Source organism: Onychomys torridus, chromosome 6, assembly GCF_903995425.1.
Source record: "Onychomys torridus chromosome 6, mOncTor1.1, whole genome shotgun sequence".
Lineage (NCBI taxonomy): Eukaryota > Metazoa > Chordata > Mammalia > Rodentia > Cricetidae > Onychomys > Onychomys torridus.
Genome location: NC_050448.1, coordinates 100,348,751 through 100,420,839, shown reverse-complemented (window position 1 = coordinate 100,420,839; position 72,089 = coordinate 100,348,751).

Here is a 72,089-nt window from a genome sequence, read left to right as displayed (position 1 = left end):
AAAAACAAAGGGCAAGGTAACAAAGGTCAAGGGATCAATGGATAACAAGTGCTAGGTTGTGGGGAAAATGGAATCCTTGCTCACTATTAATGGGATTACACAGTGGTGTAGACACTCTGGATATAAGTGTGGGAAACTCTCAAGAAGCTAAATGTAAATCTACCACATGATCCAGCTCTACCATTCTTTGGTAAATGTCTAAGACACTCAGTATTAAACTCCACAGATATTTGCTTGGTAATGCTCGTTGTTGCTTTATTCACAAAAGCTAGGAAATAGAAAACTCCCAATGTCCCTTAGCCAATGAATGGATAATAAAAACATGGCACATATATACAATAGAATAATGTTCAGTCTAAAGACAAATGAAACAAGGAAATTTATACAGTAATGGATGAAATTAGAAAAGAATGTTAAGTGAAATCTTCTTTGTTTCATGGCTCCAAATCTTTAGATGTGAGTACATAACCTGGAGTAACTGTAAAAACAGAAATGTAGAAAGGGACCATGATGTTAGGAGATAGCACGATGCAATAGAGTGGGAAAATGAAAGGATACATCTGAATCAAAGGAATAAGTGAGGAATTGGAAGATGGGAAAGAGGTCAGTACAAAAGGAGAGGGAAAGGAAGGATAAAAATATTAAGGATGTCTGAAAATGCTGTAATTAGTAATATTATTATCTAAAAGTACTTATGGCACATATGTCTATGCATAAACATACATACTAAGTTCAAATTAAGTTATCTTACTTGGTCTTCCAATGCTCTTTAAAGAGCCATAGATTATCAAACAAGATATAATACCAGGCATGAGAACCCTCTTTCTCCTCATGAGTTGTTGGTCAGGGGAGTCCAAGAGACTCCCAAATCATTCTGTCCTTAGTTGCTAAATGTTGAAGGTAAACACCTTTGGTGAAAATTCCACACACTTCAGACAAAAGACCAAAGAGCCTGAGCCTCCTTCTAAGGTTTCATTTTTATAGTAGCAGAAGATGCTTCCAAGAGACATAACAATCTAAAATCCTACCAGGTTGGAAAGCCTGTGAACCACGATGATGAACAGCAATGCAAGATGATTGTAGAGGATATGATAGGCCAATATAATTGGTGGTAAACAATAGCTCTTCAGTTGGAATTAGGGTATATTCCATAGGAGGTAAATCCCACCTGACAGGAGAAAAGCTCCCCAGGTTCCCAGCACTAGTGAGGCAAGGCTCTTTTAAGGGTATCTACTACTGCCATGTGACTAAGCCAGTGTAAGTCCTAATTACAATCTAAGTATTTATCCTTATATCGGCAGGTAAATGCTGCTCTCACCACTTATCATAGACATGTCTCCTTGCAACAGTTGGGGACAATTACAGAAAACCACAATCAGTTCAAAATGAGGAGAAAAATTGACGATGATATCCATACTCCCAGTTGATACAATTACAACACAGCTTTAGCACATAAGGCTCAGTGATCACAATGATGGGACAGAAAGATTGGAAAAAACACAGTACCAGAAAAATCTGCTGTACAGTTGTGTCTCACGGAAGTGACAGCTTCACCCTTCATACTTCAACAAGGGGCTTATCAAAACAAAAACTGAAGATGTACAACAACAATGTGATGCCAATGTGGAAGGGGAAGGTAAATGGGCTCCTACCCAGAGACAAAGACCTCAGGCTCCTAAGAAGTGCTGAGAGGGAGAAGTAGACAACTGTAGTACAGGCACTGTGACTATTTAGAAAGACAAGAGCCAAGCTTCAAGGGAAAAATTGATATAATTAGTACACTCTGAAAATAAAAATTAATCTGTATTTAGAAGATATTTTTAGTTTTTATTACTGATATCAATCTACACTATTAATGACACTGATATTTGAATTGGAAATAGCCTTTTCTGGTTGATCACACATTTCCTTTACTGAGAAGAAAACTCTTCTTTAGGTGAATAAGACGAAAGTACAATGTGTTCATGCGTGTGACATTATTTTGATGTTTATATGAAATTTGCTTCCCATTGTAGCTGGAATCCTATGACAGATGACACCTTCTCCTCTTCTGTCAGCATTTATTTTTGCAATTTTCATTAGTTAAATTCGTCCTTTGACGAGTTTCTAACTGTGCATCATGAACTCCAATTTTTCTTCTCCCTTCTCTTTCCTTCCTTCCTTCCCATCTTGGCAACTGCCCCCTTCTCTCTTCCTCACAACCACGTCTTTGTGTCAGCAGTTTTATAACCTTGCCTTATTACTTCTTTGAGAGAAGAACTGTTTCCTTTAATAATCTTACTATCAGCACTTAAAAATTTTTTTTCCAGTGTTATTGACAAAATGGGTAGAAATCTGGAGTTCTTGGTGTGTAATAAATTTTACAATCTAATAATTTTATAGACACTTGTGATATGCATTAAAATTTGAAATGCTAAAACAATTAATATGATTTTACTAAATTAGAAATAAATGAGACTTTGTTTTGTAAAAACTATGTTTGTTTAAAATAAATACTGGTTAAAGATTTTATTAACTTACTATAAAAATCAACTTAAATGAATATATTTCTGTGCTGAAATATTGCTTTTATTTTCCTAGCATTCATAAATTTAACAAATTCTAAAAATAAGAAAGTCACAAAACAAATTTAAAATTTTCATTTAAAACCTCTACAACTTTTAATAAGAATGTTGTAATTCATAGCAAATTTATAGACAGGAACAAATCAGTGGAGACTCATACATTTGAATTTTTGTCACTTTTTTGCATTTCATAAATTATTCAGCATGGAGAATTTACTTTTTGAAAGTAGCAATAATTTTACATATAAAATACAGTTGTACATGAATATAAAGCATAACACTTTAAAGACTTAATGAATTAAAAGCACTTTAAGTATAAAATCAGATTACATGGTAAATTGATTAATTTTGTAAAACAAGCACTCTGAAAATGTGTTACATTGTAAAATGTCACCACAATCCATTAGGAAAGTTTGTGAAGCATTATTTATGTGCTACTGTAAATACAGAATAACTAAGGTGCTATAATGCTGTAAGTAGAGAGAAACAATAGTTACCAGCTCTATTTTGCACAAGTGCCTCTGACTCCTCATTGACATACAATACTTTAACCGTGCATGTATTCACTGAGGAAAGATTTGGTCTAATACCCACAGATCACACTACATCTGTGCTTGAACAAGCAGCTAATGCATCTGTTGTTTACAGGAAAATAACCTCTTTTCCTGGATGCTGACCAAAACATATAGAGACCATAATTTACAAAAAGTAATAAAGGTTATTGTTCACTAATAAGCTAGAAAGATAAGCATTTTCAGTGGCTCCCAAATATGGTATTATTTGCTTTACATGACATCAATGAGAACACTATAAGAATTTTATACCAGCAATGTTAATTATAATTATGAATTCTACACTGAGTTTATAGTGTTGAAGGCCATGTAAGATTACAGTAATTAATCAGGAGGCTAAGGTGCTCATTGGTCAGTTTCACTGTGAAGAAGTCATATAACAAAGAACACTCAGAACATTATCCAAAAGAAATTGAAATTATTTTAATTAGAGAAACTATATTTACTTCTTTGTAATATTTATTTTTTTCATAAAACAACAAAAAATTAAGAATACTGTAAAGTTTGCTTCTTCAAACAAAGTATCCTTTGGATTCCTCTGAACTCACTCCCCTCACAGAAGAATTTGTCTGGAGAAATCAAAGAATATTTCAACTACTATCGCGACCCCCTCAATCAGCAAGGAAGACACAACACCAAGGTCTTCTTTCTGCAGTTTATTCTGGAACCTTGAACAATCTTCTGACCCAGGGGGAGCCCTCCCTCAGCCCTAATAGCCTCTGGGTAGCCAACCCTAAACCGCCATGAGGGCATTGCAGACAGGTCCAGGTATACAGAAGCAAGCCAGATCCTAAAGCCAAGCCTAATATCGAATTGTTTACCACCAAGAGCACTCACCATCGGGAAGGTGGAAGGCGGAAGCCAGGGCCATCTCTAGGGTGTGACACGCAGCTCTCTACAGTTCCCCCTTTCTTATTAAAAACAAGCAGGCAAGAGTAGAAGTCAGATCTCTGCGCGGGAAAAAATTTAGGACAATGTACTGGTGTTTGTCCAGGTGTCATCCACCCAGAGAACACTTGACCTTTCCAATACCCTTTTTTGCAGAGGTGGGAACTGGGGTATCAACCCACATGCAATCAGACATGCTCTTCTCAGGACTTCATCACGGCATGTGCCCCGAGTGCAGTGCACCAGCCTCGCATCCTGCACATCAATAATCTTTAAGGGTGGCCAGCCTGGCCTGAGGGGACTGTCCTGCCTCTATGGCAGTAAAGGCTTGTATGATCATGGCTGTATTACGCTGTTGAGAGGCCCTGACTCTGCAGATGCACCACAGGCAAGCCAGGGAGACCAGCACCAAAAGGCCTGCTAAGGCTCCCAAGCCTTCCCACTCCTTGAGATGATTCATGGCATTAGAGATCCATGTAGATAATCCTTCTGCCAGTCCAGCATCCACCCGGGTTGAATTCACTGTAACGACAGCCACTCTTAGCTGGTCCATCAGGTTGTCGAATTCTCCCATCCAATTGCCTAAAAGATAACTGGACAGCTGTTTAGACAGATTTGCAGCATGGGTAAAGAATACTAGTCACACACAACCCAGCATATTTCCATTGACAGTCGAGCTGGGCAATCTGCCAAAGGGTTTCAATTTGTTCTTGCACCAAATCAATCCTTTGATTGACTACCATGAGTCCTCTTCTTAATTGTGCATTAACGCCCTTTTGCACATCCAGGGCTTGGGCCACATTAGCGGAAAGGCTATTAAGGGTTTGGGCTGTCTGCACAGTATGACTCATGGCAATAGCGCAGTGGTAGCCCCAACTGCTGCCAATGAAATAGCTGTAATGATGGCAGCTGTGATTCCAAAATCTCCCTTTTGCCTAAACAAGGTCATAGCATGAGGCACATCAACAGGTAAGGGTATCCAGCGGGGCATCCGAGTAATAATAGCGTAGTTAAATTGTGTAACATTCCAGCACTGGATATAAAAGCATGTATCATTCCTGCAATGGCTGGGGTCCTCTTGGCTTAAGACAAACAAAAAAAGGGGGCCCATTTTGGCTAACGGGGAGGTTCCCCTACTTTTTTTATTTTTTTTCCTTTTTTTTTTATTAATTGTTGTCTTATCTATCTGTTTAATGATGGATTCTAAATCCTCTGATTCAGAACCTTCTGAGTTCTCCAAATCTGGCAAAGCAGGATACAGCCTTTTTATCTTTTCCTCTCCCCCTTTCTTAGACCCCTTTTTACTATTAGCCTTTTCAGATCTCTCCTCCTGAAGCATCTCTAAGGCTGCTTGACCATTCTCCACTGCTTCAGAACACCTCTGGTCCTCAAGGCAGCTTCTCACTAGCTTCCATACTGGTCTGACTCCACCTTTTAATGTCCCTTGCTCAGCGGCAAAGTTTAAATTCCTGTCCAACTTCTCCCAAGAGGACACCAAGAGACTCCCAGAGACTGTGAACCAGGGTGCAATGGTATCACATTCCTGCAAAAATCTCTCTAGGGTACTTTTCTTTATCTTTAATTTTTTTGAGTGCAGTAGCTCATTAAGAGCCAGAAAAATTGGGTGCGAAGAAGAAGCGCCCATGTTTGATTTATGTCAGCTTCAAAGGAAAACTAATCTTACTTTCGTTTTAGTCCGCCCGTCGACGTGCTCTTGTCCTCTCCCTTTATCTACAGAGAAGAGTAAAAACCTCCCCGCTTTTGTCAAGGGTCCCCAATTCACCCGGGAATTCCTTTAACCCCACTTTTGTCACGGGTTCCCAATTTACCTGGGATTTACCGGTGCACCACCCTGACTGCAGAAAGTTCTGAACCCTCGTTGAAAGTAGTGAAGTTCCCTGTATGGGCCACCACTTGTCGCGACCCCCTCGATCAGCAAGGAAGACACAACACCAAGCTCTTCTTTCTGCAGTTTATTCTGGAACCTTGAACAATCTTCTGACCCCGGGGGGAGTCCTCCCTCAGCCCTAATAGCCTCTGGGTAGCCAACCCTAAACTGCCACGTGGGCATCGCAGACAGGTCCAGGTATACGGGAGCAAGCCAGATCCTAAAGCCAAGCCTAATATGGAATTGTTTACCACCGAGAACATTCACCATTGGGAAGGTGGAAGGCTGAAGCCAGCGCCATCTCTAGGGTGTGGCACGCAGCTCTCTACAAACTACAACTTCACATTTATGTTTTCTGTCTGTGAGGTTTACCTTAAAAATCTAACTCTGCATTGTCACCTCTGTACAAAAGCTGAAAAATACACTCATGATTAAAATATGCACAATTAAGCCCAATAAATTTTTTTCTTGAACATTCTCTAAAGTCTCTAGTCTCACAGAATTTTCATTCTCTCAGTTACTTGCTCCACACAACTACCCTGGATATTTATCTTTCTCTTCAGCATCCAATGCCTCATTTAATGTGACTTTGTCCTGGAAACCTGACTAGAGCCAATGAGAGAATGAAGAAAAGACAGACACTAGAGATGACAGGCCCAGAGACACATAATAGTTCAAGTCACCAGGGCTGTGCACACACTGATGGAGTGGTAGCAGCTACTGCAACAACCAGAAACTTTAGCAGACACACACATACACACACACATACACAGAGAGAGAGAGGGAGGGGGAGAGAGAAAGAGAAAGAGAGAGAGAGAGAGAGAGACAGAGAGAGAGACAGAGAGAGAGAGACAGAGAGAGAGAAAGGGTATTGTGTTCCCCAAAATATTGTGCACCCTAATAAATTTATCTGGGGTCAGAGAACTATATACAGAGCCAAAAATGTTGGCTAGAAAATGGGTCAGATGAAGCCATAGCAGAAGCTGGGTGGTGGTGGTGCATGTCTTTAATCCCAGCACTTGGGAAGCAGAGCTAGGCGGATGTCTGTGTGTTCAATGATAGAGTCAGTATGGAGACACGTCTTTAATCTCAGAAAGCAAGCCTTTAACCCAGGGAGTGACAGCCGAAAGAGAAAGATATATTAGGTGTGAAGACCAGAAACTAGAAGTATTTGGCTGGTTAAGCATTTGGTGGTTAAGCTTTTAGGCTTATGAGAAGCAGTTCAGCTGAGAGTCATTGGATGAGGATCCAGAAGCTTCCAGTCTGAGGAAACAGGATCAGCTGAGGAACTGGCAAGGTGAAGAAACTGTGGCTTGTTCTGCTTCTCTGATCTTTCAGCATTCACCCCAATAACTGGCCTCGGGTTTGATTTTATTAATAAGACATTTTAAGATTCATGCTACACGAGAGAGAGAGAGAGAGAGAGAGAGAGAGAGAGAGAGAGAGAGAGAGAGTCTCTGAGAGACTGAAAGACAGAGACAGAGAGCACAGCATGAGCATAGTCTTAGTAGGAGATCTCTGTAGGCCATCAGTCTCAGGCTGTAATCACCAGAAGGAGGCAGTTGCAGCTGCCAACACTCCCTCACACTGACCTATCATTTATAAACATAACCGCTTGGACCAAATTTAGGCTTTGACAGAGATTTTGCTATTTTTTCATGGTTCTGAGGCACTGGTCTTTGACATGACCATGCGCATGCCAACAGTGCACATTCACGTAGGACTTATCTATTCTTTACACGTTCGTGCAGGGCTTCCTTTGCTCCCATTATCCGGTCCTTAGAGTAACTCTGATTTCTTTCACTTTCCACTCCATCCATGTGTTACTCACTCTGATCCAAATTAATATCATCTCTAGGCAGTATTCAGTGTCTCCCTTTTTCCAGCCACCTGCAGTTTAGTCAATACGGCTAGAGATCTACTATGATGTTGAGATTGCACATGCCAATTTGTGCTTAGAATCCATCCAAAGTATAATTTGCATCCAATTAGAAGTCTACTGTATAAAATACCTGACATATTTTACTTCACTTCTATCCACTTCTCCCAGGCTTAGACAGAAAGCTCTAGTCTCTTTATCCATTTACAACACAGTCATCTATCGCGGCAATTGGATTCTCATCTTCATACTCTGTTTAACTCAAATAATCAAGAAAATCTTCTACATGCTAATGTCATCCCAGGGGATTCAACCAACATCTGGCTCTTTATAGATGACTTTCTTGAAGCCCCAAACCATTAACTCATTCAAGCATCAGCCACAAGGAAAGAAACAAATAATTTTCATTATAAATCTGTCCAGTTGTGAAGCCCTTTAAACTCTCAACTGTCCCTTTCTAATTGTTTAAGAACTACATAATGCCTGGAATGTGTTTTGACCAAACCCACCCCATTTTCCTTCCCCTGTCTTTCCTCTCCTAGTCTATTTTCCTTCTAAATTTCATGTGCTTAAACAAACAAACAAAAAACCTCATAGTCTACTTTATGAGACATGAGTGAGCACAAGTATAGAAGTATCTACTGGAGCATACACGCAAACACAGGCACAATTGCATACACAAATTCATAAGTAAAAATTAAATACAATCTTTAATCCCTCCAAAATAAAATTAATGCTAAGCCTAAATTACTTTGAATCAAATTCACACTTAGCAGGCATCCTTGACTTGCTTTCAACCCTCCATTATATATTTCTGAGATCTACTTGGTGATAAGAGTGTAAAATTCTTCTGTGAGAATCAAGAGATCTATTTTTCTTGGCTGAGATTTGAAAGATTTAATTAATAAAGTGAATTGAGTAGAGAACTATTCTGCCCAAATCTTGTACTTAAGAATAATCTTAGATCCACTATAAATAAATGGCTTTTACCACCTTATCAAAGTTCATCACCTCTGTGTTCCAAGGGAAAATCCGTAAATACTAAATGTGAGTATAATATTATTCCAAAAGAAGTAAAGATAAGCTATCTGTTAAATGTAACCTAAAACATCTGTTGTAAACACAAATGTTTTAAAAAGTCTATCAAATTATTGAATTTTTTTAATCAGAATTTAAAACATTCCATTACTGTGGCTTAAATTTTATCTTTTGCTAACAAGCATTTGAAATACCACAAGAAATCTAATCAATAATAAATGTGTTTGAACCTTTATGTTGTTGACTATTCTTTCTGAAGATGCTATTTACTGGTAGCCTTACTGTGTTCATAAAATCTCTCTCTCTCTCTCTCTCTCTCTCTCTCTCTCTCTCTCTCTCACACACACACACACACACACACACACACACACACACATATACACACACACACACACACACACACTATATATATATATATATATATATATATATATATATATATATATGGATTATTTTGAATTATATAGACTAGGCTACTTTAATCACACATATCCTTAAAAACAGTATTTTTCCAGGCAGGAAGACAAATGTGTGACAAGCTGAATTAAAGATGCTAAGGGCAAAGGAGATTCTTTGTGTGCAGGTGCTGATGTGAAGCAGGACTTGGCAAGAAGGGCAACAAGTTACACAGGCCATCCAAAGACCCTGAGAGAAACTGCCTAACACTGCCATGTATGGAAATTATGCCAGAAATCTGAAGAAGAATATCCCTGAAGAAAAATCCAGGATCATAGAAATCCTAAATTTAGATTTCAGACAAACTCATCAGTGCATCCACAGAACACCGGATATGTATTACTGTAAAACAAATTCACGTGCTTTGATTAACTCTGTGTTAATTTGTTAGGAACCCAACAAAAACAATCCATACTCAGTGAAATACTGCATGAAGATCAATTCCTGTCTTTAAACTACAATCAGTAGAAACATTGCATCATGAGCATACACTGCAACAAAGTACAGCAGTAAATGGACTTTTTCAAAAAACAGAATCCAACTACCTAAATATTCCATAATAAAGTATTGGAGCTGGAGAAATGGCTGTTTTTAAGAGTTATTTCCTTCATACAAGACCCTGGGTTGGTTTCCAAAACCCTTTTGGGGAAGCTCACAACCACCTGAAACTCTAGTTTAGGACAAATGATGCCCTCTTCTGGCATTTGCCAATACTGATGCATATGTGCACATGCATATACACAAGACACTTGTTCATTCATATAAATTTTAAAAAAAACTAAACTAAAATCTTAAAGCATAAAGAATATAGTTGTGTATGTAAATAACTAGTTTTTGTTGTGGATACACAGATACCAATTTCCAGAAGGAAACACAAAACAGAAAGCCTTTGACTTTTGAGTAGATTTTTAATCATTAGCATATGTGTGTATGTGCACATGTGTGCCAATGTCTGTGGGAATGTGTATGGTAGTGCAGGCTTCCACAGAGGTCAGAAAAGGGCATATATGTCCTGAAGCTGAGGTTTCAGGTGGTTGTCAGCTGCCAGACAAGGGTCCTGGGAAGAAAAGTCAGGTCCTCTACAAGAACAGTAGGGACTCTTAACAACAGAGTCATCTCTCTAGTCCTAGGGTAGATTTATTTTTTAATTTAATGTGTTGCTGGTTGAAAGCAAAATATAGTTTCATTTTAGTAATTGTTCTCATGAAGCATATGTTTTGTATACGCTACCAAATATGAAGACTTCTTACAAAGCAAAACCAAGAATCACTTTAACATGGATAGAATAATAAAACCAGTGTAACAAACTTAAGACAAATAGCAGAAAATTCATAGTTATGATGGTATTATTATGTCAAAGGGACATGTTTCAGCAGTGAAAGTATATTTTACATAAATGTAGAACATTAAATTACATATCCATGTTAAAATGAATCTTGAGTGCCACCTCACATTAATTGAAATAATTAATTTCAGATGTAGAATAAATATAGAAATACTGAATCCTTTCATGTATGTTGTAGGCAGAGATTTATTTAATAGTACACACACACACACACACACTCACAAGATAAAAAAAAAATAAAATAGAAAGCATAATAAAATGAAAAATTTCTGGCAATTGTAAAACTAAATATTAAAGGAGTGAAAATATAGCTGGGCAGTGGTGGCACATGCCTTTAATCTCAGCAATCAGGAGTCAGAGGCAGGAGGATTTCTGTGAGTTCAAGGCCAGCCTGGGCTACAGAGTGAGTTCTAGGAAAGGCACAAAGCTACACAGAGAAACCCTGTCTCAAAACAACAACAACAAAAGGAGTGAAAATATAATCTATCATATAAAAATTTACATGGATGCACATATTAGAGCAAAAATCTGTCATTTTGATCATATACACATCTCATATTTATCCTGATGAGAAGGGGGAAAGTCAGAGACTAATTCTGATAGGACAACAGAAAAATGTGCAAAATATTTATTTGATATGCAAAGAGTAGAATGGATAGAAAATTCCCTTATTTCATTAGCTTTTGGGAGATGTAATTAATGACACAGCAGCAGACACAGTACCACATGTGGACTAAATGGCTAAACTTCAAAGAAAGTAGCAAAATCCAGAGCCATTGAGGTTTGGCTGATGCTGTGAAGAAATTTGCATTAAAGCGGATGCTTTACAGGACTGAGAAGAGCAACCTACATTAGAAACCAGTGCCAGTGATATGCCTATTCCTATTCTAGAGATTTTACCTGCTTTTAAAATTCATGCTCTTTGATTTTGACAGTCTTTTAATGTTGAATCTATAATCACCTGCATATTTTTTCTTTTTTAATAATTAATATACATGAGTATTAGGTTTTTAGGGAGGCACATCAATTATAAACAGTGCATCACTATAGGGGCAGGTTTATAATATGGGAGGTTGTACATGTATTGGGGCAAGAAAATCTCTGGATCTTACATTTAGTTTTGCTATGAACATAGAAGTCCTGTTTAATTATAGTCTATATTAGATGCACACATATGCATACACACACACACACATACACACACACCCACACACACACACACACACACACACACACACACGTGGGCACACGTGTTTGCAAGACACAAACAATACCAAGACTGTATTGAGATGCCTTTAAGATTAACTTTTCCTTATTTTGCATTTATTTTAGTCATTTCTTTTGGTGTATATTTTTACTTCTAAAATTATTATTTTATATTTTAATACAGATTTACAGGAAAATATAACCATATCTGTCCTCATTTATTTTTCTAACTCTCTCAGCAACTTCCTTAACACGGGCTCCATACAACTTTGTATATATATATATATGTGTGTGTGTGTGTGTGTGTGTGTGTGTGTGTGTGTATTTATGTATCTACCTGTGTATACATACACATGCATTTACATATAATATAAATAAATATATTTGTAATCCTCTCCACCCAATTGTTGCTGTCCATAGATACTCAGGGTGGTGCCATGCACTGCAGTGTGGAAATCTTAGTGATGGCAACAACTATAAAGAATAGAGATTTGTCTTCTGCAAGAAACTATCGACATAACTAACTCCTCATCATGGACAGGGCCTCATATTTTCCTTTTCCACCCATGTCTGAATTTTGGCTGGCTTGGTCATGTGCAGGTAACCAGCGGTATTCTGAGTACATGATTGAAAAAGACATGTTATGTCTAGAAGATAATGGTCTTGCTTTCCTATTGCTGTGATAAAACCCCATGTCCAAGGCAACTTATAAAAGGTAGTATTTCATGAGGGAATCGCTGTCCCAGAGAGTTAGAATTCACGAACATGATGTCAAGATGCATGGTAGCAGGTAGACACAAAAGTTGCTGGAGCAGTATCTGAGAACTTGCGTTTTGATTGACAGTACCAGGCAGAGTACTAAGTGGGAATAGTGTGGAATTTCTGAAACGTAAATACTACCCAGTGACATCCTCTAACAGTTCCACCAACTGGGGACCAAATATTTAAATGTATGAGCCTGTGGAAGTCATTTGCATTCAATCTCAACAGCATTTCCAAGCACTCTTCCCTGGCTTTCGCATTCTTTAAGTCTCCCCTTCTGCAATGTTTTCTCAACCTTGCAGAGACATGAACAGTTGACAAAGATGACATGTCCCTGTTTTACTGGTGGAAATAGCTTAATTTGGCAGGTTGATACTCTAGCATGAAGTGTCCGTCCCCCTTCTGGGTCAGACCAGTGATTTCTTTTCTCTCCTAACACCCTGTATGACTTCTTGCAGCATTAGGAAATTTAACCAGCAGGAGGGTAGTATCTTGAGATTGATTCTCTGTCCTTCAGCACAATTGTGTGATGTTTTTAACAACAGAGACTTACCACCTGTTTATGGTGGGTAACTGAGATCAGTAGCAATTGCCTCCGCTGTTTGGAGACCAGTGGTACTACGTGATCAGTGACTCACAGGGTGGTGTCACACACCCGACACTGCAGTTTTCACAAAATCACCGCTGACTTTCTGGAGCAGAATTATTCCTGCATGCAGAGCACCTCCATTCAGATTATATATTTTATGAATTTTATTTTGAAAATAACTTACTAATTATTGAGTTTCCATAAATCTTTTTCATAATTGTAGTTTTGGTTAACCCACCGATGCCACCCCAACTCTACCCCTAGCTAAACTTTTAACTACCACTAGCTGCCTCTCTATCATATCTCATGTGTTTTAATTTCTCTTCCAACGATTTTATTGTCATTCCTTAAAGAACTCTTCAGTCATATTTTGTTGAAACAGTGCAGAATAAAAAATCAAGCTGCTTTCAATGTTTATGTGACAGACAGCATAATATTTCATTTTGTCTGTTATAGATATGTTTGCCCTGCATGACAAAGGACTATGGGTTAGAGGGGTTGAATGTTAGCATACATAACTAAGGTCCATGAGAAACTATGCAGGAGCAGAAGGATTGAAGCATGAATCTTAAAAGGTCTTATTGATGAAAACAAACCCCGGTCCATGTATGGGGGTGAATGCTGGAAGATCAGAGAAACAGAACACAAGCCACAGTTAACCTCCCCTCCCCTACTTACTTCTGGGCCGATCCTGTTTCGTCAAACTGGAAGCCTCTGTGTCCTCATCTGAATGGATCTCAGCTGAACTGCTGCTCAAAAGCCTAAAAGCTAAACAGACTCTAGTTCCTTGTTTTCATGTCTTATATACCTTTTTGCTTCCTGCCACCACTTCCTGGGATTAAAAGCATGTGTCACCATGCTTGGCTGTTTCCAGTGTGGCTTTGAACTCCCAGAGATCTGGATGGATCTCTGTCTCTAGAATGCTAGGATAAAAGGTGTGTGTGCCACCATTTTCTGGCCTCTATGTCTACCTAGCAGCTGTTCTGTTCTCTGGCCCCAGATAATTTTATTAAGGTGTACAATATATTGGTGGACATAATATCACCACAAAGGATAAAGACAGTTATTTTGTAACTATCTGTTTCTAACCAGAAAAGAGGTTTTCCAAAAGGAAAGCGAGATAACATAAGTATGTCCTAGCACATTATCGATAGCTTCAAGTTCAGAAATAAAATTAACTCATTCTAATCATCCTTATAATTTATTAATTTGGTTGTTAATCTTCTCCTACTCAATAGGACAATACTTTCATTTCAACACTTTCCTCACATTATTTTTCTTCTAAAAGACATATTTTATCATTTTATTACTCTGTGATTTGAATATCTTATAATACCATGAAGAAGAAATAGTCAACATTAACAAAGGTGTTATCTTCACAATATTAACAATAGAAATTTAAAAAAATCCACTCTGATTTTTGTGTTCGTTAGTAGAAATTTATTAGATTTTTCTCTTAAAATACTTAAGGAAAAGGATAACAAAAGTTCTTTTCAGTTTAAATATAATCGTTTGGTCATAGACTTTCCAGTACATATAATTATAGAGGAAACAACGTTGAAATATTAGAACACTTAATTCTGAATTTTACTGAATATTTAAATATTGTTCCCCATCCACTTCTTCCTGAACACCTGAGCTGACCTGGAATAAGTAGTGAAGCATTGTGTACTTAGTTTATATGTGATACCTATATTAATATTTTCTAAAGAACTTCAAGAGTAAAAGACCACAAACAAATCACTTTTCCTTTGATGGGCAGCTGTCCACTTGACAGTAATGTCAAGTCACTGTAGATGGTCTGTCAACATTGTGGGTTTTGTTTAGTTCTTCCTTGTGTGCCAGGGGACAGAAAAAGTAGATAATTCTCTATTTGTTGATGAAAATAATTTATAATGTTGTTGTTGTTTGCTTTTGTTTATTTCCTGTTGTTTTTGAGACAGGATCTCACTATGTGTTTATCAGCTGTCCTGAAATTTGCTTAGTAGATATGGATGCTTGAACTCTGTCTCTCAAGAAATGATATTTTAAAAAGTATATCACCAATTCCAGTACATATTCATGTTTAATAAGGTAGATGCAATTCTCAGAAATCAACCCAATGATCTTCTATAATATTTTTATAACTGTGAAAAATAGGCAGTCAAAGAGTTATAATAATTTCATGAATTCACATACTTTTAACATGTATATGTTTTGAAGCAACACAATTAGTTGTTACTGTATAGCTTGATATATTGTACAAAGGCTCAGGTGTTTCTGGCTTAGCTGTTAGTTATGGGACCTTGGGGAAATAGTGAGGGGACACGGGTTTCATATGGATTAAAATGGTAATCCATGAATGAATTAATGATTACAAAGCACTACTGCAGTGGATGGAGACCAGCAGTGCTTAGTTGTAGGAAGTGTATCATTGACTGTGGCCAAGAAAGGTATGCATTCTCTCATTCTTGACTATTTCGATTCTAATCATTTCTTCTACTTCATGCTGCTTTTTCCATGCTCCACCCTGGTCCATGGCAAAGGAGCTGGTGAACTGTGTCCTAGTGGCTTTATTCACATATAGTCATTATTTTCTCATTTACAGGATGCTCTTTTTAAAAAATGTCCTTTTTATACATATTTGTATGTGTAAAATTCTTAATGCTATTTATGCTTTGTGATATAACATGGAAAAGGATCTCTTCAAACCTAGCAAGCACATTCCCTGGGCATGATGTATAGAGAGTGGCCATCAAATATAATACTGGCCACTTGCTCACAAAACAATATTTCATTTAACACTAATACTATTAAGAGAAGAAATTATTACCATGAGAGATATAATTGAAGTTCCCAGCATATTATTTTGTATGCTTTCATTTTTTTTTAGACAATGGTAGTTCACAATCTAGTAATCACAAAAGTGAGACCCATTGGTGTAGTAACAAGGAGATTTTAAACGTGACTAAATAGTTTAGCTATAATGACAGTGACACAGTAATGCTTCAGTGTCTCAATGTCTCATCTTCTATGGCTTGATCTCCAGGATGGATTCATTGGAGGTGATGGAGCTCTCATTAATAATGTCTGTAGAAGATCACTGGGGACTATAAAGATATTTTTTGACCAGGAATTATTCTTATTTTCTCTTTTTTATTACCTCTTGACCATGAGATGATCAGCATACTTCACCACAAAATCTATGCCACAGTACAAAGCACTGGTCTGCCAAATATTTTTATCAGATTATAGAAAACTAAGAGATACAGTAACATTTTTATTGTAAACTGATTACGTTTTTCACTGAGTTACTCAAAGCACACTAATAGAGTTCACATTTTATAAGATTCTGATAAAATAAATTAAAAATTGGAAATTAACCAAACAAGTTAATAATTTGAAAGCAGATCTGAGAGATGTGTACAGTGACACATGAGTTTATTCCCGGAGTGTGGGAGATGGAAGGTGGAGTTAGTGACAAGATGGCCTGGGATGCATACCAACACTCTCTTTAAAAGAAACAGCAACGTGAGGATGAAAATGATCAAAACACATTTCACATAGGTACGAATAAATCAGAATAAAAACCAATGATTTGTATAACTAATATATGCTTATAAAATAAATAATGAAGTCATGTATTAGTTACTGTGCATTTATGTATACTTAATATATTTGCACCAATGTACACACACACACATTTTAACTGTAGCAAAATCATTATATATACATATTATTTATAGAATATATAAAATATGATATATATCTTCTTGTTAATAATATATATCTTTATCAACACATGCATGCATGTGTCTTCTTAATGCCACTTCAATGATTATACATGGTTTAATTACACAATATCAGCACAATTGAGAAATGAATTACTACTAATCAGTTTTACATTTATTCTTTTGAGAATTTTATATGAAAAAAAATCTATTTATGACATGTCTATCCCATTTCTCCCCAATCCAATTCCTTCCATGTCTACCATTCCATTTCAAATTCATGATCCCTTATTTAATTATTATTTACACACACAGACACACACACATTGGGATTGGCTAATATATCAGGGGGTCCATGCCTGTTGAAAACTGACTTTCTTTCTCTTAGTAGCCATTGGTTGTTTGTAGCTTTTCATGTAGGAAGAAAGTCTTATGAAATTTCTACCTTCCATTTTGGAGTGTTAGCTGGTGTTGTCATCTGCTGTTATTTATGAAATCATATTGATAACATTTCATGGGTTTATCTACCTGTTAAATATAGTAGAAACTATATTCCCATGAATATTTTGGTCCTCTTCCTTTTACTATATCCTCTTTGAGATGCTCTCTGAGACTTAAGTATAAGGCTTGTATTGTAGATATTTCCATTGTGTCTGGGAACACCACAGCCTGAGAACACCACAGCCTGTTCTCTGCATTTTGCCCAGTTTGGGCTTCTGTGATGGTTTCCATTTGTTACTAAGTGAAACTTCTTTGATGATAGAAGAGAGTATAGTTTTTGTAATTATAAAAATAAGCATTTAGAATACTGCTGAGAATTATACTAGTTTAAAGAAGCGACCTTATTAGGTCCTCACTAGGATAAGCCTTACCAGCCACAGATAGTTGGCTAGGTTTACAACTCAAGAAATTAGATCATGGCTTTGGTAACTATTAGGCATTTGAAAAATAACCATACAATAATTTTTTCTTTTATTTACTTATTAGGAAGAATATGAATTTATTCACATTTCCCATGTCACATTAAATTAAAATTATTTTACCACATCTTGATACAACCAATAAATTTTGTTAAAGCAAGTAAAAATATAAAGAATAACACATGGTTAGTATTTTACAGGTAGCTTAACTTAGATTAATGCCCATGTAATGTTGAAATCATACTAATAACTGACAAGCAAAAAAATGACTCATGTGGCGAACACCCACATACATATAGTGAACCTTGTGAATAATCACACATTCAACACCCCCATGGAAGAAAGAGAAAAACAGCATTTGTCAATGGAACCATCGACAGATGAAACACAGTAATTATCATATTCAAAAAAATGGATCCTCAGAAAACACTAATAACCATAAGAATATTATTTATAACAAAATTTAGTTCACACTAACAAGTGATAAATATAAACATCACTCAACTAAAGTAAATCATCATCTGACCCTGTAAATAAAAAGAGTGATTTTGTGCATAGAAAATGCCAGAAAAGAAGCATTTTTTTTAAAGTATGAGAAAACAGAAATATCTTCTGGATAGAAGAATATGGGCACCAAAAAATAAAACCAAGAATGCATTTATTTCATTATAGTCCCGGATTACTGTACATAAGATAACCAAGAAAGGAAATAAAGATGTCTCAGGCTCTAAAGTTTTCAGGCAACTTCTGCTTTTCCTTATGAGGCAACATATCAAGTACATAGCAGCATTGTAAACACATGACTTGTCTTTTTTCATTTTAAACTTATTTAAAAATGCCAAAAGGCCAGCTGATGAATGAATCTGGCTAAAACCTGAAAAATGGAAGTAGGATAATTAGATGCAATCAATCTTCTTTACTCCATATAAAATTGCAGTCCTGCAGGTTTTTAAACCAAACTGTGGTTTCAAGAAAGGATGTGGCATGTTCACTGAGGAATCTCAGTTCCTAGATGGTATGGCCCTCCTAGCTGAGCTCCCTCCTTAGTAAATTCCATCAGGAAGTTCTGGTGCGCTCTCTTTACTATGTCTTATGTAACCAGAATAAGAAGTTTTTCCATTCTTTGTACTGAAAGGAAAACATGTGCCCTTAAATAGTAGGCCTTCGTGGTCCTGGCATCCAGGAGCACAAACTCTGTATTTGCACACTATGTTTATGGAAAATCCACTATGGAGCAGGAAGTGGGTACACCTGTGTTTATACACAAAGTGTGTCCTTTATGTATTAGATGTAAATAAAAGAGATGCTTTCCCACTGATATTAACAATAATAATAGAAATAGCTATTTCCAAAATAACATACAATAAAAGGGAGAAAGTTAATCATGGGAATAGATAATGAAGCAAAATAACTCCGATTTATTATGTGGAGAGTAATGAATACCTTGCACTTGTCCTAAGGAGATAAGTGGCTCTTCTGTGAGACAGAGGGAGAACCGTAATAGCAGAAACTGTATCCATCTTGTGCACAGGGTGACATGAATTTCCAATTCCCTATAGACATTAAAACAGAGAAAATTTGGCCAAAGCTCCCTTTCAACTGCAAGGTTTTTGTTACTTTATTCCCAGAATTTACTAGTCAGGGATGAGGTGGCTGTTCTCATGAGAAAACAACAAGGAAACATAAAGTCAGTATCGTTTTTCATTTTGTTAGGCCAGGGAACAGTCATTACCACTGTCCCTATGTTTCTGATGGCCTTGATATTTAGGGTGTTCTGAGGAACCTTCCTATTGGTTTCACTGTAGAGCTTGTTTAAATGTACAATTGCAGACATCTCCAAAACTAATGGAATCTGAATCAGCACTTGAAATGAAAACAAATCCATAGGTAATTAGACCATGGGAAAGTTTAAGGGATATTGTCCTTTGTGACCTAAAGAACAGTTTAAGAAGTCAATACCAAAACCATTAAAATGCATGAAATCAAGATATATTAATTGCACAGCTATAGTGTGCTCTTTAGGGATAAATTTACTCTGTGCTCTACTATCCATCTTACATTGTGTTTAAGTATTCTGTAAAGAACTCTCCCAAGAATGTTACATAATAATCCTACTGAATTCAATAACAACAACAACAACAACAACAAAAAAACAAAACAAAACAAAACAAAACACTTAAACTTCATTTGGTTATTAACTTTAAGGGGGAGAATTAAAGGGAAAAATGAAAAATTAGATTATCTGCAACATTTGAAAGCAAACATATTCTCTTCAAGTTTCTAACTAGAAGAATTTCAAGTTAGTGCTTGGGAGGTTCCTGTAAATATTATCTGAAGTGCACAATGAGTATAAATTGGAATATATCTTCCATTTCCTTCATTGAAATTATGATTTCTTATGATTCTTTGCAATAATCAAAAAATGCATTCATGTACAGCAAAATTTTAGAGGAAAATAAAACACACCCTCAAAATATATTTCACAATGATTTTGATTACTGTGAATATTAGTAAAGTTTATTATTTAAAAGAAGAATGGTACAGAGACTAAGCATGGGAAAATTAGAAAATCTTACTTCCTTTTTGAAATAATCCTTTTGGGTCAGGCACAAAGATATCCAGTCATTATTTTAGTAGATTTTTGATATTGGTTTAATTCAAACACTGGTGTTATTGTCCCCAGCATTACATTATTGAACATTAGTTATAGAAATTGGCTAAGCTATGAATAAAATATACCCAAAAAGATGTACACATACATGTGTTTGTTGGGTTATGATATATGTGTATATATGTGTGAATATTTCACATAGATATGAGGATGCTTTTCATGACTTAAAATCAATAGTAAGTTTTGGGAAACAGCATAGTCTCTATAGTGATTGCAGAATGAGAGGGTGAAGGAGTCAATGAACTCTGTTTTGTGAGAGATCCTGCCTCAAAGGTTAAGGCCAAGAGGGATTAAAAAATACACTTATGTTAACTTCTGCCTTCATCCTCCTAATTCATAACATCTTTATATAGGTTTGGAAATTGGTTTGCTATTTTCCCAATAGAGAAGACCAAATGGTCTTTCTGCCTTTGAGTGATATTATTTCTGGATGCTTCTCATTGTCTGCAGCCAGATCTTCCTTTAGTTAGTCCTCATGGGACTCTTCACATTTTTTCTTTTAAAATTTCGTCCTTAAAATATCAGCAAACGAAAAGATGAGTAAATATGGGCACATTTGCATGGAGTAAATATGTCTTGTGACATCATTAATTTTAAGGAAGAGTAAAAAGAGAATATGGTCTTACAAGAAATTCAAACCTTTAAAAGATAATTACAAAGACTAATCCTGAAAAATGTCTTTTGAAGGATCAAGGATGAAGGAAATTCACAGTAAATTCTCTAAAAATCAAGAAAGACATAAGTGGATGTAATTTAAAAGAACAAACAACAGAAAGAATACAGAATAGGTGAATGTACACATTAAGAAAGCATGTGCTTCAATGTGGTGAAATGCACAAGAAGGGAATAAATGTGTCATTTTAGGGGAAAAGTAGAACTTAATGGCTACAGATATATAAAAGTTAAAGATAATATAAAGCCATTTTTAATTCTTTATGAAGAAAATTATGTAAAATATGGATCTTTGCAGATATTATGTGAAAGAAGCTACTGAGAGTTGCTACATTTAACAATTTAAAAGCCTCTTCCACTGCATCTATTAGGCAAGGAAAGGTAATTAGATAGCATCTGAAGCCATTTGATGAGAAAGCCTCGAAGTTCATAAACAGAGACAGTTTATCTATGTAGAGAAGTATGTATGGTCAGCATTGTTCAGAAATTCAAATTTGGAATCTGTGAGTACATTTGTAGAGAGGACAATTTTTTTGACAGATACATTTCATTTTTTAAGAATTTTTTTAATTCATTTTACATTCCAATCACAGATCCCTCCTCTCTTCTTTCTTCCTGCCCCCCAATCTTTCCCCCAACCCACCCCCACATTCCCTCCTCCAAAAATGTAAGGCCTCCCATGTGGAGTCAGCAGAGCCTGGAACATTCAGTTGAGGCAGGTCCAAGTCCCTCCTCCTGCATCAACGCTGTGCAACGTGTCCCACCATAGGTAATGGGCTCCAAAAAGCCACCTTATGCACCAGGGATGGATCCTGATACTATTGTCAGGGAACCCCTTAAGCAGATCAAATTATACAACTGTCCCAATTATGCAGTGGGCCTAGCCCAGTCCTGTGGAAGCTCCACAGATATTGGTCTAAAGTTCATGAGTTCCCACTAGCTTGGTTTGGTTGTCTCTCCAGGTTTCCCCATCATAATCTTGCTGTTCCTTGCTCATAGAATCCCTCTTCCCTCTCTTTGACTGGACTCCTGGAACTCAGCCTGGTGCTCGGCCCTAGATCTTTGATTCTGTTTCTATCAGTTACTGGATGAAAGCTCTATGATGACAGTTAGGGCATTCACCGATTTGATTACAGGGAAATTGAAGAAGATAGCAAAAAATGGAAAGATCTCACATGCTCATGGAGAGAAAGGATTAACATAGTAAAAATGGCAATTTTAACAAAAGCAATCTATAGGTGCAATGCAGTCTCCATCAAAACCCCAACAATATTCTTAATAGACCTCAAAAGAACAATACTAATTAATCAAAACAGCTTGATATTGGCATAAAAACCAACATATGGACTAATAGAATTGAACTGAAGCCCTGATATTAATACACACACCTACAAACTCCCGATTTTTGACAAACAATCAATGGAAAAAAAGAAAGGATCTTCAACAAATGGAGCTGGCATTACTGGATGTCAACATGTAGAAGATTTCAAATAGATTCATATCTATCTACTTGCACAAAACTTAAATCGAAGTGGATCAAAGACCTCAACATAAATCCAGTTACTCTCTACCTGATAGAAGAGAATGTAGGAAGTAGCCTTGAACACATTGGCACAGGAGACCAATTCCTAAATATAACACCAGTAGCACAGACACTGAGAACAACAATTAATAAATGGGACTTCCTGAAACTTAGAAGCTTCTGTAAGGCAAATGACATAGTAAATAAGACAAAACAACCTCCTACAGAATGGGAAAAGATATTCACCAACCCTACATCTGACAAAGAGCTGATCTCAACAATATATTAAGAACTCAAGAAACTAGACAGCAAAATACCAAACAATCCAATTAAAAAATGAGCTACAGATCTAAACAGAGAATTCTCAACGGAAGAATCTCAAATGGTTGAAAGACATTTAAAGAATCACTCAACATTTTTAGTTAACAGGGAAATACAAATCAAAATGATTTACTTTACACCTGTCAGAATGGCTAAGATCAAAATCACTGATGACAGCTTATGTTGGAGAGGATTTGGAGAAAAGGGAACACTCCTCCACTGTTGGTGGGTGTGCAAACTTGTACAGCCACTTTGGAAATCAGTATGGCATTTTCTCAGAAAAGTGGGAATCAATGTACTTCAAGACCCAATGATACCACTCTTGGGCATATAACCAAGGAATGCTCATCCATACCACAAGGACACTTGCTCAACTATGTTCATAGTAGCATTATTCAAAATAGCCAGAACCTGGAAACAACCTAGATGCCCCTCAACTGAAGAATGGATCAAGAAAATATGGTACATTTGCATAATGGAGTATTGTTCAGCAGTAAAACAATGACATCATGATATTTGCAGGCAAATGGATGGAAGTAGAAAATATCATCCTGAGTGAGATAATCCAGTCTATAATCCTATAAAATCCTGTGAAGTTAATTCCTCAATTTCTTTATTTTTTTAAACTTTTATTCTTTTACATTACATACCAATCACAGTTTCTTCCCTCCATTCCTCTCTAAACCCACCTCTCCCCCAAATAATTTCCTCCTCTGTTTCACTTAAAAACAAAACAAAACAAACAAACAAACAAACAAACAAAAACAGGCCTCCCGGGGATATCCAGCGAACATGACGTAACAATAAGACTGGACACAAAACCTCATATCACAGCTAGACATGGCAATCCAGCAGGAGAAAAAGTGTCCTGGGCACAGGTAAAAGTGTCACAGATACTGCCTTCTCCCATTGCTGCGAGTCCCACAAGAACATCAAGCTATACAACTGTAAGGCTTATGCTGAGGAGCTAGCTCAGACACATAGACAGTCAGTGTTTGCCACTTGTTTCTGTGAGCACCTATGAGCTCTGCTTAGTTGATTCTGTGGGCCTATACTCTTGATGTCCTCCATCCCTGTGGATCCTCCAGTCCTTCCCTGCTCTTCTCAGTGGGGTTGTCTGAGATCTGCTTAATGTTTGGCTGTGAGTCTTTGCATCTGTTTTCATCAGTTGCTAGATGAAGCCTCTCTGAGGCCTCGGCTCTGAAGTACAATTGTAGCACAATATCATTAGGAATTATTTAATAGACTTTATATATAATATATATATATATATTATAATTAATGTAATTTTACATATCAGCTACAGATTCCCTTGTCCTCCATCCCCCTCCCAGTCTTCCCCACCATCCACCCCCCATTCCCACATCCTCCAAGGCAAGGTCTCCCCTGGGGAGTCAGCCCAGCCTGGTAGATTCAGTTGAGGCAGGTCCAGTCCCCCTCCTCCTTACACCAAGGCTGAGCAAATTATCTCAGCATAGGCCCTAGGCTCCAAAAACCCAGCTCATGCACCAAGAACAGGTCCTGGTCCCACCACCTAGGGGCCTCCTAAACAGTTCAAGCTCATCAACTGTCTCACTTATCCAGAGGGCCTGATCCAGTTCCATGGGGACTCCTCAGCCATTGGTTCACAGTTCATGTGTTTCTACTAGTTTGGCTAGTTGTCCCTTTGCTTTATCCAATCATGGTCTCAATATCTCTTGCTTATATAATCCCTCCTCTCTCTCGCCAACTGGACTCCAGCTTTCTTAAAAATAAATGGCAATTAATCTCCCTCAAGACCCAGCTATACCACTCTTGAGCATATACCCAAGGAATGCTCAATCATACCACAAGGACCCATGCTCAACTATGTTCATAGCAGCATTATTTTTAATAGCCAGAACCTGGAAACAACCTAGATGCCCTTCAACTGAAGAATGGATAAGGAAAATGTGGTACATATGCACAATGGAGTACTACTCAGCAGAGAAAAACAATGACATCATGAAGTTTACAGGCAAATGGATGGAACTAGAGAAAATGTCATCCTAAGTGAGGTAACCCAGGGTCAGAAGACAAACATGGTATGTACTCACTCATAAGTGGATACTGGATGTAAAGCAAAGGATAACCAGATTGCAACCCGCAGCTCCAGAAAAGCTAGCTAACAAGGATCTAAGAGTAACACATGAATTGACCTGGGAAAGGGAAATAAATGAGATCTCCATGAGTAAACTGAGGGTGAGGGGGGCAATAGAGGGTAGGGAATGGGGGATGAGAACATAAGGGAAAGGGATGATCAAGCAGGAACATGGACTAATTGTTATACAAAGAAAATCCAAATATAGAGACATAATACGTGTCTGCCCTGATTTGATATTAGGATACTGCCACTGGGATAGATAAGCCTATAATAAAATGACTGTCAGCAGAATCTGTTCATCAATGAAGGGATTGACACATTAAGAATCACTACACCATCATCTTATGGAGTGGAAATTTAAAGAAAATAATGTATTGGTCACATGAAGATAATACTTGAACTAAATGATGTCATACCAACACTTCCACAATCTTAAGAGCTCAGCTATGTTTTCCTACACATTTTAGGTTTTCAAATGATGAATCTTGGCCAAGTGAGTTGCTCAGCATGTAATGACTCTTGTCAACAAGCCTGATATTTTGATTTCAATCACAGAGAATCCCATGGAATAGGGAAAGAAGCAATTACCTCAAATTGTCCTTTGACCTTTGTGTACATTTATTTCAAATAATGCATCAGGGGCTGGAGAGATGGCTCAGAGGTGAAGAGCACCAGCTGCTCTTCTAGAGGTCCTGAGTTCAAATCCCAGCAACCACATGGTGGCTCACAACCATTTGTAATGAGATCTGATGCCCTCTTCTGTATACATAATAAATACATTTAAAAAAAAAACCCAAATAATGCATCAGAAATATTTTCATACTAATCTGCCAAGATAATAATCAAATGTGATATGTAGCCAAAATGAATATTATAATAATAGATCCTTCACAAATATAATTACTAATGTTTTCCAATGCATAAGAATACTCATAGTAAAGCTTTTTAATCTTAAACATCATAATAGTTAACTTTTGCATAAGCTTCACACATTTCTGGAACATGTTTTCACAGGATGAGTCTTCATTAGATCTTTTTAGTGGACTTGTAAAGGTTAAATTGAACAAATAGTACAATAAAGCAATGGCCCTGTTTCGGTGCTAACATCAACACGTGCTACCCATGTCCATGATCCCTCACAAAGATATGAAGCTCACATTCTCAGAGCCTTCATCTTTTGGGCATCTGGTTACACAGTTAAGTGAGTAAGCTACTCTTATTTCTTAAGGAAGAGAACGGTTTTATTATTGTTGATAAATGAAAGAACACTCTCAATAAAACAGACCAATTGTGCAACATATCTTGTCCTTGTCCTAATTTATAGTTTCAACTATTTAAAACACATAGTCGTAATTTAAAGTGTGAGGACAGCTACACAGACACACATACAGACACAGACACAGACACAGACACAGACACACACACACACACACACACACACACACACACACACACAGATGGGGGGGACAGACAGATGGACAAATGGACAGATAGTGACACACACTCAAAGAGACAGAGACAGAGACAGACACACAGAGAGGCAGTAAAATCATGCCCACACTTGAAGTAAAATCAAAGAAGTTGATTTGGCTTGGTCATATTTGTTTAGACATCTGTTTGGCAGTATAATTGTCTCAACAGCACAGAAAGTTTTATTTGTTTCTCTCTCTCTCTCTCTCTCTCTCTCTCTCTCTCTCTCTCTCTCTCTTAAACTAAAAGCATGGTAGTAAAAGCACTTTGTTATAGCCTTAAGGGTCAAATTAAATATTTAAAACTTACAAAATGTTTTCTGCAGTATAAAGGGTGATAATATTTAATAACATCTTTGAGGGCTAACTGAGTGAATAGGCTGCAGCAGCACAGGCACTAGGAAAGATGAAAGATAAGTGTACTTTGCCAGCGAATATCTAAAACACAAAAAAGACCTAGTAAAGGTTCAGTCCCAGATGGAAATGAAATGAAAGGCAAAACGGACAGCTCCACTTTTTCTCTCCTAAAGGTTCTTTTCATTTAGACGAGTATCTACTTTCATATTACACTCTTTCAAATGATTTTATGCAATACAAATATCATTTGAAAGTCTCTTCTTTCATCTATGCATGAAAATAGTTTGTTGAATGAATTTTTTATCTGAAGGTTGAGTATATTTTCAGCTGTTTGTCAATATCTGCCTTATTTTTATATGTGTGTATGATACATTGGGTCTGAAGTTATTGACAGTTGTGGCTTATCAGACCTGGGAGCTGAGAAGCAAACTCACATCCTCAGGAAGCATGATGCATAATCCTGACTGCTTTGAATGTCTAGACACATTTCACTATTTTTAGTAAAATTATTTCTCTTTTAATAATTTAGAATTTCAAGTTGATGATTGGAAAACATATAGTTAGTACAAATATGTTATGATCTGTCTACATTAAGTAGTTCTTATAATTCTTCCTAGATAAATACTTGACTTCTTATAAGTCCAATGAGCAACATGGTAGGCACATCATCTATTTAAGACATAATTGTAACAAAAATATTTAAGAGCCCCAGTGGCTACTAAGGAAATGATAATTATATTTTATTGTAGGGTTTTTATTATTTGTAGAGTAATTATATCTAAAAAGAAATGTAGTTCACTCTCATGAATATAAGATGCATCATTATTACTGCATTCATTAAGCATTTGTTATTATGGAGGCTGGAGATATAGCACTATTGGGGGAGTGCTTTCCTAACATACATCAGCCCTGGGTTCAATATCCAAAACCACATAGACCTGGTACTATTTTTTTTTTCACATATTCTGGGAATTGGAAGCAAGATGATTTGAAGTTCAAAGTTACTCTCAGTGTAGTAAGTTTGATGCCAATTTGGCCATATGAAACCTGGTTGGGGGAGGTGGCTTTTCAAATAAGATTTGATTTCAGAATTTAGTACTAATCTGTCCCTGAAACTTATTCTGTCTTTATATGAATAACACTTGCAAATTCCTAGGTTCTCAAAGCCAATTTTTGTTTTGAGAGAGAGAGAGAGAGAGAGAGAGAGAGAGAGAGAGAGAGAGAGAGTTTAAGTGATCTCTAAGATCTTATTTTATGTCTATGGGGGACTCAAATACACATACATACATATAATTAAAGACAAGACTTTTAAAAACTGAGTTCATCAAAGCATCATTGAACTATTTTTGTATTATGGTCTTCATTTGTTATAAAGTGAGGCATCTCTGATGAGAGATGGTTGCTATAGTTACTGTGGATATATGGATACAAATTACAAGGAGGTAAAGAATTATGCTGATGGAGGAAAGTGGCAGTAGTATGTTCTGATGTGAGACCTCATCAGACACAGAAATAGGTTTTGTACCAGGGGGCATGGCTATTCTTGACTAATGTAAGACCTCATCAGATCAGACCCAGAAATATCTCAGTACCAGAGGGCATGGTTATTCTTGACTAAACTGACTAAATTTGTAATTAACTAAAAGCCAAGTGTCTGGGTACACCTGTGAAGGATTTTTTTCTGAACAAATCATTTGAAGTGGGAAGACTAACTTAATACAGATCTTTTGAGGTGGAAAGTATCTTCCTTCAATTTGGGCCATGCCTTCTGGTGTCAGCCTGTATAAAGGACATTGCAGAAAGGATACTTTTGTTCTTTGGCTGCTTGTTCTTACACTGGCAAGTTGATTTCTTCCCTGACCTCAGAGCATACTTATTCAGGATTCTTGCATATACTGAAGACTGGCTGAGACATCCAGCCTCATGGATGAACACTCAGTGAATTCTTGGACCTTTTGTTGGTAGAAAGACATTTTTGAACTAGCCAGGACATAATCTAAAATTTATTCTAATAAACCCCCTTTATATATTAGTTCCATTTTATAAATGCCTTTCCTCTAGAGAACTGTTAATAATAATAGGTCACACATGATTTCTTTCAGTTGAGTGGGACCTTAAGGCTAATAAGACAGCTGTTGGTTAACAATGACAGGTAAGTGCTAATTCTTGTACCTTCATGGATATCTTGCTATATTGGTCATTGTCTTGTTTCATAGATGTTGAAACTTGATTGGACTGTTTAATTGTTTCTCTCCCATGGCTAATTGTGTACTATTTTTCAGTACTATGGAGGCTAGACTTCATATAAGAGGCTATCATGGCAGATCCAGCTCCAATCATCCAAGACATGACCTAAGTGTGTCATGTTCTCAAAAAATATGGATTACCCTCAATTCCTGAGAGGCAACCAGAGATTACATCTATAGTCTAGAATGATTCCAGAGAAAGTCAGAATACCACAACCAATCGTTTAAAAGGAGGTTTCTCATGCCTGGTACTGAATTTTGGTTAGTCTGTGTTTCTTGTGGGGAGTAGTATCAACCCACATGACTTAACTTTTATGTGTGTGTATGTGTCTATTATATAATGTTATGTATTCTTGAGGTGTTATCAATCTTAATGTTGTTTGTCCCTTGACCCACCTCCTTCATCTATTATGAATACCATCTGTCCTCTGCAGTTGGAGATGCCTTCCCATTTTTCTGTTTTCCACTTCATTTTACTTGTATTCAGCTAGTTTCTTCTCAAGGCCCTTATCCAATATATTCTCTGCTTTTTTTTTTTTTTTTTTTACTTTCCTGGTTTCTGGGGTAATTCCACATCATAAACTCATATCTGAGGATTTGGACCTAAAAACTACAGATGAGCGGCAGCTGTGGCTTTTTTCTTTTGGGGTTTGGGTACTTTACTCAATGTAATCTCTCCTAGTTCCATTCATTTACCTGCACAATTCATTACATTTCACTCATCGTCAAAGAAACCTTGCTTTACATCAAATGGAGACCATCATAGAAAACTACAACTGGACACAAAGCAGAGATCAATGGATCATGGGGAGCCAAGTCCCCAAAATGTATCCACATTACAGCTACTGCATCTGTGGCTCAGGGAACATTTCATAAGAACAACAACAACAACAACAAAAGATTGTAAGAACCAAGATACCTGGGAGCAGATGTGATTAATAACCTGGTGATTTCTTGTACTATCTGTGTGGACAAGACCACGCTGGATTCTCCCCAGATGCTTATCACAAGCTTGTCAATCTATGGAACTTATCTATATGGGAGGTGTCACATGTAATCGATCTATAGAACACATCTTTATGGAAGATGTCACATGTACTTTTCAATGTAGTCATATCTTAAGTTTTATTGTGCATACAGAGTTGGCTTAGTTAGTTATCACCAGGAAATTTTTCACCAAATTATGCTGTGCTTAAATATGCCTAAAATAATAAATTACTCAGGGTCAAACTTTGAATGAAAAACAAAACAAAACAAAACAAAAAAACAAGATACCTGGAAGCATGCTATGAAATAGTCTCCTCTAGAAATGGCTGTATAAACAAGACTGAAACAATGTAAATATCAATGAACATAGTAATGTGGAGGGAAGAAAAATCATGAGGTCATGCTTGTAGAAAAAAAAAAAACTATAGACAGCTAATGGCTGCACATAGAAGGAGAAATAGTTTCTCCAGGGCATGAGCCTTTGTTGGTTATCCAATGAAGAGTGGTCAGTATACACACATGTACACACAGAATCACATACACATATGTGCAACAATAATAATCAAAGAAAAGGTGCTATGAACTTGAGAATGTGAAATCTTGGGAAGTGGGTAAAGGGGATTTCCTATAGGGGCTGGAGGGAATAAAGAGTGAAATGAGCCGGGCGGTGGTGGCGCACGCCTTTAATCCCAGCCCTTGGAAGGCAGAGGCAGGCAGATATCTGTGAGTTCGAGGACAGCCCGGGCTACTAAATGAGTTCCAGGAAAGGCACAAAGCTACACAGGGAAACCCTGTCTCGAAAAACCCAAAAAAAAAAAAAAAAAGTGAAATGAAACTGATTTAATTAAAAATATTTTTAAATATTTCATAATTTTCTTATTTAATATATTTAGTTAAATTGTGAGTTGACTAATACAAGAATAATTTTGCCTAACATAATCATTTGTTTAAAACTTAAGAGTCATACAAAAATGTAGCTTTTAACTTCTTACATCTTTTTTTAACTCCTTTAAACAAACCAGTGTGGAAAGACATTTATGTCTTTTCAATGTGCATACATTTTTAATTTTCACATGTTTATTCAGTCCTTGTTTTGGTTCTCATTGCCATTTGAAGACATTGTTTGCAATATTTTTCTTGCCCCTAGCATTCAAGACATCATTTTTCTGTCTTTTACATGATATAGATAAATAGCCAATTCAAAAATAACATGAAAAATGTATTTTTATTTCTGTGAACCAAGGCTATTTACAGGGATTCAGATCACAAAGAGTTAATATATACTTAAGTATCTGTTAAATATTCAGACCTATTAAAAAAGCTATTAAAATTATATTTAAATAGACAAAAGATAACACCCATCACAGGACAGCCTGTATGCAGTGGTATATGTCTTCCTTGTGTGTTCTCATGTGAAACATGGAATTTTGCATCCACCTTTCCATGAATATCAAGTGATAACTTTCTAAGTGTAAGTTACAAACCCAGTCACTTAGCAATAAAGACATTTTAGACTTTTTAAAAAAATTCTAGCACAATAGAATATCATGTGAGTTTACCCAAAAGAACTGTTGGACCTAAGAGACTTTAAAGAGAGTTAGAAAGAGTATGCTTATTCTTACAAACTGAAAGCAAGTACAGAGACATTGATGACCCATCTCAATGTGGAGTGAAGAATCTCAGTGTGTGGAGATAAATACACACATGGAAGGATGCTTCTTAGTGGGTGGAGCAAGTACACAGATGGAAGGATGCCTCTCAGTGGACAGGGGCAAATACACAGATGAAAGGATGCGGCAAGTACACTTAGGGGAGAATGCATGTGAGTGGAACAAAGTACACACATGGAATGATGAGTCTCAGTGTGTGGAGTCAATGCACCTCAGTGGGTGAATGTAGATGTGGAGAGGGAAGGATGCATCTGACTGAGTGGAGGCAAGTACACAAAGGAAAGGGGGAATCTCATGGGTAGAAGCATGTACATGGACCACTACTCCTGAATCCAACATGCTTCTTCCTGCTTGCAAATTTCCTCTTGTAACTTCCCTTCAGCACTCATAAAAATAGATAAATAGCAAATTTACTAGGATTTAATTTTTTTGGTCTAGATAAAAATATACACAAACATATTACAGGAAAAATAAGGATAGCCAACAATGATTATCAGAGTTAAGACTAAAACTTGGAATGATGTTTATGGTATATAAGACAACACATATTTAACAAAAACAACAACTATTGGTAAAATAATATTTGATATGTATTTCACATTGTCCTTGGCTTTTATGATTAATAGTCGTGGTAAAAAATGAAAGTTTATCTGGAATAATGAGATAGTAAAATTAACATTGCATAAGTATTTCAAAACTGATTTATAATATACACAAAATATGTCTCTGATCCCCACAGCACAGTGTAATTTTCAAAACTTGCAGAGGGCAAGGTGATGTTTGCTATGACCACATTCAGCTAAAGTTCACCACATGCAGTGCCTTGGGTGCTATAAATTACTCAATTTTGCAAACATTATTTATGTCACCAGATGCCTTATTTTCATAGAAATCAATTTTCCATAATCTCTGGAATGATTAAATTACAAGTAAGATTTTGTGAAACGCATATAAAAATCACTAAGTTGTGAAATACTTAAGTCTAATTATTTTCAAGTGTGTCCCTTCTGGGAGAGAAATATGAGTGACAGTAATGTCAAATGAGGGAATATTAAACAATTCTGCTTAAAACACTGTGGTTAATTTGCCTTTGCATGTAATTTGTACACTGTATGTATCGACTCCTAGGAGAAATGAATCATGTCCCGTCCTTCCTAATTGCAAAACTGTCAAACTTTTACCTTGGCAAGCCGTGCCCTGTTTCGATGGCTGCTCAAAGAAATCGGTGCTGATGAGAAAGAAGACTCATGCCAGGAAGTTTAGCAATTAATTTCTACATTGATCTCTGGAATCCATCCAAACTTTTCAAAACTGAAAAGAACCTTGCTATACTGTTATTCGATGAGTGTAATTCCAATCAAGGTAAGGGCTTGGCTAAGAAAAGGAACTCTTAACTAAATTTAGCCTTAGACCATGCAATTCCTATTTTAATCTGTGTTCTGTAGTGTGTATTTTTAATAGTGAAGATTTTTTTAAATAAATAAATGAACAAGATTGGTGTTTTTTGTTTTTTTTTTTTACATTATTATCTACCTTGAATCAGAAAATAATTTTAATTTCAACATGGATTCAAAATGAAATGTGGACAGGACTCTGAGATTATTCTCCTTGGGAGTCATTGTCTCATGCACCACATATACAGTACCAGTAAGTATTACTTAATATTTCTCATTATCTACCACTATTTTCTTAGTCTGTACTATCATTCTGACTTAGCCTCTAAACAACCATCTTGATATTTGTGTTTCATATATCAATTAGAGTTATTGTATTAGTTTTCCAGGGATTCCATGACAAGTATACCAGACTGAACAGCTCAAGAACAAAGAAATTTGATTAGCTACTGGGCTTCAAGACTGACGCTTCAGAAGATTTTCTCTCTTCAGATAGCTTGATGACCAATTGGCTTATGGTTGTCTTCATTGTGTGCCATTGTGAGCTGTCCTCTGTTTCCAAGCGTCTATGAGTGCATCTACATGTTGCTTCTAAAATGGGGGATTTCAATCAATATACTACTGCTATTTTAGTTGAAAAATAATTTTATCATATATATGGAGTATTATATATTTGATAATTAGATAAGACACAGTGATCAAATCAATCAATACATTGTTTGCATCACTTAATTGATTTTTGCAACAACACATTTGGAAAATACTGTTACCTTTATACATAAGTTATATACTACACTAATCATGCTATAACAAGCCTCAGATATTGTTACTGCTTGTTACACACAGTTTACAAACAAAGTAACTCATCATCACGGTAGCATTAATGGCAATATTTCTGTTTTCCAAACTTATACACTTTAAGACAAAAAAGGAAGTAAAAAAGGACAGGCTGTGTACACACAATTTTTGCTATTCATCTACAAGTAAAATCATCGTTACCACTTTCCTATTTCTTCCTCATTGTACTTTTGCATTATGTTGAAGAAACTTTCCCCAAGTGTCTGTTTTATTTACAATGAGAGTTTATTATGGTATTATTTCTTTTCTTTTGTAACACATATGATGATATAGTGAAACCTCCTAGACAGATGGACTTTTCCAAGTAATTATCTAATTTTTCTGGTTTTAAATATGAATAAAACATTCACTTATTTCCAATTCAAATATCCAAAGTATCTCTTTTATTTATAGAGGTGCTTCCTTTATTTCCTAAATTTACAGTATCATATCCCTGCCTTCTCCCTTCTTTTAGCAATATGTGATATATGTTTACTATTTAGTGTCAAACACTGGGTTATTATTAGTTCTGATATAAAATGAGAAGGTAAAACACAACTGATAACAAAGTAGAAAAGGTGGCATGACGTTTTTGTTATTTAGAAAACAAAGAGAAGTAGAATAATAGTGATAGATGTCAGACATCCAGGTAATAGAGTACTGTTTAGAGACTCATTCTCAATACAATGCCTTTTCTACCCTAGGAATCTGCAGCAGAATTTCACTCCAGCAGAGAAGGAAATTTGGTGTAGTTTTACTCAGATGATTATTATCATACTCATTTGCTTGGGTCTAGAGTTCCAGGCCTCTGGAAATATGTGCACCAATTCTTTATTTTGTGCTTCTTTTAGAAATTGTATTTCAGATACTTCTGTATTAATGAATAGGTGACAGTACCATTTGTTAAATGTCATACTGCCCAAATGCCTTGAATCAGATGGTGAGAGCTGAGCTTGCTCCCATTGCAACACCACCTCTATCATGGTTATTTGAGTTCATACAAAATAGATTTAGCAGGTCCTTTGAGCTTAATTTTTATGGTTCATAAAGATACACATTGAGAGTCTTCAATTACAAAGTAGCTTCTTAGGGAAAATTTTTGATACTGAACATTAGAGACTGTTGGTATAACTGATATATTATCAGTGCACATCTTGTCAAAGGGGCATCCTTAACTATAGAGACTGGGACACTCTAAACATTATAAAATAAATATTACATTCTTGTATGATGCTGCTTTGTTAGGTAAAACCAAAAAATATTAAGAAACTGTTTTGTACTCAAGCATATTTTCTGTGTTTACTGACTGGCCATTCACCTCTGAATGATCTAAATATACAGCTTCTTATTCATGAGTTTCTGTTATTTTTTTCTTACTTTGTTAACCAAAAGTTTATGTCTTATATGGGATTTAAATGATGTAATGATAAAATGTTGGATAAAGATTTTTTTTCCTATTTTAGATATATCCATTTCAGACCATAAACTTAATAAGTTATTTTGTTATGACCTGTTAGTTTGTATAGTAATATAAAATTTACACAGATACTTAATGTATATTTGAATGTGAATATTTATTAATGAAATCTGTATCAAAATAGTTTTAGTCTATTTTGTATATATTAATGATAACACTAAATGACTTATTTCATTCATAATGGTTATATCATCAAACTAAGTAAGTATAGGCTTTTCTTATTCCTAGTTCAGTTACCTTTAGCTATAATAAGGATTTAGTTCAATATTTTACTACTTAGTAATTGCTTAAAGTTAATGTTAAGGTCTCACTGAGAAAAAGATATAAGAACAGTCAGATGCATTAAGGTTTACTGACATTTTGGGCCTATTATGAAGCAAAACATTATCACATACAATTTTTGTGAAGCAACTGTGATTGCCATACTGAAAATTTTATTCACTTACATATATTCAAGTGAGTACTGATCTTATTAAAGCTCTATTTTCTAGTTCCTGTTCCAAAATAATTAATTCATGTGGAGAATGCAAATTTTGTTCTTTCCTAGTCTTTGATTTAGCATTACATTCTATTCAAATTCCAACTCCAGCAATAAAATTATAAAATCATTATGTAAATTGACATACTCATTTTCTAGGCACATGTTTTTTATTTGTGTGATATAATTAATAAACATACAGAACATAGTTATGTTAAGTAAAAATGTAATTATATTGCTTCCCTCATACAGGATATTCTGCTTACTTTCATCTTTTAGATGGAAACATTATGTAATTAGGATTCTATAAGAATATATCTCTATAGGTGATAAGTTCTTTGTAAGCTATTCATTCCATGTTAAAACTATCACAGCTACCTATTCTGTGTAAGATGTTTGATATTGTTTAAAACCAAAGAAAATCTCATTTTCTAGGTAAGGTGTTTGATTCTGCTTAATATCCCAAGAGATACTATATCATAAGTTTACTTCTCATGCTTCTCCAGGAAGGAGTTAAACAGAAATAATTTTGGTTTTACTTTAAATACAGGAGTATTTGAGTAAAATATTTTTTACAATATTAGTATAATGCATTGTTTTGCCTCCCAAGAAGAACTCAAACTATACATTGTTTTACTGATTTATTTTCTATAACACCCTGTTCCCAGAAATAGAGTACAGGTTCTCTTTATCCCAAGTGTGCATTTGAATATTGCATCTTGGGTGAAAGCTGTGGGAAACAGATGCAGGCACTCTCTGCCAAATGCTTTCAAAGGGCTGCATACAAGAACTCAACATTACAGCAGCAGCATCATAGTCCCAGATACTCTGGAGTTTTCACTCTGATTAAATGTGAAACTTACAAAGATCATTGGGAACCAGATTTCTGTGACTAGCAATCAACTTCCTTTGTGCAGAGTCAAATTTTAAACCACGACAATACAATTTTTAACAGCTCCATCACAGATGGAGTTTGACTTTATTTTCTTAAACTCACCTAAGAACTGTGAAATGTTTATTTAACCATAAAATTAATTCAGAGAATCAGTTTAAATAAAGACGATGAAATTAAACACATCAATGCAGACAAAACAAATGAAAAAAAATGTGTCCTCAAAGCTCAAAGGTAAAATTTCATGATAGAATGTTATAGTGGTGTGAGGACCTGTTACTTCACTTTCTTGGTATCAGTTAATTAACAATAACAAAAAAACATTTTTGCTGTTACTTTAATGAGGTGAAATTTATACTGTACACTGCCTCTTAATTTAGAAGTCACATTTGACCCATCATTTTAAATCAACAGGAAAAAATCCCACATAATTTTTATGAAAAAGTCACCAAAACATATTGTTTCATGGTTAAATGTTGAGCTATTTGTACAATTTGTTTTCAATTGTCCTAGGATGTCACATACTAAGCATAATTTATCAGTTATTTTCTGTATGTCACATTTACTTTTTTGTTATAGTTAGACAAGCAGGAAAAGATTAATCATGTAAGGAGGTGCCTTAAAGCTATGCAACAGATACCTTATTTCCATCTCTGCTCAAATGCTAATCTGTTTTTAGATTGTCTTTTAATCAGAAGATACAGTGGAAAACATAATAAATCATATCCACTACCTTAGCCTGCAAAAAAATAAAAAGAAGGAGAAGAAAGAAAAGTAGCAAAAGTATAGGAGGTATAGGTATAAAAGCCCAGTGTATAGAGCAGAAGACTGAGCTTCTGGACATCTACCCAGACAGGCTGTGCCTGTTTTCTTGGAACAGGCTGCAAACTTTTCTTAGAATACACAAAGGGACAAAGTGTTTTGGGGAAGGCAATTGAAAAGGGCCATGTTTATTTTATTTATTTATTCATCTTTATTTTATTTATTTATTTATTTATTTGTTTGTTTGTTTGTTTGTTTATTTTTTGAGAAAGGGTTCCTCTGTGTAGTTTTGCCTGTTCTGGATCTTGCTCTGTAGACCAGGCTGGCCTTGAGCTCACAGAGATTCACCTGGCTCTGCCTCCTGAGTGCTGGTAAAGGCATATGCTATCACAGCCCGGCTAAAGATCATCTTTAAAATGAACTTTGACACTGAGAATTTTTTTTTTTTAACAAACAGAAATAAGGATTCTAATATAAGAGGAATACCACATTAAAGGGATATGGTTAAAACAAACACACACACACACACACACACAAAGCAAAACAAAAAAGCAGCATTAGTCAGAGAAGATGAGACCACCAAAGGACAATTTAGATTATCTTACAAAGCAGACTGAGTTTTATAAATCTTCATATGACACTAACATGTGTTTTATAATTACACTAAGTGAATGCTAGACCACTGGTATTTCTCTTTGTTGTAGTAATAAGGACTGAGTTATCCCATTTATTGGTGGGCCTTTTGGTTTGGGATGTTTACCTTTTCCAGATTTATAAATAGTGTAGATATTAACCTTTGTCTGAAATAGAATTGGCAAAGGTTTTCTCCCATTCTGTAGGCTGTGTTCACTCAGTTGATAGTTTTGTTGTTGTTGTTTGTTTGTATTTTTTTTTTTTGAGACAGGGTTTCTCTGTAGCTTTGGAGGCTGTCCTGGAACTTGCTATGTAAACCAGGCTGGCCTCAAACTCACAGAGATCCACTTGCCTCTGCCTCCCAAGTGCTGGGATTACAGGCATGCGCCACCACTGCCCAGCAGGACTGAATTATCCTAATGTTAGAATATTCACAGGAAGATGTTTCTTAGGGTGTCACAAAGATATCTGTCTGCACTTGAAGCAAATTCTTATTTCATACCCTTGCTGTAGGGTCTTTTAACAACTTCACCCTGATGAGCAAAAATGAGAAAAAATGATTGTCTTTTATTCTCATAGGAGACTGGATCTGAAGACACAAGCTGACCCACAGGAAAAAAGTCTGGATGTCTTTCCTGTGGAGAGAGGAAGAGAATGGCTTCTATTGGAACCTATTCCAGTGGTAGCTTGAACAAGTTCAGAAAGGAGGTAATATACAAGAGAAGAATAAAGAAAAAAGAATAAAGAAAGAAAGACATAGTTTGGAAAGAAGAGAGACTAATGAAGTAAGGAGAGAAATCAGGGGAATTGATCCATGCTGAATCCTGTGTGGTGACCATGGTTAAAGTTGTCCATCTCAAGGGTTACTTCGTTTTGGTACTGATGTCACTCATTGCATAGAAAAGGCTGTAAGTAATGATCTCAGACAACATGTATCTAATGAGATGCATAGTGTGAACTGGCACTTGTTATTTCCTCCATCCATATCCAAAGAAGTAAGAATCCATGAAGACATTGACTGCTGTTTGAGGTTTAAGTTTCATAGCATGTATTATTAAAAAAAAGTTCTAGAGTCAAGCAAACATTTTTCTTTGTTCAACAAATACTTTGATTTAAATATTATTCAAGTATGTTTTTGTTGTTGTTGGTACATAACTGAAGGCTAAAGCTTCACCCAGTTGTATTATTATATTAATTTAAATTGATAAATCCTCATATGCACAGATGGAAATGAGAAAATATAGAAGTTTTAAGAACTCTGAAGCTCCTGATGTGTCTTACCATCCTTAGACTCAGTCTGAAGCTCCTGGTGTGTCCTACCATCCTTAGACTCACCCTGAAGCTCCTGGTGTCTTACCATCCTTGGACACACTAAGGTTTGAACAGATGTCAACTATGTACTTTAGTGTGGAGCATTGTTGCCATTGTTACTATTGAGATAGAATCATGTTGTATAGCTCAGCTTCTCTTTTGAATTTTGGATCCTTTTGTCTTATCTCTCCTAATGTTGCTATTATGAACTGTTATCATCACCAGCTTGATCACCAGAGCCAGAACTTTTCCCTCCCCCACTCTTCACTGTTATTTTTCGCCCATGCTGTTTCTGTTCCAGTATTTTGCACATGTCTGATTACATCATTTCAAAGACACTATATTTCGCATGTAGCATCCCTCTTGTAGTACTATGCTTGAGTGTGCAATACAACAACCACAAAAGCACTACAGAAATCCCTGAACCTGTTATTTTGGTATTTCTGAATTAAATCTGTACCGACAGAGAAGGCACACTGTTCTTTTATAAACATATCACTAAGTATGACATCATTGATGCTTCTTTGGAGTCCTCCTTTATTAGCCTCTTCTCTTTCACTCTCTGTTTTCGCCTTCATCCTGGGACCGTTCTTTTCTTTAGCTTTCTACTGGTCAGTCTTATACTGTTATTGCCAGGGTCCTCTACTTTTTTGATACCTCTACACCAAAGTACATAATTTCTATTTGGGCACATCTAATTTTTACCCTTTTCTGAGAAGCCAAATGTCCTTAAACTGCTATGATACATGTTTTCTATTTATTCAAAACTATTTTAATGGATGTTTATTCACTCATTACATTTATTTCCTGGCATTATATGCAAATACAGTGTTCTTTCAGGGAACACAGTGTCAACAATTCTGACCAAAGGCTTGAATTTCAAAATAGCTAGAATTCTCATCTATATGTCAAATATATTATTCTACACTTCAGCTGGCCTGTCTTCCTCTGAAAATATGGCCCACTAGTTTTGTCTGTCCTAGAGATTAACTAACCATTCATCCACACATCACAGTCTTGCAGTGCATCATTTAATTGCAAGTCTGACTATGTCAATAAACGTGTGGACTATTATCTCACCAACTATTTGTTTTTCTCAACCTAATCTTCCCATAATCTTCCTTTTGATTTTCTTGTCAGCATGAGTTCTATAGCTCAGTCTTCATAAATACTTCTACTTAGCTTCGGCCTCCTGTGCAATCTATTTTCCACACTAATTCTAGAATGACCTTTTTTAACAGTGGATTTGATCAAGACACTCTCCTGCTCAGAAGCCCTGGATGCATTCCCAAAGCTTTCACTCTAAAGTTCATGTAGATTAGCATATAAAGCTTTATCTTATTTTCTGTCTTTAGGGTAGTTTTTCACTTACACAAATCAGTCATGCAACTCTTATACACAAGCTATAAACTAAATAGGGCAATTTCTGATTTCTCTGTATTCTGTCATCCAAGTCTTTCTCAATTTAAATACTACAGACTTTGGAAGTTTTTTCTAGACTTATGTTGACATATTTGAATAATTTTTGACCTGTATTCTTTTGCAATCTGTGCACTTCTAAAATCATGTTTAGACTACAAAAGATGTCTTTAGCTATGTTGTAATTTAAAGCATTAGTGAAGTGAATATATTTGAGCTTTTCTTACATTTAAGTTCTTCCTGAAAGTGAAAAGTATGCTGTATGTAGGGATGTTGTAATGAATGACTGCATGTATGGTCAAAGGTATCTGTAGTCATTTACATGATTTTGTAAGTGTAGAATCTCCAAATCATTGAAGTACATGTAGCTTTGGAAAGGTAGATGTAAACATATGGAGTAAAGACACAGAAACATTCTGCTTGAAAGATAGGTTTAGAAGTTAAATAGCTGGGAAGCACATTGGGATTAACAGGTGAGATCCAGCATGATAAAATACACAGAACTCTGTCTCTCCGGTTTTCTTCATTATTTCTGTCTACATGGGTTTTTCTTTTATTATTTTAAAATAAGACATTAATCTAGTCTAAGAGAGGGAAGAAGGATTATATGAGAAATGGGGGTCAAGTTCATGATGGGGAAATCTACAGAGACAACTGAATCAAGCTCATAGGACCTCATGAGCTGTAGAGCAACAGCTGTGGAACCTGTATAGGACCAGACTAGAACCTCTGAATATGGGAGATAGTTGTGTAGCTGGGTCAGTTTTAGGAGCCTCTGGCAGTGTAATCAGGATATATCCCTAGAGTATGAACTGGCTTTCTGGAGCCCTTCACCTATGAGTGGACACCTTGCTCACCCTTGATGCGGGGTGTGTGTGGGGGAGCGGTTTGGTACTGCTGCAACTGAATGTATCAGGCTTTGCTGTTCCTCCATGGGACAAAGATTGCAAAAGAATACAGGTCAAAATTTATCCTTTTGGGGGAGGGGATGAGGGGTGGGGAGTAGGGAGGTAGACGGAGGTCAGGGGACTGGGAAGAGGGATGAGAGGGGGATCTGTGGGTGGTATGTAAAATGAATAAAAAATTTAATAAGAAAATTTGAAAACACAGCTTTTATCTACTAAGTCAAAGATGGTCAAGATATGCAATATTTGATTTTGCTTGCTCTTCTTTTCCATTATCAGCCAACATTTCATCACTTTCTGTTTAAGTCACATAGATGTAAATCTGTACATAGAAACTGAATTATGAGGCTTACACGCAACTATCAATGATTCTTCTCTATGACATTTTTCGAGTAATCAGATCTTGAACTTGGTTTCCATGATTCATGTTTTAATCTATTTCCTCTATCCTAGTATAGATTTTATAACTTTAACTTACATATCAGTGGTTATTGGTTTGTACTTCTAATAGCTGCATTGAAGCTCTTATTTAAATTGCACATGACTTCATACCCCTAAATTGTATCCTACTTTCTTCACAATACACTTATGAGTTTGCAGAGGGCAATATTGTATGGTAATTTAAAAGACCTTCTGGGGGATTTGATTCTGAATTAGAATGATGGTGTTACTCTTTACAGATTATGTGAACCATCCCCTAGAGAACATGCATTTGAACACTTGGTCCCAAGCTACTTTAGTAGGAGATACACCCTTTGGATCTAGGTTTTCACTGGAAGATGGTGTATGTCTTGAGAGTTATTAGCTAGTGCCACTTTTTGTCCAAAGGTCTCCGCTTCTTGGTTAGCCTCATAAAACCAACATCTGCTACATGTAAGCTATCTCCACAGACCAAGCTACCACCGTGTTTTCTCATAAGGATGGATTATACTCTCTCAAGTCAAAAGTATTGATAAACTTCTTCTCAATTAAGTAGTTTTTATCAGTTATTTTTGCTTGTACAAGGAGAAAATTACTTAAGACATTTTATTTGGCACTGTGTAGATTATTTAACACTTCTGTTTTAACAGTATGTAGAAAAAATATCGTCTTTGAAGAGTAGCTACACAGTTTATAATAAGGATAGTTTTAGAAATATAATAAGAACAATACATTTTATATTATATTCTTCTCCATGATTTATTTTACATGCTGTTTTCTTAAGCACATGAAGTTAGTATGCATGTATTTGTGGTTTTCCTTATATTTTTCTTCTACATAGATAATCTACCAATGTTTAGATATTTTAAATGGTCTTTAAATTTCATTGCTCATTACTTGATTGCCATGCTTTTGCATTTTCTGTTCATCACCATGAGTGACAGGATGTCAAGTGGAGGTATTTTAATACTAATAAAAATGGTAAATTATGTATCTTGATGGCTAATGAAATACTAATCAACAATTCTAAAAGCCTAGTGAATTCTATTGGCATGCACTTGCGTTCTCTGAATGCATTCACTTGAATTCATTATATAATAAAATATATATGCAATATAGACATACACATATATTATTTTAAAGATTTTTGACTATAGAAATCAAATTTTATCAGTTTGCATTTTGTTTTGTATTTTCTAGGTAATAGAGTTTATTATACTTTAATTATTAACATATTTTCCAATTCTGTGCAGATCTTTGCAATATTTTCTTTATGAGATAAAACTCTCATCCAGTGAAATATTCATCCAGTGAAAGGAACATTATAATAGCTATAAGATTAATCATGACATTGATCATATCAAATGTAAATTTTAACAAGCTCTCAGTTGTTAATTGCTGTTCTTAGTGGCTGTGCCATTGGTATCCTATTTAGAAAGCCTTTTCCTACATCAATGAATTCAAGACTCATTACCCACTTTGTTTTCTATTATATTCAATATACCTTACCTTATGTTGCAGTCCTTGATCCATTTGGAGTTGAGTTTCATGAAGGATAATAAATAAGTAGAGGCTTATTTGCATCATGCACCTATCCTGTTAGACCAGCACCATTTGCTGAAGATACTGTTCCCTCCCCACTTTTTTTTCCAATGTATATTTCCAGCTTCTTCATAACAAATCAGGTGTCTGTAGGTGTGTGGGCTTGTGTCTGGTTCTTATTCCATGCTATTGGTCATGTCTGTTTTTATTCTAATGCCATGCTGTTTTTATTTCTAAAGCTCAGTAGTACAACCTGAGATTGAGTATGGTGATACCTGCAGGAGTACTTTTAATATTCAGAATTGTCTCAGCTATCTTATGAATTTCATGTTTCTGTATGAAGTTTAAAATCGTCCTTACTGTTCTATGTTTCCAGTTTCTGTGTCTCATCCTGAGGCATGTAACAGACCACTTGCAATGTCTTGTTCTTCTTCTCTGTGTCCACCCTTTCTGGAGTTCTCAGACCCTGGAGGTGGGAGGACCAGGCAGGATGGGACTAGACAGGTGATACATCCTTCCTTCCTCAGCCCATCTCTTTGTGTTAGTCAACAGGGCATGGATTAATTTGTTTTATATCTACTTACTGATAAAACAAATTAATCTTTACTTTCTTGTTGCTGTTTCCCAAAGATATATAGAATTAAAATAGTTGGCCTATGATCCATTTGTTTGTTTTGTTACACATGCTCTCTATACACAGAGAAAGTAATCCCTGTACTCATAATTTTAGTAAGTGGTCTAGTAGTATGTTTATAAAGAAGTGTCTTATAAAATCTCAAAGATAGATTCTCAAATGATGTCATAAAAAGTTAACAAGTTCTCAAGTCATAAAAATCATGTATCTCATAATTTAAGTTCTCACTAATATGCATAAAATTCCATAAACTTCACATATAAACTTGATGTATTTTTCTGGGCCAGATGTGCATGCCCATGATAAAAGGACAAAGAAAATCAAGTTTGATGCATGAGACTTCTGGCTTCATCTGAATGTTTAGAGGGGCTGAGATCTCTAATTAATATCAGTGTAACTCAACAAACTCATATCTTGGTTATGTTGGGAGTTCTGTATATCTAGCATCATAGATTAAATAGATTTTAGAACGTGAATAGCTCCATTCATTTTTATGCAAGTTGACCAAATTACAATGGAACAAACATGTCTCAAAACTAACATTAATTAAAATTGTTGGATAAGTCAATATACTATGCTTAAACAAATAAATTTTTAGTCAAGAAGTATATTCACATTAAAAAAATAACCTTGTCTTTTGGTGCATTTTTAAAGGTTTATATCAGGGGTATAGATAAAGTGATGTTTGCAAAGAATTAGATATGTTACTATATGGTAAATGTTGTATACTTTTATCAGATTATAGACTTAAACAGAAAATTAATTTTCTCCTGAACAATTACATAAATTTCAACACTAAACATAATGTTTATAATAGAAATTCTATAAAGTTTTTACAGCTTTATTATATATGCAAGATAATTTTAGTTTATTTATTCTTTCAGCATACATGTTCAAAATTGTTATACTGTTTTATCTTTATTGGAATCTGGTGTTACGGTCAAAATATAAATGACAACATATTCATGAATATATAATAACATTGTTTTTTCAGAATTAATTATACTATGCCAATCTATATTTTTTCAACTTGGATAAACTTAAGATTCTGTAGATAGACTTTCTTTTCTGCAGCCAGCCCATATATCAACACAAAGACTTCTTATTAATTATGACAGGTACACATGTGATGAGGTCTCATTTCTTCTGGCAGGACATGTTATCAATAACTAATACCTGGGCTATACTCTTTCACAACCCAGTTGTATTGTTGTAAGACAGGGTTCTCAATAAGGTTTATTGGAATGTATATTTTATTAATTTTATAAAACAAGATTTATTGAGAAATGTTACACATGTGTCTCTCAGCTTAACAATTTTAACCTACATTTCAGCATGTAGTGTAATCATGGACTTCAACAATTATTTCAGGAATTAATTTACTACATTATAATTGATGACATATGATAGCCACTTTGCATTTCATGTTCCCTCAGATTCATGACACCTCCATCCCAAAGTCATTCTTTAACAGCCACTTAATTTTCTATATTCACCTATACTGGATCTATTTATTTTTGTTCATGAGGTTATAATATATAATGTAATATTGTATTTTCTCCTTCCCATTCCACTCCTCAAATGATCCATTATACACCATGCTGCTCTCTTTCAAATCCATGATATCTGTGTTTATTGTTATTACATACATGTATGGAATATGTACATACATAGAAAGTCCTAAATGTAACTTTCTCAGTTTATAATTTTACCTGTATGCATGTTTTCAGGACTGATTATTTGGTATTGGACAATGAAATTGCTGTGCTTTTTTCTGGGAATGACTGTTTCCTCAGCTCTCAGAATTCTTTAGTTGTCTGTAATTCTTTGTGTAGGTCTGAGGCCTTTGGGACTTTTCCCAGTCCACTTTGCCATATCTATTGGCGTCCTCCCTATTCCACTCAAATGGTGCAGTCACACTGGTGAAGCTGTATGGGTTTAGCTTCTGACTTTACTAGGAAACTCAACCTCACAGCAAATTCCCTGATTCCCTGGCTCTTACAATCTTTCCACGCCCTCTTCTGTGATGACCCCTGAGCCTTAGGTGTGGGAGATTGTGTAGATGTGTCCAATGGGACTGGGCTCCACAACTCTCCATACTGGTTGCTTGGGGTTTTCTGCAGGGATCTTTGTCTATTGCAGCAAAAAGTTTCCTTGATGAGGGGTGAAAACCGAACTTAAATCCTCCTATATTTTGATAATGTCCTCTCTCTTCCTTACTACAAATCCTATGACCCTCTATTAATCACAGTGTGACTTCACACACAAACCTAGAGAACACTATGTTAAGTAAGATCAGTGAGTTACAGAAATAAAAATAGTGTTGATCTCCTTCGTACCTGAAATCTTTAACAAGGGATCTCACAAAAAAAACATTAAAATTAGGAGTTCCTCTCAGCATGTTACAATTAAACTGCAGTAGAGCTTCATGTGTACTTTAATATGAACATATAATTAAATACATCTATGTGGCTGGGAATTTCTCCTTTTGGCTCAGTACATGGTAACCCATGTAATTATTCATATACATAATTTACATGGTTCATTTATTTATGGAGTTTTATGTGTGAAATGGTATTTAACTTTGGAAACAAGTATTTATGTTGGACTTAAAGCTACTAAAAATAAAAAGGAAGGTTCCCTGAGTGTGAAATTTTGCTATTCTCAGTATTATTTGCATCAGCATTTTTTAGTATAAAAAAATTCTTAGTGTGTTTGTAGTTAATAGTTATCAGTCATTAAAAATAACAGCTTGTAACTATATTTAGTCACTCAAATTAACATATATACTAAGTATTATAATTTATTAGATATTCTTTTAATTAAAATAGTGTATTTCACAGCTGCTGTTTGGAAATAACTAAGACAAAAAGATAAAGTAATGTTAAACAGTTTTTCATCTAATGGAATAAAATGTTAAGCTAAATACCATAAGACTTATGCATAAGTGAGTAGCAAGTAAACTATTTAAAGACTGATTTCTTAAAAATTTGTTATTTTTTACAGTTAATATATTATTATTTTCTTAAACATGTTAAAACAATTTCTGATTCCTACCTATCTAAATTTATACACATCCTGAAATAGAGAAATACTGACTCCTTTCTTTGTTTTATAGTACATGTGTGAGAGTGTATGTGCATATGTGTGTATGTGTGCTTAAGTGGATGCATGCCTGTGTGCATGAGTATGCATATGCACATGTGTTTGGGTGTGTGTGTGTGTGTGTGTGTGTGTGTGTGTGTGTGTGTGTGTATACATGTGTCTGCATCCATGTGTGCATGTATGTTTGTGTTTACAGCTTTGGCCTTGTTTTTATGACTGGTGATGTTCTAATTATGATTTATTTGTTCATTAATTCTATGAAATTTGATTTCTGCTCATGGATTGTGAATTTCTTTAAACAAATTTATATTTCATTCTCTCCTTTACTTTTAGGTAAACATTTGGGAAATATCTTAATTTGAATATATATAGTTTTGTTGTGTTTGAGACAAGGTCTCTATGTAGCTCTTGCTGTTTTGGAACATACTGTGCCATACTGGCATTGAAATCAAAGCAGTGGCACATTAATTTAAAATTTCAGTAATCAGTCCTCTTTTCCCTGTGTTTTGAGACAGGGCCTCTCCTGTTCCTGTCACTGCACTGTGCACTCCCGACAAACTGGCTTCCAGGCTTATGAGTGATTCTCTTGTCTCTGTCTCCCTTCTCACCATAAAAGGTCAGGAACTAGAGATGTACACCTGGCTTCTCACCTGAGTTCCAGAGATTGAACTCAAGTTTTCAGAATCAAGATCTAGCTGCATCTGTACATTTGTGTGTGTGTGTATGTGTGTGTGTGTGTGTGTGTGTGTGTGTGTGTATGTGTGTGTGTGTATAAATACATATATATTTATATGCAAACACATTTAATTAGCTTCTTAGAGTTCGTCAAAATCATGTAGTTCAAATATCCAATTTGTCAGCACCTCTAAGGAAAGTGGACTTTATAGATGAATTATGGATCATATGAGACTGACTAAGCAGAATATAAGGAGAATTTTAAGAGTTTTTAGTTGTTGTTGTTACTGTGTGTGTGTGTGTTTATTGTAAAAGAGGTTTAGAGAAAGATACAGAAGAGAAAAGTTGACAAATACTGGCAGGTTGGAGACTTAGAATGCTGGCTAACTACAAAGTGGGACATGCTTTGATTCCCTGGTTTGTTCCTGGGCATTTTCCTGCATGAATGTTATGGCTGTGGGTGTTACATGAGTGTTCCTTGAATGATGTAAAAAAACAAAACACAAGTTGAAGCTATTTTTGATCTGAATGTATGTTTGAAGTCCCACTGTTTTCTTAGCTGTCACTTATGTCAGGGTTCAGTTACTGCTGTGTGGGAGACTGGGAGGTGCTGGCACATGCATGTCTGCCATTATTAGAATTTAGTTCAGATCGAACAAGTAGAGTACAAGAGTGTCCACCTACAAGCTAGTGACTGACTGTCTCTGCCTTTCTACTGGAAGGGCTTGTGCAGAAAACCCAGGTCTTCTCCAAGATTCCTATTGGGAAAAGCTGCTACAGTACAATGTTGAAGTGTATTTAGAAAGATTAAAAGCTGGAGAGCATAATTAACTGTTAGTGCTATTGATTTCCCTTCTTTATTTTAATATCAGTTTAAGAAATGCTTTTAAGAAAATTTAAATTTGGCTTTAGTACATTTTTTACTAAATTAATTAACTTGAATGACAAAATAAGAGCAATTAAAAACCAGATGCCTTTTAATATCTAGATTTTTATGTAAGAATGAGAACTTTGATTGAAATCCATAAATAAAATGAAAATATCATAAATATTTCATCATATTTGATTAAAAACAGTGCTATAATAAGGAAGTAATGCGTTTTTATTTTTGCCTTGAGAAAGAAGATAGAAAGATGCGAAGATATTTTAGGCGACTCTGAAATTGAGGTGCTCATAATAATTTATTTGAAAATATCTGATAAAATTGTTCTGGTGCTTGAAAAAAAAAAAAGAAAGAAAGAGATGTCCTATAACATAAAACAAATATTTGAGAAAGAAAATTGAGGCTCAAAGTCAATGTGTTTGTTTGTTTTTTTATTTTATTTTTTTCCAAAGAAGACAGCTTCAGTAAATGCCTCTGAATCTCTTGATCTGTGTGAATTATACCTTTGGATTCCAAATGCACTAGCTGTTGAGTAAAAAAAAAAATCTTGATACATGCGCTATGCTTACTACAGTACCACACATTTACATGGAGCATATAAAAGTTTGAGTCTACAAAGCAGAGAAACATAGCCAGTAAAACAATTTATATGAGGGAAGACTAGAATGCATTGTCAAAGTAAGTCTTCACAAACACCCCCTACTGACCTGCCCCTTAAGTTCACCTCAGAGAAAAGGCCTTTGCACTTTACTGTACTGCCATCCCTGGCTGGACATCGTATTCTGCTCGGGTGCTGTCGCACTGTGCATCCATCCCATTTGTATTCCAACAGGCATATCAAACAGAAAATGCAAGCTGGGTCTTCCTTTTTCTCTGAACATATGTGCAGTAATTCCACTCCTCTTGATGTTCACTGCTGTTCATGAGGACAGACATTGTCCTACTACACAGGCTGTCATGTGGCACTAGAAAGACATCTGAAAATGTATCTATGTGGTGTTTGCTTCATATTTTATATGTGCTGTGATGCTCCATGGGCAAGATGGAAGCATATGGAAAATTTCGCCCTAATTTTCACCCAAATTAAATAAACTTTTGCATGTATATTGTTTTACTAAAAAAATTGTATTCCATCATTTTATATTTATTTTTTTACGCTTACTTATCACATGTGTGTGCATGTATATTTGTATATGTATGGGCATTCTTGTGTCACGGTACATGTGCACACATCGGTTCTCTCTCTCTCTCTCACTGGCAAGTACCTATACTCACTGAACTGTCTCACAATCCTCTTTTTTAATTTTTTGTTTTTGTCTTTCTCTGTTTGCTTTGTTTTGCTTTTCTTAATGGGCAAGCATTCAAAATCAGAGCCATTATTTATAACCAATTATTTGTGAAAAACATTGAGAATTATGAATTACTGTCTGAAAGCAAAAGAACAAACAAAGGAAAACAAAATAAAACACCCTTCAGGCATTACATGGGTGCCAGTAGGCTGAGTCCCTGCACTCATATAGGACATGCTGCCCAGCAAACAAGAAGCAGTAGTTATTTCCCTAAGGAGTGGAAAGCAGTTCATTGTACTTGGAGTGGATATAGCAATTACAGAGGCTGAAGATACAACAAAGAAGAGAAACAAGCTTGCTACATCAACTATCCCAGTTGCCTGATCAGTCAGGAATGGAATAAAATCTCCCAGTTTTTTCCACTCGTGTTATGGCAGCTCACACCTGTTCTGTTGGAGAAATCTATAGCCTTCATAGGCCCTAAGCTTAGTTGCTGAGTCTGGTGATTTACATCTACATTGCCCCAGAGAAACAGTCACTCATGCAGTGCCTGCTTGGCTCATACTTTTGAACTCCAAGTTGCTTGAGACTCATTCATCTAAGATCTTGAGAAACAGCTCGGAAAATGTTCTCAAATTCATCTAGGTACCCCACTATGAGATGTTGAAAGGCTCTTCAAAGTAGTTGGGCTTCCTTACCTTTGATTCCCTTTCCTTGAAATCAGTCAGATGCCCTTCCATACCTTTGAGCACAGAACACAGCCAGGTAGTTTGCCTCGTGTAGCTTTGGCCTGCAGATAACCTGGGACTCAGACGGGCAGTGTGGCCATTTGTTCTCAGCCTTAGAAAAGAAATCTAACAACCCATAGGCTCTGTGATGCCCCCTTTTACACTTTTACGTACTGACCACTATTTCTATTCAAGCTCTGGGAATCATACAGTGTGCACATTATTCATAGAACTGCTAGTGACTTCAGAAGAGAAAAGAGAGTTGTATGTCAACTGGCAGTGCAATTGCATTTAGCCTGAAGTCTAGGCCACTGAGACACCCTCAAATGCTGCTCATGCTCAGAATGTACATGGACACTTAGCTAAGGGCAGCTTTACTAATAAGAAGTAACTGAAGTCTTCACATTTACCATGTAAAAGATATTAAGTAAAAAATTAAAAACAAAAATAACAATAAAACATTATGTATTACTCAAAAACTAACTTTACCATGAATTCTCAAGGACAAAAAAATAACAATATTTACATTTATTTATTTAATATAAAAATATATCAGCTGCTCATGGAAAGAAATCCTATTTGTGGATAAGCATCAAAATTATAATTTTAAAAGTATTTTATGGTTTGGAATATAAAAGACAGCTGTTACTCATTTAAAGTGTAATTGGGTTTGAGAATAAACCATCAAATATTTTATTATACCTAATTTCTTACCATTTTTGCCTATTTGGGTTAAGAATTATGTTTCATCCTATGAATCCACTCATTGTATTGATTATTGCTCATTCAGAAGCAAAGAATGGCTGGGCAACTTTTTGAACTCTCTAGCAATTTGGGGGATAATTAGACAAATGAGAATAAAAATCTCAGAAAGGGGAGAACATGGCTCATTGGTGAAATACTGCATTGTGATTGAGGATAACATTGGCCGTGTATGGTTTATCCTTTTCGTGGTAATCTTTACTAGTTCTGAATGATTTATACTTGACTGAATACTTTTATATCTATCTCCTAAGCAGAGACTGAAAATGACTGCTAATAATAGCAGGAGAATGAGTCACACTCCCCTGATTTACTTATCATGCTTAAGAGGCTCTTCCAAGTAGTTGTAGAATCCAGCCCCTGCCAACCTTTTTAGGTTGTGTGATCTACAGCATCTTTTATAATTATGCAATTTTTGTAATCTTGCCAACCTCACATTATAAGATGCCTTTAATTTAGCCTGGAAATTAGTTGGCATGAATTCCTCTTCTTTATTTTAATTTCCAGTTTTTTTCAGATTCATTAAGTTTCATCAGCATTAAATTAATGTTAGTTCACTCGAATTTCCTTTGATTTTCATGAATGTGAGATATTTTCTGTAAAATTTTCAACACTTAATCATACTTCATAATATAAATGGAAACTCAATGTGGAAAATTAATGTAATAGAATTGGCTTTTATACTTTTCCTTTTTAAATGTTTTCATGCATTATAATTTGCGTTTCTACCAAAGTTCAGTCCTCTTTCCTATCCACCCAACTTCATGTTCTCTCTTTCAAACAGAGACAAAAACACAAAAATAAGAAATCAAACTTACCAAATAAGTAAAAGAATTAAAATAAAATTAAAAATATATGTATCAACTACTCCTGGGCATGGGGCATGCTTTGAGTGTAGTTGATATATTAGCGACACTCCACTGGAAAAAAAAACAAAAGTGATTTTTCTTTCCCCAACAGGTATCAGTAGATGATTGCTTACTGCGTAGGGGTGGGACTTTGAGTCATTTTAAGCAATAAAAGGATGGAAAAAGTTATTCCAAGCAAATGGACCCAAGAAGCAAGCAGGCACAAGTATTTTTAATATCTGAAAAAATAGACTTTAAACCAAAACTTATAAGAAAAGATAGGGAAGGAGACTACATACTCATTAAAGAAACAATCCTCCAAAAGGATACTATAATTTTAAAGACTTTTGCACTAAATTCAGTGGTACTCAAATTTATAAAAATAAAAATCCACTACTACAGCTAAAGTCACTTATTGACCCCAACAGTAATAGTGTTTGACTTCAATATGTTACTCTTGCCAATTGAAAGGTCATCCAGACAAATGTTAATCATAGAAATGCTGGAGGAGTTAAATAATATCATAAATCAAATGGCTTTTGTAAATGTATAAATTTAATAAAGTTTCATTCACTTCATGGAGTGGTGTACAATATTTTACAATAAATAATGCATAATGCAGTGCAGCAAATGTTTGTATTTATGTATATTTGGAATATACTTATGAATAAAATAATTGTCCTTGTGTCATATATGACTTTTTTGATTAATTAAAAATACTGGGTGCTAATTATTGCATCTAATAGTTCCAATTATTTTATTTATAAATTTTATCACACTTAAATATTAAAATAACATTTCCTCTTTTAAATTTCATATAGAGTAATTATAAATCACTACTATATAAGACTAATTCTTTCAGATTACATGTAATATTTGTGTGTTTAAATTTACTTTGCAATGTATTGATTACCCATATTTTATTCATGTCACATCAGAGAAACAGTTACCAAATTCACTTGATGGATAAAGCATTAGTATATGTAAAAATACCATCTTTTTGTAATGTTTCTCATCTACCACAAACTTAAGCTGATCTCTCCACACTCATCTTTATAGTTATATTTTATTGTTGACCACCAAATTTTATTTCGTTAGTTGAAAGTAACAATGTAGTGGTCAAAGATGCAGCTTTTTACCACTATAAACTGCCACAGTAAAAACGAAATTACCAAAATATATTAAGCAAATAAGTTCAGAGAATAGCCTGGCAAATGGAGCTCCCCTGGGTTTGGGTTATAAATATACTTGACACAATGCTCTTGACAACCCAGTACTATGTCCTGCAAGTTGTGTGTGTATACTTCTCTTCTAATAATACCCTTAGTGACTCAGAACTCCCCCTTCAAGGAACCTGTATCCGAATGTATTGTAGAACAAAGTAAATATGAAACATAGAGAACCGATCTGGTATAGAATGGCTTGGAAAAACTGTACAGTAAAGCAAAAATGTGTCTTCTGAATCAACTTTTTGATTAAAACTCCTATTTACCTTTTTATGTCTATTTGTAAGCAAACATTCATGTGATTTTATGATATACATTATGCAAAGGGCATACAAAATAGGATGAAAGGGGACTTTAATTCAAAGTGGTATATCTAAACAAAAAAGAAAAAAAGAAAAAAGAAAACTTCAATTATGTCTCCTTGCTCTAGATCAGTGGTCTCCAATTGTGGGTCACTACCCCTTTGGGAGTTGAATGGCCCTTTCCCAGAGGTTTCCTAAGACCATTGGAAAATACAGATATTTACATTAACATTCATAGCAGTAGCAAAATTACAGTTATAAAGTAGCAACACAATTTTGTGGTTGGAGGTTATGACAACATGAGAAAATAAAGAGTTGCAGCATTAGGACAGTTAAGAACCACTACTGCTCTAGACTCAAGAGAGCCTCTGCCATTATTTGAGGTCCTAAGGACTCATTCACCCAGGTTATCCATTGCTACCCTTGGCAGAGTCTCTGAGCAATACTATTGCTTTATTCCTGAATAGTTTCATTGCCACTTAGAAATCTATGTCCCCACATCTTTTTAAGCTCTTTGAATAAGATATATAAACCTAGGAATAACTTATCTAGATGCTGAGCTCTCTGCTAGTAAGATGATGGCTTCCATCTGTAATGCCAACACTTGGAAGCTAGCTCGGGCTACAGAAGAAGCACCAGGCTAGCCAGCACTCCCTAGCAAGACCCCATCTGAAGAGTAAGCAATGACAACACTCCCTCCCTTCCTATATTAATTAACACTATATTAATTAACTTTGAGTTGAACAAAATCTCTTGCAATTTTACATGATTTGCAGATTTGTTTTCTTGTAATTAGTTTCAACTACTTCAAACAGTGTGCTGCAGGACCTAAAACTACCAGGCCCTGTGTCAGAAAGGACCATTTTTAAACTGGTGACACCATTATTTTTGAGGAATTCAAAGATGATATACCTTAATTTTCTAGTAGTGAGGAGAAGATAACAATAGCATTCCCTGGGGTTTATTGTAAAAGTCATAGGAGACACTGCAGATAAAGCCCTAATGTTGGTACTTAGGATCTATTTAGTATGTGTAGAATCCTATATATGGGTAAACAAGACTACAAAAAACTACTTCTGTTCTTTGGTGGGAATTGGGGCAAAAGTATTTGACCAAATGAAAATGTTAAACTTGAACATGTTCAGATATCAGAGACATTTACTATGCAGTGGTCTGAAAACAATGGAAGTAATTTCCTCAGTAGAACAGTCAACAGATATCACATTTAGATACTGTCAATTGCTGTTTCTTGTCATATACAGTGCAAACTCCATGGGATTGGCATGCTTGCCATATGTTATTTTTGTCATTGTGTTAGAAATAATGGAGACAATCATTTACAAATGTTGATTGAATTTGGCTCACAATTTTAGATGGATCTGTGCATAATCATAAAACCATACTGTTCAGCCCTTTGGCAGCACAGTACATCAGAGAGAAAGCATATGGTAGATAAGGATCACAAACTGGTATGTAGCAAACAATGGGAGGGGAGAGCACCAGGACCCCAGTATCCTTGAAATCGAGTGACCTCAGTGTACCAGGTCCCAGCTCCTAAAGGTTTCACAACTTTCCAAAAGCAACACAAGTTGGTGACCTTACCTTCAGCAAAAGGGCCTTTGTATGATATTTATATCTAAACTATAATACATTTCCTAATCGAATGTCTTTCAAAGCTTTATTATAAAATTGTTCTGCAGATTTATAAATTTATTTATTCATAGTATAGTCAAACTTTGCTGGCCTGAGAACAATTTTGTTTTATATCACTTGATTTGTGTTTAGTCATATATAGCATTTCAAGTTGAATATGTGGTTTAAATTTTAGAGAACATTACACATATTCATCCAGTTTCTAGAGCACTTTCATAAAGTATCTGGTGAACTACACAGTTATCTCTCATCCCCTAGCTCAGAGCCTTTGGATCAAGTCAGAATTTATATAGAATAGGAATTATAAAATTATAGTTACAAAATAAAACTCCTCCTTCACTGTAATTCCTGAAAAATATCAATGTTTCCTTTGTAAAATGCTAGTTCAAACTAATCTACATTGGATTCATCTGCTTTAGTTATGATAGGAAAAATTAAGGTTATTTTTTTAATTAAATGCTTGCTTTCCCCCAATCTACTTCAGTACTTCTCCAGAATCTTCAGATGTCCTTTAAAACATTCATTTAATGTATTTTTCAACTGATGACTTAATTACATGATATACTATATTTTGATAGAGCTATTTTATTTTCTAATTTCCTGGTGAAAATTGTAAATAAAGTACTGTCTTAGGGAGACATTCTTTTACCATGCTTGACCTTATTAGAATCTTTCAGTGACACAAACTTAAGTAATAACTAATTTTTTACAACAAATATTTCCTTACTTTACTCATTTGTCAGTGACTAGTAAATTTAACAGCTTCAGGGTAACTGATGAGTATTTCTGATTAATTTAGTGATTATCTGAGCATGAGTCTGAGGCCTTACATTTAGTCAATAGTAGAAAATTTGCCACTAGGTCAAATTTCTTATAATATAATCTGAAAATTAAAAACAGTTTACATATAGTTTAGTAAGTACACAAATGCAGATAATTAGGAGCAAATGCAGTCAAGTCCTGGAGAGAGAGTTGCAGGTGATACTGAGGTGATCCATTGGCTTGGGCATGCACATTCCTGTGATTGTCCACCAGATGCTGCAATCTTCAGAGCAAGAATTTGTATACACTTGATCAGGTACATTGGGAGTTCTCAAAGCCACAGTATTTGAGGTACTTCTATAACATAGTAAAGAAATATATATGATGTCAAGATCAATAAAAAAAGTTAATAGTTTACAAAATAAAGTTTGTTATCACGGTACTATCAGGACCAAATCCCCTTATTCAGTAAGAGCATTAAAATACTCCTCAAAAATAATTTCTAAATCCTTAAGGTGTCTTTTTAAAAATTATTTTGAACCCTGAAGTCTTTTCAAGATTTCTCACTTTGGCTTGGCTTCTCTTTTCTTCAGTGTACCTCTCTATCTATGCTTTGAATGTTATTTCAGAAATATAAACAAATTTATCTTTATTTATATGAATTTTAAAGCAAAAGTTTAAATCAATATTTACATTTTGATTTTATTTTTATTATTATGACAGCCAGCTTTTACATTAGTAACTCATTTTTCTAAGAAATTTTAAGGTTAATTAACTCTTTTCATTATTATTTACTGATTAGTACAAAGTTCATTATTTTATTAAATAAAAAAAATCACCAAGTGAATTAAGGTGTTGGGTTTTCATTGAAATACTCTATTCTTTTTTTTAATAAAATATTTTTTTATTATTATTATGTGTTTTAAATTTAATACATCAGCCTTGGGTTCCCCTGCCCTCCCCCAAGCCGCTCCCACCCCCACCTTCCCTCCAGTCCCTCCCCTCCATTCCCATGTCCTCCAGGATCAAGGCACCCCTGGGGATTCATTTAAACCTGGTAGATTCAGTAAAGGCAGGTCCTGTCACCTCCTTCCAGATTGAGCAATGTGTCCCTGTGTAAGCCCAAGGTTTCAAACAGCCAGCTCATGCACTAAGGACAGATCCTGGTCCCACAGCCTGGATGCCTCCCAAACAGATCAAGCTAGTCAATGGTCTCACTTATCCAGAGGGCCTGATCCAGCTGGGGGCTCCACAGCCTTTGGTTCAAAATTCATGTGCTTCCATTCGTTTGGCTATTTGTCCCTGTGCTTTTTGCAATCTTGGATTCAACAATTCACGCTCTTCCAGACCCTCCTCTTCCTTAAAAGTTGGACACCTGGAGCTCCACCTGGGGCCTGGCTGAGGATCTCTGCATCCACTTCCATCAGTTATTGGATGAGAGTTCCAAGACAACTGTTAGGGTGTTTGGCCATCTGATCACCAGACTAGGTCAGATCAGGCTTTCTCTCGACCATTGCCAGCAGACTACAGAGGTTATATCACTTTGGATTTCTGGGGACCTCTCGAGCACTCTGCCTATTCCTGGTATCATGTGGTCTTCATTTATCATGGTCTGTTATTCCTCATTCTCCCTTTCTGTTCTTGATCCAGCTGGGATCTCCTGCTCCCCTAAGCTTTCTTTCCCTCAAATCTTGCCCTTCATTACTCCCACTGTCATCCAGGTTGTTCATGTAGATCTCATGCATTTCTCTGTCATTGGGTGATCCTTGGGTCTTTCCTAGGGTCCCGTTTTCTAGGTAGCCTCCCTGGAGTTGTGTAGCAGTCTAGTCATCTTTGTTTTACATCTAGTATCCTCCTGTGAGTGAGTACATGCCGTGTTTGTCCTTCTGAGTCTGGGTTACCTCAATCAGGATGATTTTTTCTAGATCCATCCATTTGCCTGCAAACCTCATGATGTCATTGTTTTTCTCTGCTGAGTAGTACTCCATTGTGTATATGTACCATATTTTCTTTATCCATTCTTCAGTTGAAGGGCATCTAGGTTGTTTCCAGGTTCTGGCTATTACAAACAAAGCTGATACGAACATAGCTGAGCAAATGCCCTTGTGGCATGATTGAGCATTACTTGGGTATATGCCCAAGAGTGCTATAGCTGGGTCTTGGGGGAGATGGATTCCCAATTTTCTAAGAAAGCACCATATTGATTTCCAAAGTGGCTGTACAAGCTTACATTCCCACCAGCAGTGGAGGAGAGTTGCCCTTGCTCCACATCCTCTTCAGCAAAAGCTGTCTTCTGTGCTTTTGATCTTAGCCACTCTGACAGGTGTAAGGTGGTATCTCAGAGTCGTTTTGATTTGCATTTCCCGGGTAATTAGGGATGTTGAGCCATTTGAACTTCCTCTGTGGAGAATTCTGTTTAGTTCTATAGCCCATTTCTTAATTGGACTGTTGGGCATTTTGATGTCTGGTTTCTTGAGTTCTTTATATATTCTGGATATCAGCCCTCTGTCAGATGTGGGGTTGGTGAAGACCTTTTCCCATTCTGTAGGCTGTCACTTTGTCTTGTTGACTGTGTTCTTTTGCTCTACAAAAGCTTCTCAGTTTCAGCAAGTCCCATTGATTGACTGCTTCTCTCAGTGTCTGTGCTACTGGTGTTATATTTAGGAAGTGATCTCCTGTGCCAATGCATTCAAGACTACTTCCTACTTTCTCTTCTATCAGGTTCAGAGTAGCTGGATTTATGTTGAGGTCTTTGATCCACTTGGATTTAAGTTTTGTGCACGGGGACAGATATGGATCTATTTGCAGCCTTCTACATGTTGACATCCAGTTATGCCAGCACCATTTGTTGAAGATGCTTTCTTTTTTCCATTGTACATTTTTGGCTTCTTTGTCAAAAGTTATATGTTCATAAGTGTGCGGGTTAATGTCAGCATCTTCAATTCAATTCCATTGGTCCACATGTCGGTTTTTATGCCAGTACCAAGCTGGTTTAATTACAGTAGCTCTATAGTAGAGCTTGAGGTCAGGGATTGTGATGCCTCCAGAGGTTGTTTTATTGTGCAGGATTCTTTTGGCTATCCTGGGTTTTTTGTTTTTCCATATGAAGTTGAGTATTATTCTTTCCAGATCTGTGAAGAATTGTGTTGGTAATTTGATGGGAATTGCATTGAATCTGTAGATTGCTTTTGTTAAGATTGCCATTTTTTCTATGTTAATCCTGCCTATCCATGATCACGGGAGATCTTTCCATTTTCTGACATCTTCATCAATTTCTTTTTTCAGGGATTTAAAGTTCTTGTCATATAGGTCCTTCACATGCTTAGTTAGCATAACCCCAAGGAATTTTATAACATTTGTGGCTATTATAAATGGTGATGTATCTCTGATTTCCTTCTCAGCCTGTTTGTCTACTGTATATAGAAGGGCTACTGATTTTTTTTTTTTTAGTTGATCTTGTATCCTGCAATGTTCCTAAAGGTTTTTCTTAGCTGTTTCAGTTCCATGGTTGAATTTTTGTGGGCACTCATGTTTACTAATATGTCATCTGCAAATAGGGAGAGCTTGACTTCTTCCTTTCCAATTTGTATGCCCTTAATCTCTTTATGGTGTCTTATAGCTTTGGCTAGAACTTCAAGACTATATTGAATAAGTAGGGGAAGAGGGGACAGCCTTGCCTTGTTCCTGATTTTAGTGGTATTGCTTTGAGTTTCTCTCCATTTAATTTGATGTTGGCTGTTAGCTTGCTGTAGATTGCCTTTATTGTGTATAGGTATGTTCCCTGTATTCCTGATTGCTCCAAGACCTTTATCATGAAGCGGTGTTGGATTTTTGTCAAATGCCTTTTCTGCATCTAGTGAGATGATCATGTGTTTTTTTCTCCTTGAGTTTGTTTATATGGTGTATTACATTGATGGACTTTCATATGTTGAACCACCCTTGCATCCCTGGGATGAAGCCTACTTGATCAAGGTGGATAATTGTATTGATGTGTTCTTGGAGTCTGTTTGCCAGAATTTTATTGAGTATTTTTGCATCAAGGTTCATGAGGGAGATCGGTGTGTAGTTCTCTTTCTTTGTTGCATCTTTGTTTGGTGTGGGAATCATGGTAATTGTAGCCTCATAGAAGGAGTTTGGTAATATGCCTTCTGCTTCTATTGTGTGGAACAATTTAAAGAGTATTGGTATTAAGTCTTCTTTGAAGATCTGGTAGAATTCTGCAGTGAAACCATCAGGTCCAGAGCTTTTATTGTTTGGGAGACTTTTAATGACTGATTCTATTTCCTTAGGGGTTATTAGAATATTTAAATGGTTTATCTGGTCTTGATTTAACTTAGGTATGTGGTACCTATCCAGAAAAATTACCCATTTCTTTTAGATTTTCCAGTTGTCTGTTGTTATGTCCCCCTTTTCATTTCTGATTTTGTTAATTTGGATGCTCTCTCTCTCTCTGTCTTTTGGTTAGTTTGGATAAGGGCTTGTCTATCTTGTTGATCTTCTCAAAGAACCAACTCTTTGTTTCATTAATCCTTTTTATTTTTCTCTTTATATCTATTTTATTGATTTCAGCTCTCAATTGGATAATTTCCTGGTGTTTGTTCCTCCTGGGAGACTTTGCTGTTCAAGGGCTTTCAGGTGTGCTGTCAAGTCACTAGCGTGAGATTTCTCCAGCTTCTTTATGTGTGCATTCAGTGCTATGAATTTCCCTCTTAGCACTGCTTTCATAGTATCCCATAAGTTTTGGTATGTGGTGTATTCATTTTCATTGATCTCTAGGAAGTCTTTAATTTCTTTCTTTATTTCTTCCTTAACCCATTGGTGATTCTGTTGAGCATTGTTCAGTTTCCATGAGATTTTAGGATTTCTGTAGGTTTTTTTTTTATTTTATTTTATTTATTTATTTTTGTTGTTGTTGTTGAAATCTAACTTTAAACCATGGTGGTCTGATAGAACACAGGGGGTTATTCCAATTGTTTTGTATCTGTTGAGATTTGATTTGTGGCCAAGTATGTGGTCAGTTTTAGAGAAAGTTCCATGGGGTGCTGAGAAGAAGGTATATTCTTTTTGTTTGGGTGGAATGTTCTGTAGTTATCGATTAAGTACATTTGTGCCATAACATCAGTTAAGTCCATTATGTCTCTGTTAAGTTTCAATTTGGCCGATCTGTCCAGAGGTGAAAGTGGGGTGTTGAAGTCTCCCACTATTAATGTGTAGGGTATTATATATGATTTAAGCCTTAGTAATATTTCTTTTACATATGTGGGTGCCCTTGTGTGTTTGGGGCAGAAATGTTCAGAATTGAAACTTCATCTTGGTGGATCTTTCCTGCGATGAGTATGTAATGTCCTTCATCATGTCTTTTGATTGATTTTAGTTTGAAGTCTATTTTGCTGTATATTAGGATGGCTACACCAGCCTGCTTCTTAAGACCATTTGACTGGAAAGTCTTTTCCCAGCCTTTTATTCTTAGGAGGTGTCTGTCTTTGAATTTGAGGTGTGTTTCTTGTATGCAGCAGAAAGATGGGTCCTGTTTTCATATACATTCTGTTAGTCTGTGTCTTTTTATAGGTGAATTAAGTCCATTGATAGTAAGGGATATTAATGACCAGTGATTGTTCGTTCCTGTTGTTATTTTTACTTTTTGGTGGTAGTATGTGTGTACTTCTCTTCTTTGGGGATTACTGCTATGGTGTTATCTATTGCCTGTGTTTTCATGGGTGTATCTGCCTTCCTTAGGTTGGAATTTTCCTTCTAGTGCTTTCTGTAGGGCTGGGTTTCTGGATAAGTATTGTTTAAATCTGGTTTTGTCTTGGAAGGTCTTGTTCATTCCATCTATGATGATTGAAAGTTTTGCTGGGTATATTAGTCTAGGCTGGCATCCATGGTCTCTTAATGTCTGCATTATATCTGTCTAGGTCCTTCTGGCTTTCTAGGTCTCCATCGAGAAATCGGGTGTTATTCTGATGGGTTTGCCTTTATGAGTCACTTGGTCTTTTTCCTTTGCTACTCTTAATATTCTTTTTTTATTCTGTACATTTAGTTGTTTAATTATTATGTGGCAAGGAGACTTTTTTGGGGTGTCTATTCTCTTGGGTGTTCTATAGGCTTCTTATATCTTCATAGGCATTTCCTTCTTTAAATTGGGAAAGTTTTCTTCTATGATCTTGTTAAATATATTTACTGTGCCTTTGAGTTGGTATTCTTCTCCTTCCTCTATCCCTATTATTTGTAGCTTTGGTCTTTTCATGGTGTCCCAAATTTCTTGGACATTTTGGGTCATGACTTTGTTGGTTTTATTGCTTTCTTTGACTGATGAATCTATTTCTTCTACTGTATCTTCAACACCAGAGATCCTCTCTTCCATCTCTTGCATTCTGTTGGTTATACTTGCCTCTGAAGTTCCTGTTTCTTTACTCAGATTTTCTATTTCCAACATTCCTTCTGCTAGTGTCTTCTTCATTTTTTCTATTTCCCTCTTTAGGTCTTGGATTGTCTCCCTTGCTTTTTCATGATTTTCATTCAAGGATTTATTGTTTTCTTCTGCTTTAATTGTCCTTTCCTCTAGTTTTTTATAGCATTCTTCCCATTTTTTGTTTGTCTGTTCCTCTATTTTTGATTTCTTCTATATAAGGCTCTAGCCTCTTCATGATGTTACTTATAAGGTTGTTTTCTTCTTCTTCTTCCATTCCATGATGTCCTGGTCTAGCTGTTGGAGAAGGGCTAGGTTCTGGTGGTGCTGTATTGCTCTTTATTTTGTGCTATGTACTTCTGCCTTGACATCTGCCCATCTCCTCTTGTGTTCATTCTTGGTCTTATCAGTGTACTTGGTCCAGAGAGAGTTGACAGATTTAGGGAGCCTCTCTCTGGTCCAGTTGGAAGCTCCGGGCCAGATGGGAGTGCTGGTCCAGATGAGAGTGCTGGCCGGATAGGAGCTGGGGAGCTGGACTCTGAGTCTCAGGAAGTCCCTGATGTCTCCTTATTTTGTCCAGATGGGAGTTCCTCTGGTCTCTGGTCCAGATGGGAGTTCCAGGGCAGGATGGAAGCTTGGGGCTGGTCTCTGAGTCTGAGGAAGTGGCTGGGGTCTCCAGAAGATGGGTGTGGGGGCAGGGTGTGGAGACTGCAGTGTCTGCCTGCAGTCTTGGAAAAGGGGAGCCTTCCCAAAGGGCCTACCAATTGGCAGTCAACTGGGGCCAAGTTGGTCAGTTCCTCCTGGAGTGGCCTGTGTCCAGCAGTGGGACCCAGGTGCATTTGCCTCTCTGACAATAACCCAGGCACTCACCTCTGGTCCAGATGGGAGTTCCAGGATGGACGGAAGCTCGAAATACTCTATTCTTTAATTGGGGGAAAAATTATACTTTCCATTTCCCCTTTTAAAGAAATAAGTATCTAAATTATACTCTTGTTTTCTATGTAGTTTTATTTTGTGGTTACAAATGTATTTGAACATTCTGCGCTCACAAAAAAAAAAAAATGAAAGTTTGTATCTAATTTCATTTGCCTCTATTTGCCTTTGTTATTTCTCTCTTCCTCCTAGTTTGTCATCTATCTTTACCTTCTAACATCAGAGAGTGTGAGAGTCTAGGGGTATAGCTCAGAGGTAAGGCACAACAAACAAACACAAATCATTTATCTGGGCCATAATAAAGTAAAAGCACTTTAACTAAATCTTGCATAAAAATGGTGTGAATACTTGTATAATATATAATTATATAACTATATCCTCACAGTATAGTCTTATATCAATAACTCTTAACAAGTTCTTGTTAACAAGTTATTAAGAAATTCCTCAATTATTGACCACCACACACACACACACACACACACACACACACACACACACACACACACATTTATGTAAGGACATAACAAAGGTCATTGAGAATAAAATATTTACTTTTCATGAGAAACATTCTAAACTTTCTATTTCCTTTTGAACTTTTTAAAGATTTGATTTTGGTTATTTTTTGAGTACTTCCAGAATATTTTCTTCAAATCAATAAGTAGGAAACTTTAGTTATTTTCATATCCACGTACAGTTTAATGTCATTATTATATGGTACTATTATCCAGGCTGCTCTGGTTCTTAGACTGTTTCTCAGACATTAATATTCATATGAATCTCTTTATTTTGCTAAAATGCAAATTCTACTGCAGTAGGTATGAAGTTTGATCATTGTCATTTTAAGCAGGCCCACGGGTAATCCTAGAGGCTCTCCAGAGTTCATCACCAATAATTTAAGTATGTTCACTGTGTTTTGCCATGCTTATCTTTTGTAGAGCCTATAGATGCAACCCTATGCTTTCTGTGTTTTAGATAATTATGCCAATGACTGCTCATTATTTTCTGTTACTTAAACTTTTGGGGATGCTTATGAAAATTTCTTCCTTATACTTTCAAGTTAAGAAAATTTCCAAAATAAATTTTTATTTCCGTTGGATATATAATGAAGAATATTTCAATGCAGATTCAGATTTTTTCATCATTGATTTATTATTATTACTATGTGCCGTTGGCCACTCCATGTACTTTTTTCTTATCTTTACTGAAAATACCATGAATGTATGAGATCTGCACATTTAATTTCATCTTCCCACTGTCTTGAAACATCTTAAGGCATTTTATGTGTATTTTTTTTCTTTGTTTGTATGTGTGCGTGTGTGTTCATGTGTGGATTAATGTATGTTTTGTTTTACACATATATAGAGGTTATAGTTTACTTTGAGTGTTTCTCAATAGCTCTCCTTGTTATTTTTGGAGACAGGACACTTAGTTGACCTTAAGCTTACTGATTCTGCTTGTATGGTTTGTCACCTGAATCATTTTCTGGTTTATTTGTAATTATTTCTCTCCTTCAAATTGCCATTTCTTTCCTTGTCCTTTCTCTTTCTTTTGTGAAGTAGCTGTTTCAGATGTGTTTTGTTTGTTTGTTTGTTTTCTGCTTACATGAAACCTTACTGGTAATAGGGAAACTACTATGGTTTATCTACACTTGGATTATATAGTACGAGTGTCTTTGTTCTGGCAATTTCTAAGTATCACAAAGAGACGTTCTCTGTTGTTATTATTTAATCACAGATTCAGAGATAAAGAAAATTTAATTAAAATTTTATCATCTTCTTAGCTTCCTAGTGGCAGAGATTACCAGTAATTTCTACCTTCTGTGATCGTGAATCCAAAGGTATTTCTAGACAGTGCATTTCAAAGGAGATGCTACATTTGGATCCTGTCTGTAGTCTCCCACTTTTAGATAAAATGGAAGCAGATGCAAAGATCCATGGCTGAGGCCCAGGTGGAGCTCCAGGAGTCCAATAGGTGAGAGAGAGGAGGGATTATATGAGCAAGAGATATTGAGACCATGATAGGAAAAAGCACAGGGACAAATAGCCAAACTAGTGGAAATGCATGAACTGTGAACCAGTGGCAGAGGAAATCCCATGGAACTAGACCAGGCCCTCAGGATAACTGAGACAGTTGATTAGCTTGAACTGTTTGGTAGGCCCCCAGGCAGTGGAGCCAGGACCTGTCCTTGGTGGATGGGCTGACTTTTTGGAGCATGGGGCCTATGCTGAGAAACTTTGCTCATCCTTGGTGTAGGGAGGAGGGGAATCAACTTGCCTTGGCTTAGTCTGCCATGCTGGGGCTGACTCCCCAGGGAAGACCTTACCTTGGATGATGTGGGAGTGGGGGGTGAATTGGGGAGAGCACTGGGGTGTGGGAGGAGAGAGGCAGGGAAATCAGTAGGTGATATGTGAAATTGAGTTAATTATAAAATAAACATACTGCAAAAAATAGAATAAGCTGTAATGAAAGCCAGCATAAAAATGATATAGAGAACAATAAAAATGTACAGTTTAAAAACTATCTTTATAAGTAAGGAATCCTGAATAAAACATTTGTTTCTAGCCATGTATTGGGCTAGCTTATGTTCACATTATTAAACCCCCAAATTGTTTCATCTTCATGTTTGCCCTTTAGGACAGATGAAGTGTTATAGTCACATCTTTGACTGTATCTCTCGGTAGGTTCCTGTCTTGTACTTTGTTAAAATATTTTTTCATTTTCTTTGTATCTGTGATACTGATATGAAAAACTTATAGGAATGACATTTGTTTGTTGAGTGACATAAGAAAAATGGCATATTAGTATTGTGTGTCTTCCAGTACATAGATCTTCAGGGAACTGAATGCTGAGATTAATGTGTTTACTCTTCTTTCCTAATTCAAGAATTCTTTAATAATGCCTCAGAGAACAGAGCAAAGAGATTTGATTTTCAACCTTGTAGAGCACTAAATTCCATCTGGTTTAAAATTCTGAATTATAAAATTGAAATTACTTTTCCTTTAATGTTGCTATTAACATTGAGAAAAAAAATCAGTAATAACAATCATTTAACAATGTTAGTTTTGATATAAAGCATGGATATAATTTGATCTTTTATCTAGTACAAAGGATATACAAATTTTAAAATAATTTAAATGTCATACATAGTTTAGCTTCTGTATATTTACATAAAATTTATTTCACACTTATGTACTGAGTTTCCTCATTGCTTTTTATATGTGTATATACACATACAGACACAAAGTGTCTTTTCATGGTACCTAGCAGATTTGTTTGTAATGATTGTGAACTATATCTCCTTGGACAATAAATAGAGTTGAGCTCAACATACTATTTTGTTGCTTGAACAATTCTAGATTTCTGAATATCCTCTTTCTCAGACACATTGTTACTATGTTTCCAGTTGAAGGCAGTTGCCTTTTGTAGATATTTCACTTAAATGCATTGAACAAATGCAGATAACCTGTGTAGGTTCTAACAGATAGATTTAAAAGATATTATTTCATAACCTAGGTGAGTAAAATTTCCAAGCCAATGGACATTCTCATGCTAGGCATTCTCTTTGACAATATTCAGACTTTTAAAAAATATTGATGAGGTGTTTTACAGACTCTCTCTCTTTAGATTGAGCTGATGTTCTTCATGACTGTTCTAGTGTTAGGAGATTAGAGGGATAAACATCACAGACATAAATTGCTATTCTTATCACATCTCATCAATGCACACACTCAAAATAATAGCACAACTGAAGCTAATCATGGCTGAGATGGCCTTCACCATGCTTGACCAATATACATTTTGCTGTTTCTCCTTGTCACAATATGCCATTTAAGGAGAAGTATCTTTGCTCGACCATTGTGGAAAAGGTGATAGGTTATGGTCTGGGACAGAGCATCCGGGAATTAGTAGGAACTCTTCAGCACCAGAAGGTAGTTTCCTATGTATCATTTCTTTGTTAATTAATTTCTTATATTACCATGACATCTTAACTATGTATCCTAAACTTTGACCTATAAGAAAGAGAGTGCAACTTGATTTAATTGTTAATACTGTGTCAGCTCCTGAGAACATGCTCAGCTACACCTTGTGTCCCTTTGATAGAACCTGACCAAGCCGGGGATTTTTATAAGTACTTTCTGAAAAAGGTGTGCCAGAATGACCTTCTAAATTTTATCTTGAGAACCTGTTACTTCTCCAAAGAGCCTTGAATCTGTTATTGGAGAATGTCTGGAAGCAATGGATGAGCATGAATATCATTGTTTTTTTGGAATTCTGGGAAAACACAAGTGAACACACAGGTGTGTATTTATGAGAACCTCATCAGGGATGCATCTGTATTACTGGCTTCAGGATGTAATATCAAGCATCACTACTTGATGGGCTTGAACAAGCAGAAATGTTTTCCCCACAGTGGTAAAGGATAGAAGTAGTGAGAAAAAAAATCAAAGTACCAGCATGGTCATGTTCGGTCAGCAAGGGGAGATTTTTCTTGACTATTTCTAGTTTTTGGTGATTTGTTAGAAATTTGGCCTGCATCAATTGTCACTACAGTGTCCTCCTGTAGTGATAGCAGGTTCATAGATGTGTGTGTGTGTGTGTGTGTGTGTGTGTATGTGTGTGTGTCTTCTCTCTCCTGTCTGGATCTTTTGTCTGCTCTCCCTATGTTACCATTCTGGTGGTTTAATGAGAACATCTGCCATTAGGAACTCACTCACATTTGAGCACTTGGTCTATGGTGGGTGCTTCTTAATGGTGAGGTTGTGGGACCTTTAAGGGGCGTTGCTGTAGGAAGTACATCACTGGACTGTGCTTTGAGCCCTTATAGCATTGTCCCACTACCTGTTCACCTTCTCTGATGATGACGTGATCTCTCAGAGTCTGACTCTGATCGACTCCTGATCACTCCTGGTATCCCCTCAGCCCCCCACCAGCCATTCTAGCCTGCTTTTGTGTGGTTGTTTTGATTCTGTTTGTTTATCTGTATCTTTGAGATAGATCTTTCCATGTACATGGCTGCCTTTAAATTTGGGGTTTCTTTGCTTCTCTCTCCAGAGAGAGATTTATAGTCATGTCCTATAATGCCTAGCTTACTGTGACATTTGATCATTAAAGCATTTTAAATACCTGTCCATATTTTTGGATAAGAATGTCAATGCAGTAGCTACAGACATGACCTAGCAGTTAAGAGCAAGTACTGCTCTTGAAGAGGACTCAATTTTGGGTCTCAGTACCTATATCAGACAGCTCAAATCACCTGTAATTCCTTTTCTTGAGAAACTGGTGTCTCTGGCTTCTGGTGGCACCCACAAAAGTGTGGTGTACACATACACAACTAAAATAATACATCTTTAAAAAATTAATCCCTTAGTGTTAACATTATGATTATATTATTTTGTCTTTTACTTTCTTCCAAACTATCTTATACATGCCTCCTTTCAAATCTCTGTGCTCTTTTTCAGTAACTTTTGGTATGTGTGTGTGTTTGTGTGTGTGTGTGTATGTGTGTGTGTGTGTGTGTGTGTGTGTGTGTGTGTGTGGTTTATCTTCCTAAAAACATAAATATAAGCTGATTGGTCTATATAATGTTATGTGGTTGTATATGTTTTAGAGCTGAAAGTTTCATATTGAATAAACAATTGGTGTACTCTGCCCTGGGGAAGAGTATTTCTTCAGGTCTCAGCATCACTTAGCTGTTTATGGTTTGCTGTGTAGGGTTGAGGCCTAGTGGGTCACCTTTCTGCTTAGCATGTCTCTTGGTGTCTTACCTATTCAACTCATGTTTAGGCAGTCATTTTGGGAAGCATTTATGAGTGTAGCTTTTGATATTCCTAGGAAACACAATCTCACAGATGTCCTATTGCTCTGGTCCTTACAGGCTTTCAATTTGTAAAGTCTTTTTAAGAAGAACATTAGCACACTGCCAAGGCTATGTCAGATGGCCTGGCTGGGGGCAATGGGAGATTAGGACAAAAGAAAGGTAGTAAGCAAGTTGGGTTCAGATGGCTACATGACAAGATGGAGACATTTCAGACCCTGGAATATCCAGCATATTTATTATATTCAGAGAAAAACAAGGCAGTGGACAGCTAATTCGAGTAGGGAATTCCAGCAGTGGGGGGAGCACTTGCTTATTCAGTCCCTGGAACAAAGAAACTGGGGTCAGAGCCATCTTATGCACATAGTGCTCTCTTGCCAAAGGCTATCCTTTAAATAAATAGCCTCCTTCAGCAAACATCCCAGTCTTGGTCAATGGAGTAGGCCTTGAGACCTCTTTGACATGGCTTTATTTATGTCAATAATGCAGTATCACACAGGGTTGCATTAGTCCCTCCAATTCATTTTGTACTTTAACACTATATAATCTTTTATTTATAAATGTAAGATATATTAAAATCTGTTCATTCACTCACTTGCTGATAGAACTTTGGTTATTTCTACCTTTAGTTCCCCTGTGATTAAATTTGTTCAGTCACCTCTAGGCTTCCTATCCATCTGAAGTCTAGGCTCAGCAGCCACTGCTAATTCACTTCTCAGAATCAAGACCACAAATCAGTATTGTCACAGAAAGTTGACTGTGGATACAATACATCTTTTAAGCTTACATTTAAGAAGATGATTTTCTATATAATGGTGAATAGTTCGAAGTCCCAATTAAGAGAAACTATAGGAATATAGTCAGACTTTTTTTTTTTTTTTGTATTGCCAGCTCCCAAATAACAACATAGAAACTTCATATTACTTATAAAAGTTTGGCCTTAGCTTAGGTTTGTTCCCAACTAGCTGTTAAAAGTTATAGTAACTCATTTATATTCATCTGTGTTCTGCAATGTAGCTCATCATCTCTTCTCAGTATCATATGTCCGACTTCCTCCATGTCTGACTGGCAAATCCCCTCACATCAGACTCTTTCCCAGAGTTCCTATCTCTGTCCCTCTTCCTGCCTAGCTATTTATTGTCTGTTCAGCTCTTTATTAAACAAGTGAGGAAGGACATAGGTACATTTTCATACAGTGTACAGAAAGATTATCCCAACATAAGAACTTAAATCTTTTGATTTTATGGTCAGCATGAACTTTGCATGTTTTGTTTTTTGAAGAGCTTTGACTGGGTTGTATTCACCTACTATGGGTGAGTGCTCAGATGATTATTGCCCTAGCTTCCTTAGGAAGATCATTTTAAGGCTAAACGATGACTTTGACAATTTCTCTGGAACGCTTCCATTTTCCTAATTCCATCCATTATTCCTCATTTTCCCTTCTTGTATCATGTTAAATTACCCTCTATGTCCCTAATGTTTGCATATGTCAATTATAGGTGCATTATTCCAAATTGAAATTGGGCATTGTGGCCTCAGAAGCCCACAAGTGATGCAGAAATGCAATAAATTTCTCATGAAGCATGTACAGGGTTTATATACCAAAAAAGCAAGGCAAAATCATTCTGATAGGAACATCAGGGAATTGGGGCCTAACCTTTAGTTAGTAGGTAACCATGCTTCAGTGCAAGTACTTAGAACCTTGCTATTTACCCGATGTGAATTTGTCAAGCATGAGATCATAGCATTTAAATCCATTTATAGTGGTAAAACTATCTAACAACATATAGAATTACACACAAAAACATTCACCTCCTAGTGCATGACTTAGCCCACACTGTAATATTTTAAGACAGAGAAAAGCTAATGTGTCTATAAATTTTCTCCTTATGATCTTGACTTTCTTAGCTCTTTAGATACTTTTAAGGTGTGATTTGATTCTTGCACCTGACTTTTTATTTTTAGAGAATTTATATTTGATTAAAATAGAAACCATCAGGAAATCATGCAAACACACACACACACACACACACACACACACACACACACACACACACATTTTTTCTTTCATCTATATAATGAGTTAGAGATTTTAGTGTAAATATGCTTAGCTTTAAACAAATCAAAAACTGAAAATATTA